The sequence below is a fragment of the Gossypium hirsutum genome, chromosome D04 (assembly GCF_007990345.1).
Source record: "Gossypium hirsutum isolate 1008001.06 chromosome D04, Gossypium_hirsutum_v2.1, whole genome shotgun sequence".
Lineage (NCBI taxonomy): Eukaryota > Viridiplantae > Streptophyta > Magnoliopsida > Malvales > Malvaceae > Gossypium > Gossypium hirsutum.
Genome location: NC_053440.1, coordinates 25697047 through 25769135, shown reverse-complemented (window position 1 = coordinate 25769135; position 72089 = coordinate 25697047). Strand labels below are relative to the sequence as shown.

The 72089-nt window shown below is 34.5% G+C and overlaps 1 protein-coding gene across 1 annotated transcript; it reads right to left on the bottom strand.

The window, feature by feature from the left end:
- Window positions 1–22530: 22530 nt before the first annotated feature.
- On the bottom strand, window positions 22531–47184 carry LOC107898301 (uncharacterized). The gene is made up of 2 exons (XM_016823817.2): window positions 46663–47184; window positions 22531–23381 (listed from the first exon to the last, which is right to left on the bottom strand). Exons 1-2 carry the CDS (start codon window positions 47182–47184, stop codon window positions 22758–22760), a joined length of 1146 nt encoding a protein of 381 aa, XP_016679306.1. The 3' UTR covers window positions 22531–22757.
- Between the last annotated feature and the right edge of the window lie 24905 nt (window positions 47185–72089).

The following is a 72089-nucleotide window of genomic DNA, read 5'->3' as shown; positions in this document are numbered from 1 at the left end:
TGGATGAATGGTTACCTCTAGAAGGTAGATATACAATTAATTAGCTCTCTCAAATACATACAACACTTGAAAGAATGAATAAGAGTTGAACTCACAAGTGTTTAGAAGTAAATATCGGGAAAATAAAACAAGATGAAAGATTGAATTTTTTTTTGGCTATTTTATCTTTGAAGGCTTGTTTCTTATCTTCTTATAAGTATTTTGATGTAACACCCCGTTACCCGAATCGATCACCAAGTCCAAGCTATAAGGTGCCACATTCATTGCCAAAGAAACTATGATTAATAAAACTCAATTTGACACCATTATAATATAACATCCCAGGTCTGGCGGATCCACAGTTTCGGTGTATAGCAATAAATAGTCTGTCTGGCGTAGCGTTATCCGCCCAAAAGATTGTTTTGGCATACACATGTGGGCATGTAGTAACCACCACAAGAATAAGTAAGACTTTGAATTTCTAATATTTTACCATGTATTAAGGAGATGTCCATGTTAACGTAAAAAGGGAAAAATGGGATGAGTATTCGCCAAAAGTATAGTATGCCTGGATTGTATGAAATACTGTGCTAGTTAGATTTTCAGTAATCTGGTTAGAAACCAACTGTATTGTTTAGCTTGAAAAGTTTGATGAAAGAAAGTTATTTATATTTTTTTCAAAAACTGTAGGCCAATAAGAAGGCAAGTTTTGATACGCATGACACTTGTTAAATTCCACTAAGCAAAATGAATCATATTTATTGGTGAGAATGTGTTCTAAAAGGGGTTCTTCTTTCTTCTTCCTCCTCTCTCTTAAGTGGTATATACTGAAACATTCTTTAAATCTGAATGTATCCTACCTAGATGATCTAAAGGCTAAGGTTATTTTATGATTAGTAGTTACTTCGTACCATGGTAAGTATTCAGCTCTACATGTTAAGTAATGAATGAGTAAATCTGTTTTTGGAAATTGAACCGCAAGACTATAAGTATAAGGTTCTTGCATAGGATTTCCAGCAATTGAAATGATAAGTAATTTGTATGTACAAGAATATTAGTGGTGAAATTATGTTTCTAGGTGGTGTTTGGTATTGGTTCGTGATGGATATTTAGATATGGAGCTTGAACTACAGCAGGTGAGATTCAGGTGAGTCTTTACTCTAACTCTTACATGTAATTATTTATATCGAAGTATGTTTGTAGGAAATCGATTGAACTATGGACCCAAAGTCATGAAAAATATAGTGTGTGATGATTGGTGTACAAGCATTGAAACATTGAGGTATGACTAAGTATGTATATGTCTGAAATGTATGCTATGAGATGTGTGTTCTGATTGGGTGTATGTTAGTGAAGTAAAATGTTGAACTTAGATTGTGTCAATGCATGAAGAGTCTGTTAAGAGAGTTTGGGTCTATTCACCACGGTGGTGTCTGATGGAGTCCGTCTGGGCTAAAAACAAAAACTCTGATATGAACTGTAAAGGGAAAGCCCATGGCCATGGCACTCTCTGAAAGGTACTAAAGAATGGTGATTACTCAGTGGGTTCTCTGCGTGTCCCAGGATGATGATTGGCACACCTCACGTAATGTGAGTTTAGGCAAATCCATATTGTAAACATGATAGCTAAAGAATAGCCTTTGTGGCGAACTTTGAAAGAATAGCCTTTGTGGCAAACTCTAAAAGAATAGTCTTTGTGGCAAACTCTAAAAGAATAACCATTGTGATGATTCTGAAAGAATAGTCTTTGTGGTGAACTTTAAAAGAGATGCCTTTGCGGAAAATTCTGAATAGATCACCTTAGTGGCATACTCTATCTGATTGCCTAAATGATGTTTTTGATAAGTCTCTGTGGTGTGAACTGTCAGGAATATCTGGTAAGCTATGAATATGAATGTCTGTCTCTATGGTAAGATATGAGTAAATATAATAGTTTTGTAATAAGTATGACCAAGATCAAGTATTGATATGCTTTAGAATAAGAGGTGTTGCATCTTCTTTTAAAATTATTCTAAATATGAGTAAATGCTATTTTGAATTATGAGATTCTGATATGGCATGCTATGGAGTTCATCTGGATGTTATACATAGTGAATTATCAGTACGAGTATACGTAAAGAACTGGATCAAGGTATATATAGGTGTAAAGCAATAGTATGAAATGATGTGTAAGTATCCACCATATACATGTATCTGTCCAAGATAATGTCAGTAAGAAATTGTTTAAGAGAAAAGTAGGATTTAAGGTATGAATTGTTGGAAATGGTCTAAGGCTATATTCAGATAAGAAAATATTATGGGAAAAAAGAATTATGAAACAACTGGAAGGATTCCCTAGTTAATTAGATATGAAAGATTGAGAATAACAAGGGTATGATAATTGACGTATAAGGGAGTGATAAGATCGTATGGTATCAGCCGTAGTAAATGATGTAGAGTAGTAGTTAACCCATAGAAATTCCTACAAGATTACACAGCATCCATTAAAGTATGGTTCATGAACTCACTATGTACTCTTGTACTTACAAGGTTTGTTATTTCTATTCAGGTATGTTGAGAAGAGGCCTCGCTTGGAGGAACAATGCCAGGAGTACGCCAAGTTGGTGCCAGAATGGGTTGTTATGCATATAGTGGATTTGTGACGTAGTCTTGTATATGCCTTTAGAGTCTGTTATAAAATAATTTCTAACTTGTAAATATTTGTATCAAATTTTATGTAATAAGTTATTTATCATATATTTTATTTTAAATTTTCAAATGTTAAAATTTTCTTTTGGAAATTCACATAAGAGGTTTTTAAATAAATGCAAAATGGCAAACTATTTTTGTTAAATTTTTTGTATCGTTTAATAACAGTTGAGATTTGGACCTAGTGAATTGGGTCAGGTTGAGGGTGTTATATATGCATTCAAATAAAAGTAAATCATGTGTTTTAAACAATACATAATCATTTTAGAGTCTTATATGAACTTACGAAAGCTCTTTTGTTAACCTAGGGTCCAATGAGGACCAAACTATAAAGATTCATAGTTCTAGGTTGATGTTGTGACTTAGGGGTTTCCTCGTCGTGACGTGACTCACTGGCATAGGCTCATCATGACTTCAAGTTTATGACGTTGCATTGTGACTCTTTGGTTGTTCCTCGTCGCGAAGTTGGGAGTATGTTGTCGCGACGTGACTCATTGTTTCCAAAAGAAAAAATTTGAAACAAGTTGGAAGGACATGTAATAACATTTAACATGTCAATTATAACCAAATCTACAATGTACCAAATGCATTCAGACCAAATTATGCCAAAATGATACTTTGAAATAACATTAAGCTACCAAGATTTAGGTTCAACTATTTTTGATACAAAACCGGTTAAAACTGTAGGAAAATGCCATACACTATTCAAAAGAGAAATTTACACACATTGTTTAGTTAGAGAATCATTTCTTAATGCTGGAACTACTTCTCGAATTCCAAATGATCACCTATACCTGCGCACAGAGAAAGCAAACCGTACGCTAAGCAATAGGGCTTAGTGGTACATTTACAATTCAAGGTATATGCAACATAACGTTAGTATTATGCTTCAAGCCAAAACATGCAAATTTACACTTAACATCTAGCCAATATATATGCTAGTTATCAAACATTCTATCATTAATCAAAACATACAAACAAGCTTATATCAAATACCAAAACAACATAATCAAGTTTTACCACATATATGTCTAATTCCAATTACATATCAATAGCTAAACTATTCACTACATACCAATACAATATTAGCCTTGAATAAAATATTTATTCATGATTCTTACAACATATCATCAACATTATACTAATCTTGTACTTTAACACACAATTCATTTACTTTGCTATCATCTTATTCAACTTATTTTTGGAGTTTATCGACTCATTTGCATTTGTTTTGGCCCTTAGGGCTCAATTTCATTTGATTTGTATACACAACTGTACATTTCCAATATTCTTCCCATGTTGATACATGATTAATCCAAGAGCATTGAATAATGTCATATTCATATTAATTTCCAAGTTTACATTTAAACACCCCACTTAACCTGACTCAGACTTGGATAATCCGACTAACACATCAAACTGGCATCGAAGTGAATCGTCGGATACATCAAAGTAGGGTAATTGGCACGTAACATGCATACTAGCATACAAAAACGCATCCTGGAGCACAAAGCGCATACTAGAACACGAAGTGCATCCTGGCACATCAACATATAATCTCGTACACAAACCAATCCTATGATACGCCAACTATATCTGACACAACCCAAACAGCTAATAGGGTACCAATATTTAACATCATTTACAATTTAGTAAAATTACCATTTATCAAGCATATTCATCATCACAATCCAATCTATTAACATATCACATATACTTCATGTCATTCAATACATTTTCACCCAATCACATAACACATCATTATTCGAACATTTCATGCTATTTACATTTTATTCATTTTAGTCTTTTGTTTTGGCAATTCACAATCAAGCTCAATTCAATAACTCATATTATAACGATGTACACTCATTGATATTTCTAAATGCAAAACATGAAAATGCAACGACCTTTAATCGTAAATGTACAAATCGTGGTCTCACGTCACTCATCAAGAGCTCTCACTTTTTCGTTCCCTCTTGAAGGTTTCACGTCAACATTAGTCGAATAGTCACAAAACATATCATACAATCAATTACCAGCCAATTCATAACCAATTATCAATTTACACATATTTTGTAATTTATTCAATTGAGTCCCTAAAATCGAGGCATGCAACTTTCAATTTAGGGCTTCAGATTAAAATCCAATTTCATCAAAATTTATTAGAGACCTTCTATTTTTTGTTATTCAATTTGGTCCCTAATATACGAAATTAACAATTAAGCTTTACAATTTAGTTATTTTCATAAACTAAGTTTAATTTTTAACAAATTCACACCTAATTCATTCAATTCTCAACAAAGACAACTTTAAAAATGTAATAGCCCGATTATGGCCCTAGTCGGAACAGTGGTTTCGGGGCCACTAATTTGACAAGGAAAAATTTAATATTCTTATATTTTTATGATCTGCAGATGTAAATAATGATTTCTTGAAAATTTCATTCAAAAATTTTGACATTTGGGCACTCAATTTAGTCGAAAGGACTAAATTGTAAAAAAGTGCAAAACTTGAGTTCTAGAAGCTAGAGGTGTCTAATTGCGATGAAATTTTAAACTAGAGGTCCTTAAAAGGTAATTAGACCATTGGTTAATTTGTTGGACAACAATGGACATGAAATAGGTGAAATAGAATATTTTTAAGTTAAGGTCATTTTAGTAATTTGGTGCTTAAATGAATTAAAAAGCCAAATTAAAAGTCAATTTTTGCTCATCTTCAACCCTTTGGCCGAATTTCACATGAGGAAGACATAGCTAGGGTTTTTCAAGCTTCCAAGATCGATTGTATGTCCGTTTTGGCTCTATTTTTATTATTCTTTACATTTTTGAGATCCTCATAGCTCAGTTTAGCTATTTCTACCAATATTTTGAGCTAGGGTTTGTGTTTAAAACTAAATGCATGGATGAATTGCATGTGTTTTGATGTTTAATGGTAGAATATGAAAGTTTAAAGTGTAATAAACAACTTTTACTAAGTGATTTTTAGTGAAATTGCAAAAAGGACTTACTTGTAAAAGTTGTAAAATATGAGTAAAAAAAGAAACAAAAATGTGATTTAGTGAAAATTGTGGGTTGCTATAAGAGGGAATATGAATCAACTAGGCTTTAGTAATGAGAAAAATGAGTACTTTTCATTTACGAGCCTAGGGCAAAAATGTAAATATGTAAAAAGTTAGGGGCAAAAATGTAATTTTTGCTATAAGGTGTTTTTGGGGCTGAATTGAAAATTTGTGTATTAAATGAGTTAAATGGGTTATTATAGATCAAGAAAGACGAGGAATTGACCTTGACCGGGGAAAAGGCAAGGTTGTGGACTAAGACGCAAACATTTGATATTTTGGACTGAGGTAAGTTTGTATGTAAATAATGTACCGTTTTTACTTACGCTTTCATATTTTGATATATTTTATGAAATGTGGCTGAATATTTGATGCATTTGACAAAATATAGACATGTGAGAAATTTCTCGGTTGAACCTTAAGAATAAAATAGGATACAAGTGACATGTCACTAGGAACCTATATGAAAACTATGTAAAATTGTGATTAAGTGAATCTGGGTGCTGGTCTTATAATTTCAACCAATGACTGGGTAATCTAGCATGTGTTGTGGATACTTGACAGCTTGTGTGAGCAGCATTGAGTAGTTACGAAGGACCGACAACTTGTGTGAGCAGACCCGCAAATGTGAATAGCTCGGGAACGAGCCTATGTGTGATAAGTAATGTGAAGTAGCTTTGCCTACAAGTGTGGCACTATGTGCAATATTCCGATGTACCCGTTAATATTCTGATGAGTTCAACGGGAAATGACTAAGTGTAAATGATTGTGATTATGTGATGAATGAGTATAGGTACATGTGTATACATATTCATGAGCAATGTGCTCGATATGTGATCAAATTTTGGTAAGGTTGATGTGGAGTAAGTATGACTATGAAGACTTGTAAATATTTGATAATGACTAGCTATTGGAATAGCTAGCTATGGACATGCTTGGTGTTATGTGTGTGTAAATGAAAGTTAATACAAAGAAAACATGAAAGAGTAAAATTAGTAATAAAACATTTTTGGACAACAGCCATTGTATAAATTTGAAAAATCACCAAAAATTGTGAAAATCGAGTTAGAGGTTGAATAAGATATTAAATTAAAGATTATTGAGTGTAGATTTACATAGAAGAAACGGTGTAAGTAAGAGAATATCATATTATGTGATATTTGAATTTTTATGAGACAGGGTCAGAGTGATTTTGGAATCCCCTATTCTAACTTTAGAAACTCATTAAAAATTATATAAAAATAATTATGGGTTAGAATTTATATTTTTGAAATTTTTAATTAGTCTATTTTCAATAGAAACAAATAGGAACATCATCTGAATCCCATACGAGGAGATAATTAATTTTTAGTGAAGAAGGGTTGAAACTGTCAGATAGTAGAACAAGGATGACTTTAAAGAATAAATTGTACTTATTGGCTAAACCATAAATTCTAAAAATTTGATGGTAAGAAGATATGTGAGTCTAGTTTCAGAGAAATTTAGCGAATCTTAATTCGGAGTTCTGTAGCTCAAGATATAAATAATTCATTGACTATGACTCGCATAGACAGCTTGATATGAACATGAGTGAATAGTAAAACTATGTGCAAATATGATTGTATTATCTTGAGAACACATTATAAGGATTGATAAAAGCATGTTAATAAATTGTTTAATTATTTACATACCTACTTACTAAGCTATATGCTTACTCCCTTTTCTTTCACTTGTTTTATAGTGTCACCAAGCTAGCTCGTGGTACGGAGATCGTCGGAGATCCATCCACACTATCAATACTCTTATGGTATTTTGAAAGTAATATTATGAATTATGGCATGTATAGAGGACTTGATTATTTTGTTATGTGTCATAATTGATTTGGCCTAAAATGTTGGCCTATCTTATTTGATAGTTCATTTTGTATAAGGCCATTGATGTTGGCTATTGTTGGTTAAGTTGTATGTTTATGATAATGCTATGTTGTGTGTTGATAAATTTGGTATAAGTGTGTAAATTTTTGGATGGAAAAAGGCTTGGTAAATAGCCTAACTTTCATCCACATGGCTGGCCACATGGCCATGTGCTTAGGGCGTGTGCCCCTTTTTTTCAAGAAATTTTTCAAAGTTTTCAAAAGTTTTCAGTTTGGTCCCGAACCACTTTCAAAGTATGTATTGGGTCTCGTAAGCCCATAGCCAGTTCTCGGACTAACATAGCGTGTGTGAGAGTCTAGCTATACATGCCATAAATATACTGTGATAGTGTGATGACTCTTGACAATTTAAATTGTATTTTTATATAGTAAATGGATCTCGACCGAGCTGTAGCTGATGACTTAGAGAGTAACGCGCCGATTCCCACGCAAGGGACGGCGCCAATTGAAAGTAAATCTGAAGCACATAGTTAGGGAGATGGGGCTCGGGAAGCCTTCTTCCATATGATGAATAATTGGTACACAGAATTTATTTGGGCGAATCCGAACGCCTAACCTCCTCCACCCCCTCCTATTCTCCAACTGGTTCCCGTAGTTCCTCAAGGTACAGAAATGGTAAGATTGACTAAGCCTTCAGTTGATAAGATCCAAGAGCAAGTGGTTGAAGAGTTCAGGGCTAATATAGATGATGATTTTGAGAAAGTAGAGTTTTGGCTTAAGAATTCTATTCGGGTATTTGATGAACTTTCTTGTGCTCCTGAAGAATGTTTAAAGTGTGTTATATCTTTATTGAAGGACTCGTCATATCACTGGTGGAAGACACTAGTATCCGCAGTTCCGAAAGAAAGGGTTACATGGGGTTTTTTCCAAGAGGAATTCAGAAAGAAGTACATAAGCCAACGGTTCATTGATAAAAAATGCAAAGAGTTTCTTGGTTAAAGCAGGGCCGAATGTCGGTGGTAGAATATGAAAGAGAGTTTGTTAGACTAAGTAAATATGCCCAGGAATGTGTGTCTACCGAGGCTATTATGTGTAAGACATTTGAAGATGGGTTGAACGAGGATACCTGATTGCTAGTTGGAGTCTTAGGGCTGAAAGAATTTGTGGTACTGGTTGGTCGAGCTTGCAAAGCTGAAGAGCTAAACAAAGAAAAGAAAAAAGCTGTGGTTGAAGCCCGAGATGCAAGAAAAAGGCCAATGAGTAAGTCATTCCAATCTCAGTCAAAGAAGTCCAAAGAGATGAATCCTCGATTGACTGTTTCAGCTGGGTATTCGCACCGAGACCGTGGGAGATCATATTCGGGTTCTAAAATCCAAGCTACTTAAATGGCAAGTGTGGGTAATGTTAAATCCAATAGACTTGAATGTCAACATTGTGGCAGACGGCACCCTGACGAGTGTTATATGATTAGCCGTGCTTGTTTTAAGCGTGGTTCTCAAACGCATTATATTAAAGTTTATCCTGAGAGGGCTGAGGAAGAAAAATTTTAGAGTGTTAGACCGGGTAATACTGCCAGCAGAGATAGACCATTGAGAAATGGTTAGCAGTAAAAGTGTAGTGAAAGATTCAGCTATGAGGCTAGAAACTAGAGCACTCGCTAGAGCTTATGCCATACGTGTTCATGAGGATGCGGCATCTCCCGATGTGATTACTGGTGCATTTTCCCTTTATGATATTAATGTTATTACATTGATTGATCCCGGTTCTACTTATTCCTATGTTTGTGTGAGTTTAGTATCTAGTAAGAGTTTGCCTGTTGAACTTACTGAATTTGTGATTAAAGTTTCAAACCCTTTAGGCAAATATGTGTTAGTTGATAAGGCTTGCAAGAATTGCCCTTTGATGATTCAAGGTCACTATTTTCTGGCTAATATGATGTTGTTGCCATTTGATGAGTTTGATGTTATTCTGGGTATGGATTGGTTGACATTGCATGATGCCAAGGTAAATTGTAGACAGAAAACCCTTGAGTTGAAATGTGAAAATGGTGAGATTCTTTGGGTTGAAACAGATGAATCAAATAAATTGCCTATGGTGATTTCACACATGTCTGCTCAGAAATACATGAGAAAAGGGTGTGAAGCTTATCTTCATACGTGTTGAATACTGAGATGTCTGAGTCGAAACTTGAATCAATGCTAGTAGTTTGGGAATTCTCAGATGTAAGAATTGCCTAGGTTACCTCTGATTAAAGAGACTGAATTTGCTATTGATTTATTACCTGGGATTGCACCAATCTTGATTGCTCCATGTAGAATAGCTCCGACTGAATTGAAAGAATTAAAAGCTCAGTTGTAAGAATTGACAGATAAGGGATTTGTCAGACTGAGTTTTTCTCCTTGGGGTGCTCTCGTACTATTTGTAAAGAAGAAAGATGGATCTATGAGACTTTGTACTGACTACCGTCAACTTAACAAAGTGACTATAAAGAACAAGTATCCGTTACCGAGGATTAATAATTTGTTCAACCAGTTGAAAGGGGCAACAGTGCTTTCAAAGATCGATTTGAGATCCGGGTACTATCAGTTGAGAGTTAAAGAGTCAAAATGAGGTATGGACACTATAAATTTCTTGTGATGCCTTTTAGTTTAACTAATGCTCCGACTATTTTTATGGACTTGATGAATCGAAATTTTCAATCGTATTTGGATAAGTTTGTAGTTATGTTTATAGATGAAATTCTGATTTACTCCCGAGATGAGTTTGAGCATGTCGAACACTTAAGAATTGTGTTGCAGATTTTGAGAGAAAAGAAGTTGTTTGTTAAGTTCAGTAAAAGTGAGTTTTGGCCTCGTGAAGTTGGATTTTTGGGACACATAGTTTCAGGTGATGGTATATGGGTTGATCTAATCAAAATTTCGACAATTGTTGATTGGAAACTGCCAAAGAAGGTATCCGAGGTTAGAAGCTTTTTGGGCTTAGCCGGGTATTATAGACGTTTTGTCGAGGGATTCTCAATGATTGCCTTTCCTATGACTAAGTTGTTGCAAAAGAAGGTTAAGTTTGAATAGACCGATAAATGTCACCAAAGTTTCGAGAAATTGAAAAGATTATTGATTGAGGCGTCGGTTTTGGTGCAACCTGAGACGGGGAAAGAGTTCATGATTTATAGTGATACGTCATTGAATGGTCTTGGTTTTGTGTTGATGGAAGAGGGAAAAGTGGTAGCTTATGCCTCAAGACAGATGAAATCACACAAGAAGAATTCTCCGACGCATGACTTGGAATTACCTGCCATCGTCATTGCTTTGAAAATTTGATGTTATTATTTGTATGGTGAGAAATGTTGAATCTTTACCAATCACAAGATTTTGAAGTATTTGATGAATCAAAAGGATTTGATTTGCAACAATGAAGATGACTCGAATTAATGAAAGATTATGAGCTAGGGATTGATTACCACCCAGGAAAAGCGAATGTAGTCTTTGATGCCTTGAGCAAAAAATCCTTATTTGCTTTGAGAACTATGAGTACGAGTTTGGCTTTGTCTGATAATGGTTTGATTTTGGCCAATTTGAGGGCTAGACCGTTATTTCTTTAGCAAATTTGTGAAGCTCGGAAGAATAATAGTGAATTGCAAGCCAAGAGAGCTCAGTGTGAATCAGGTTGTGATTCAGATTTGCGAATCAGATCAGATGACTGCTTGACGTTATGTGATACGGTATGTGTACAGAAAGATGATGAGCTGATTCGAAAAATTTTACATAAGGCACACAGTGGTTGTTTATCAGTTCATCCAGGTAGATTTGAAGAAATTATATAAGTGGTCAGGTATGAAAAAAGATATTTTTGAATTTGTATCAAAGTGTTTGATTTGCAAACAAAGTGAAAGCCAAGCATCAGGTACCTTCGGGTTTACTTCAGCCAGTGATGGTTCCCGAGCATCAGGGACGAAATCACGATAGATTTTGTGACAGGTTTGCCTCTAACTTCGAAAAAAAAAGATGTCGTTTGGGTTGTGGTTGATAGATTGAAGAAATCGGCTCACTTTATACCGGTACGTACCGACTACTCTCTTGATAAGTTGGCTGAGTTGTATATTGCTGAAATTGTGAGATTGCATGGAGTGCCTATGTCTATTATTTCGGATAGGGATTCAAGGTTCACTTCGAGGTTTTGGAAAAAGTTGCAAGAAACCTTGGGTACGAAATCAAATTTTAGTACTACATTTCATCCGCAAACCGACGGTCAATTCGAAAGAGTAATTCAAGTTCTTGAAGACATGCTCTGATGTTGTGTTTTAGAATTCGAAGGTAGTTGAGAGAAATATCTACCTTTGGTAGAGTTTGCCTAGAGCAATAGTTTTTAATCGAGTATACAGATGGCACCGTAAGAAGCATTGTATGGTCACAAATGTCGAACTCCTTTGTTTGGACCGAGCTCAGTGAGAAACAGATTCATGGGGTTGATCTGGTTAGAGAAACACAAGAGAAAGTGAAAGTAATCCGTGATTATCTGAAAGCTGCTTCAGATCAACAAAAGTCATACGCAAATTTGAAAAGAAAAGAAATAGAGTTTTAAGTGGGTGATAAAGTGTTTTTGAAAGTATCTCCATGGAAGAAAATTTTAAGATTTGGCCGAAAGGGTAAGTTGAGTCCGTGTTTCATTGGGTCGTATGAGGTTATTGAAAGGATTGGGCCAATGGCGTATCGGTTAGCTTTACCGGCAGAGTTAGAAAGAATTCATAATGTGTTTCATGTTTTGATGTTATGATGATATCGTTCCAATCCTTCACTTGTAATTTCTCAGACAGAGATTGAGATTCGGGCGGATATGACCTATGATGAGCAACCGATAAAGATTTTTGTTCACGAAGTTAAACAGTTGAGAAATAAAAGTATAGCCTTAGTGAATGTGCTGTGGCAAAGACATAGAGTAGAAGAGGCAACGTGGGAACTAGAGGAAGCCATGAGAAAATAGTACCCAAACCTCTTTTTCGATAAGATTTTCGGGGACGAAAATCCTTAAAGGGGTGAGAGATATAACATCCCGATTTTGGGCTAGTCGAAACAGTAGTTTCGGGGCCACTAATCCGACGTGGAAAAATTTAATATTCTTATATATTTATGATTTGCAGATGTACGAAATGATTTTCTAATACTTTCGTTCGAAAATTTTGACGTTTGGACACTCAATTTAGTCGAAAGGACTAAATTGTAAAAATAAGTGCAAAACTTGAGTTCTAGAAGCTAGAGGTGTCTAATTCCTATGAAATTTTAAATTGGAGGTCCTTAAAAGGTAATTAGACCATTGGTTAATTTGTTGGACAAAAATGGACATGAAATATGTGAAATAGAATATTTTTAAGTTAATGGCATTTTAGTAATTTAGTGACTAAATAAATTAAAAAGCCAAATTAAAAGCCAATTTTTGCTCATCTTCAACCCCTTGGCCGAATTTCACATGAGGAAGACATAGCTAGGGTTTTTCAAGCTTTCAAGCTCGATTGTAAGTCCATTTTAGCCCTATTTTTAATGTTCTTTACATTTTTGAGATCCTCGTAGCTCGGTTTAGCTATTTCTACCATTATTTTGAGCTATGGTTTGTGTTTAAAATTTACCCATGGATGACTTCCATGTGTTTTAATGTTTTATGGTAGAATATGAAAGTTTAAAGTGTAATAAACAACTTTTACTAAGTGATTTTTAGTGAAATTGCAAAAAAGAACTTATTTGTAAAAGTTGTAAAATCTGTAAAAAAAATAAAAAAAATGTGATTTAGTGAAAATTGTGGGTTGCTATAAGAGGGGATATGAATTGGCTAGGCTTCAGTAATGACAAAAATGAGTACTTTTCATTTTACAAGCCTAGGGGCAAAATTGTAAATATGTGAAAAGTTAGAGGCAAAAATGTACATTTTTGCCATAAGGTGTTTTTGGAGCTGAATTGAAAATGTGTGTATTAAATGAGTTAAACGTGTTATTATAAATCAAGAAAGACGAGGAATTGACCTTGACCGAGGAAAAGGCAAGGTTGTGGACTAAAATGCAAACATTTGATATTTTGGACCGAGGTAAGTTTGTATGTAAATAATGTATCGTTTTTACTTACGCTTTCATATTTTGACATATTTTGTGAAAAGTTGCTGAATATTTGATGTATTTGACAAAATATCGACAAGCGAGAAATTTCCCGGTTGAACCTGAAGAATAGAATAGGATACAAGTGACATGTCACTAGGAACCTATGTGAAAACTATGTGAAATTGTGACTAAGTGAATCCGGGTGCTGGTCTTATAAGTTCTACCAGAGACTGGGTAATCCGGCATGTGTTGCGGATACTTGACAGCTTGTGTGAGCAGCACTGAGTAGTTACGAATGACCAACAGCTTGTGTGAGCATACTTGCGAATGTGAATAGCTCAGGAACGAGCCTATGTGTGATAAGTGATGTAAAGTAGGTTTGGCTACAAGTGTGGCACTATGTGCAATATTCCAATGTATTTGTTAATATTCTGATATGTTTAACTGGAAATGACTAAGTGTAAATGATTGTGATTATGTGATGAATGAGTGCAGGTACATGTGTATATATATATTCATGTACAATGTGCTCTATATGTGATTGAATTTTGGTAAGGTTGATATGGAGTAAGTATGACTATGAATACTTCTAAGTATTTCATAATGACTAGCTATTGGAATGGCTAGCTATTGACATGTTTGGTGTTATTTGTGTGTAAATGAAAATTAATACAAAGAAAACATGAAAGAGTAAAATTAGTAATAAAACAGTTTTGGACAGCAGTTGTTGTATTACTTTTAAAAATCACCAAAAATTGTGAAAATTGAATTAGAGATTTAATAAGATATGAAATTAAAGCTTATTGAGTCCAGTTTTACATAGAAGAAACGGTGTAAGCAAGAGAATTTCATATTATGAGATATTTGAATTTTTATGAGACAGGGTCAGAGTGATTTTGGAATCCTCTGTTCTGACTTTGGAAACTCATTAAAAATTGTATAAAAATAATTATGGGTTAGAATTTATATGTTTAAAATTCTTAATGAGTCTATACATAACCAATTATTTATATTGATACCACTAAATGTAACACCCCTTACCCGTGTCAGACGCCGGGACAGGTTATGAGGCATTACCGGACTTAAACATAATCAATCATGCAAAACCGAGTCATGAAATTTCATTCAAATTAAAAAATTTTCATATTTCATCATAAAGTCCCTAATATGGGCTTACGATACCCAATACATACTTTGATAGTGCTTCGGGACCAAACCGAGAACTTTTGAAACTTTGAAAATTTTCTTGAAAAGCAGGGGCACACGCCCTGAGCACATGGCCATGTGGCCAGCCGTGTGGATGAAAGTTAGGCTACATGCCAAATCAATTATGACACATAACAAAATAATCAAGTCCTCTATACATGCCATAATTCATAATATTACTTTCAAAATACCAAAAGAGTGTTGATAATGTGGATGGATCTCCAACGATCTTCATACCCCGAGCTAGCTTGGTGGCACTATAAGACAAGGGAAAGAAAAGGGAGTACGCATATAGCTTAGTAAGTTGGTATGTAAATAATAAACAATTTATTAACATACTCTTATCAATTCTCATAATGTGTTCTCAAGATAATACAATCATATTTGTACATAGTTTCACTATTCACTCATGTTCATATCAAGCTGTCTACATGAGTCATAGTAAATAAATTATTTATATCTTAAGCTACGGAACTCTGAATTAAGATCCACTAAATTTTTCTAAAACTAGACTCACATATCTTATTACCATAAAATTTTCAGAATTTATGGTTTAGCCAATAAATACAATTTATTCTTTAAAGTCATCCCTATTCTACTTCTAACAGTTTCGACTCTTCTTCACTAAAAATTTATTATCTCCTCATACGAGATTTGGATGATGTTCCTGTTTGTTTCTATTGAAAATAGACTCATTAAGAATTTTAAAAATATAAATTTTAACCCATAATTATTTTTATACAATTTTTAATGAGTTTCCAAAGTTAGAATAGGGGATTTCAAAATCACTCTGACCCTATCTCATAAAAATTCAAATATCTCATAATATGAAATTCTTTTGCTTACAACGTTTCTTTTATGTAAAACTAGACTCAATAAGATTTAATTTAATATCTTATTCAACCTCTAATTTAATTTTTACAATATTTGGTGATTTTTCAAAGTTATACAATAGTTGCTATCCAAAACTATTTTATTACTAATTTTACTCTTTCATGTTTTCTTTGTATTAACTTTTATTTACGTACACATAACACCAAGCATGTCCATAGCTAGCCATTCCAATAGATAGCCATTATCAAATATTCACAAGTCTTCATAGTCATACTTACTCCACATCAACCTTACCAAAATTCGATCACATATCGAGCGCATTGCTCATGAATATATATATACACATGTACCTAGACTTATTCATCACATAATCACAATCATTTACACTTAGTCATTTCCCGTTGAACACATCAGAATATTAACGGATACATTAGAATATTGTACATAGTGTCACACTTGTAGCCAAAGCTACTTCACATCACTTATCACACATAGGCTTGTTCCCGAGCTATTCACATTCGCGGGTCTGCTCACACAAGCTGTCGGTCATTCGTAACTACTCAGTGCTGCTCACACAATCTGTTAGGTATCCACAACACATGCCAGATTACCCAGCCACTGGTAGAACTTATAAGACTAGCACCTAGATTCACTTAGTCATAATTTCACATAGTTTTCATATAGGTTCCTAGTGACATGTCACTTGTATCCTATTCTATTCTTAAGGCTCAACCGGGAAATTTCTCACTTGTCGATATTTGGTCAAATACATCAAATATTCAGCCACATTTCACAAAATATATTAAAATATGAAAGCGTAAGTAAAAATGATGCATTATTTACATACTAACTTACCTCGGTCCAAAATATCAAATGTTTGCGTCTTAGTCTACAACATTGCCTTTTCTCCGGTCAAGGTCAATTCCCCGTCTTTCTTGATCTATAATAACATATTTAACCCATTTAATACACACATTTTCAATTCAGCCCAAAAACACCTTATGGAAAAAATTACATTTTTGTCCCTAACTTTTAACATATTTACAATTTTGCCCCTAGGCTCGTAAATGAAAAGTAATTATTTTTCTCATTACTCAAGCCTATCCGATTCATATCCCCTCTTATAGCAGCCCAAAATATTCATTAAATCACATTTTTTATTTTTTACACATTTTACACCTTTTACAAATGAGTCCTTTTTTGCGATTTCACTAAAAATTACTTAGTAAAAGTTGTTTATTACACTTTAAACTTTCATATTTTACCATAAAACATCAAAACACATGCAAGTCATCCATGGGTAAATTTTTAAACACAAACCCTAGCTCAAAGTAATTGTAGAAATAGCTAAACCGAGCTACGAGGATCTCAACAATGTAAAGAACATTAAAAACGGGGATAAAACAGACTTACAATCGAGCTTGGAAGCTTGAAAAACCCAACCTATGTCTTCCTCATGTGAAATTCGGGCAAGGGGTTGAAGATGAGCAAAAATTGGCTTTTAATTTGGCTTTTTAATTCATTTAATCACTAAATTACTAAAATGCCCTTAACTTAAAAATATTCTATTTCACCTATTTCATATCCATTTTTGTCCAAAAAATTGACCATTGGTCTAATTACCTTTTAAGGACCTCCAATTTAAAATTTCATAGCAATTAGACACCTCTAGCTTCTAGAACTCAAGTTTTGTACTTTTTTACAATTTAGTCCTTTCGACTAAATTGAGTGCCCAAACGTCAAAATTTTCGAACGAAATTTTCACGAAATCATTCTGTACATCTTTATATCATAAAAATATAAGAATATTAAATTTTTCCTCGTCAGATTAGTTGTCCCGAAACCACTGTTCCGACTAGGCCCAAAATCGGGCTGTTACAAAAAAAACTTTAATAGTTGTACAAATTGGTACATGGGCTAGCTAAATCAAACTATCATGACCTCAAATCTATATAAATTACAATAAAATGACTTGAATTTCTTAGCAATTTAATGGCCGAATGTGAAAGATTTAAAATGGTTTTTTTTCTTTCTTTCTTTCTACGGTGAATTGGTGAAGATGATGATGATTATCATCTTTTTCCCACTTTCTTTATTATTTATAGTTTAATTTAACTTAATTAATCTAATTTAACTTAAATTAATCTAGTTTAATAATGTTAATCAACCTATTATTAACTTAGTGGATATGTCATCATCATCCACTTATAAGATGAAAACCAATGGTTTTATAACAATTTAAGCCCTTTGAGAAATTGCTATCTAGGTCCTCAAGTTTTTAAGTAATTAAAAAATCTATAACGAGTAAACTTTTACAATTTAGTCCCTGGATCATAATTAACTATAATTTCGGCTAAATTACTTATCTAAATTTCAATTCATTTATACACTAATTCCGTAAATATCTCTATTTAACATTTATGGGCTTGTTTTACGGAAACATCGTTCCAAAATCATATTTTCTAACACCACTAAAAATCGAATCGTTACAATTGAACCATATTTATACTCTTGAATACGTACTCATTTGCAATCTTGTAATAAACAACTTTCAATTTGGATTCAGTCCTCCATTGCTTCATCTTACTTTTGCCACTTGTTTCTTGGGTAATGTTGCCAAATACTGTCTTCTATATCGATTACAGAATGCACCTTTTTCTCTGTTCAAATGTCCAAACCATCAATATGATTCACTGTTTCGCTGGTTACTTTCTTCATCGTTTTCCCTAGATGCCCCAAACTCATTTAAAATTTGGGCATACACATTAAAAGCCTCCAAATTCTCCTTGTAATTTGATACGAACTCGTTTCGTGATTGATTCGAGTCGTTAGTGATGCCCGATCATGAATTGAGTAGAATAGATTCGTTTCGGTTTTAAAGAAACAAAATAGAGATAATGGCTTCAAACAAAGATAATAAACAAAATAGATAAGAAACAATAACAAATTAATTGGCTAAGACCAAGAATGAACCAACAATAATGAATTGTTGACTTGAGTCTCAAAATGGTTCTTAGGTGTTTTGTCGGTTTAAAGAAACAGTAAGGAACCTTGACCCACTATCAACTATGATAGGAACCAAAGGTATATTGAACGCCACACCAAAGGTGATAAGTTCAGCAAACAAAGAAAAGATAGACGCCACAAGCTATGCTTGATAAGTCAAATCAATTCCGTAAGAACAAAGAGAATTGGATAGCTCACTTCAAATATTTCATCTATATTAAGCAAAAGTCCTTTTTCTTAAGGCTGATTACAACTATTTATAATGCTAGAACAAGGTAACGGAATGGTCAAGAACATCCAACTTATTGTGCCATAAAAACTCATGTCTTTTCTTATACTTGAACCAAATAACTCCTTCCATAAAATCACTTCAATTCAGCTGATTTGAATGTCTTTAATGGCTTAAAAATGACTTTTGAGTTGTCCTTGGCCAGCTGAATAAACACCATCTTTTAACAGCTCCTTAATGACATTTTAAGGCTTGATTAAATTTTCTTGAAAGCTCCAAAAAAAAAACTGCTGGAAGAAGAAGGGTTGCTGCCGAATTTTAAAGGGCATAAAATGCTCTTTAAAAACTCCTTTAATGATGTTTAAGCTTTCTTTATAACAACCCCTTTAATTGTAACTAAAAATAACTTGAACAGCCACTTAATTCAATGTAAAACAGCCTTGAATTGTAACCACTATGAGCTGAAAAGTCACCTGCAATAAACACATTAAAGTGAGTTTATTAAACACATGAAAACACTTATTAATCATAACACACATTAAACTTACTTAAATAAATGAACTAAAACACATATGTAATAATTATTCCAGCAACTAGTTTAATTAAAGAAGCATAATTAAAAGAACTTAATTTATGCATCAATAAATAATCCTAGGAACTAGATCAATTAAGAAGCATCTTATTTAATAAAGATCAATAACTAACTCATTTATTAAAACTTAAGATGAGTTGAATTAATTAATCAGTAACTCATTTATTAAACTAAGGTAAGTTTAATTTAAAGAAACAAATTCAGCTTGCAATAAATTGCAAGTGATGCCTATTGAACGGTTCGAAGCACGACTATCAAATTCGGCTCAATGGATTCGGTAGTAATTTCCCGAGCTAAGGTCACATCATAATTAATTGTATTGTGGCTTACATACTATTCCATAAGACTCTCCACTAGAACTACTTGGAACGATTATTCATCTGGTCCCTTTTAAACCCTATTTGTCCATTTAGCATACCATTCTTACCCTAGGGCTCTCGAAAAGACAAGCCCATCTTATATTATCTCAGTTTCTCCCCATAGTCTCTGCCACCCTCTCACTTGAGCCTTCGCACCAAACCAAGGTGTGTATAGGCACAAGTTAATTTTGGCCCATGACACCATATCTACAAACCATTCACCAAAGCATGACCCCTCTAGCTGCTCTAATTTTCTCCCTCAATTCATCATTCACCTCCAATTCCCACAGCCCCACGTGAAAGAATCATAGTTATCCCTCGTAATGCCAACCCAACTTTCTTTTCCAGCTTAATTAGAATCCCATCATCTACATAACCACTTGTTAGTACCATGATTGCTTCTGTTTTGACTGCATATCAATTTGCTCATCTTTCACCAAATTAATCTTATAGGTTCGGTCTACTATTCGCATCATACTAACATTTATGTAATTTAAAAAAAAAGTGTTGAATTTATATTTTCCTTTTCTTTCTTTCTTAAAATTGACGATTGGACTAAATCCGGTTCTTAACCGACGGATGAGAGAGTGGAGGAATATTTGTCTTTTGAAAAATTAAAGCAGCAAAATCCAAGGACACGGCTTTATGAATTAATGACTTCTAGTGATAACTTAATCCTAACAAAGAATAAAATCTCAACATGTACTAAGCTTTTACTTTTCTGTGTTATAGGAATTAAGAGACCAAAAAAATTAGATTAAGTTGGACTGGGATTCTTTTTAATGCATTAACAATCATCATTCAAATATGTATAATCAATTCATAAATTGTCACTAATATATTTATAAATTGTGATTAAAGTTGTATTGGATAATAATTTACACAAAAATAATGAATAAAGCCAAATGAAATTATAACTTTACATGGACATTTTATTCCTTTTATACTATTAAATCCGTAGCTGTATTAAAATCCTCAACCATAATTTAAAACTATAACTAAATCCCTTTTCCTTCCCTTGTATTTTACCATATAATAGCACAAAATTCCTCCGCTTGTATTTTACATGTAAAAGCACAAAATAAACAAAGTTATTGGAATAAGGAAACACACACCATTAATAGATAAAAAAGAAGCCACCATTGATACTATGCCTTTTGTCTTTTTTACAGTTCTAAAAACAAATGTGTGCAAAAAGCATGCTTGCCTCTTTTCTTTGCTTTATCTGCTGCTATTAAAAGTCCGACATATATTCATAGTTACTTCTTATTGGGCTCAGTCTCCAATGAATCCGAATTTTCAAATCAGAAGTTACCATAGCCTCATTCTAAGATTAATCATTCAATTTTCATTTAGGTTTTCACTCATCTAGATTTTGTTGGCTGCCATTTGATTAAATTCCTTGAGACAGAGAAAGTGTACAAAGAACATCTCATGACTTTGTCTATTAAATATGATATAGAGAGGGATTATGTCAGTTGTTATCATATGTTACAAGCATCACGCCATGGCCATGTCCATGTGCCTTCGATCATATCAGATTCATCAAATATCTCAATTCCTTTTCAAGCCTTTTCATGTCTATGAACATCCAAATTAAATTTATTATGAAAAAAATTATAAATTCAAGTGAGATATATAGGCTTATCCTACACTTAATACTTCTGCAAATGTAATAAAAATATCTATGCAATCAGTTTGAGAGAGAGTAGATGGAAAACATAGTTTTCATGAGTAGGATAAAAACCCCATGAAGCTACTGCACTTTCCAGGACAAAAATGATATATTTAATAATTGGTGGATTGGATGACCTGACTGGAATCTGTTTAAATAATTGCTTTTAAAGTGTTCCAAGTTATCTCCACAATTTGCCAATATATATGTACATATAAAACTTGGCTTAATTACATTGGTAAAAGTGTTAACAACTTGATAACTTTGACAAATAATTAAGGTACTGATCCCAAATTAACATTAATATATTAGTGAAGCTGCCTTTGCATCTGCACAGAACTTTCCATCACATAAATATATAATAAAATATCTATTAGTTGGACTTTTTGGCCCAGAAAACTAGCTATACAAATAGATCATTCACCTGCAGGCTGTTTCTAAAGAAAAAGGACAGCATACAATTCTGGGATAACTGATATGGTTATCTTCACCATTTTTATTTCTTGAATTCAGATTTTGAGTAATATGTTAAGTTTTTATGTTTATATATTTGAAAGTTGTCTGGAGGATTATAGGTAAAAGTATTATATAGGCTATTATATTAAGAGTTGGATTATATTATATTTTTTTATTTAAAAAATGGACAAATTAATCTTTATACATTTGATCAAAAACAAATTAGTTTTTTTCTCTCTAAATTTTATCTATTTTTACTGTTAAAAATTGGTCGTATGTCAAAATGAAGCACACATGGCACTCCACAAGTAATTGTTTGGTTATTCTGTCAGCAATACCAATTTTTAATAGTAGAAATGAATGAAATTTTTAATCAAAAGGACTAGTTTGTCCTTTAATTTAACGCACATAGATTAATTTATCTATTTTTTAAGTAAAGAGAGCAAAATGCAATATGAGTTTTGTACAATGACCTTCATAGTACTTTTATGATACGCATCGAATAAGTGTGTTGGTGTGTTGGTATAAGTTGTACAAGAAAAATGAGAGTTGAAAAGAGACTAAAAAATGAGGAATTCCCAATGAGAGGCAGATTAGGTTATATAACCTTGCAAGTGGAAACAAAACCGTTAGAAATATAAGAGAAGAATTGCACAAATTTCCCCCACATTGTATAATGTACAATCCCTCCAAACACAAAGTTGAAAGAGTACATGTTCCTTACCCCAACAGTGCTACATGTCACATGCTTCTAGCCATCATTTCCTGGAATCTCCTGTAAGACTCCTGCTTCTCCAACCTAAACTTTTCATAACAATCGGCAATGAACATCTCTGCTAGTTTATCAATCTCATTCATATCAGTCTCAGCCCCATTAACCTTCTTTTCTTCTAGCCATTGAAGATAACCCGAAAGCTCAGCTTCCACCCTATCATCATCACATTGCTCCGTTGAAATAACCGAATTCCACGTGGAATCATAGTACAAATGTGTTTGTAGAACTGGAGCTGGAACTGGTGCAACATGAGAAGAGCACCAATTATAGTGTAGCCTAAATGAACCGAAGAATAGTTTCTTGTGCTTGTGCTTCTTTTTTGTGGTCTTTGAGTTGGAAATGAGATACTTTATAGGCTTGTTTTCTTTATAGATATGAATGACAAGGGATTTGGCTTTAGAGAATGCCCGAATGAGACGACTAACTTGAGCATAGATGAGGGTGTGAGTTACGGTTTTAATCTTCATTGAGCTTAAGGCAGAAGAAGATGGTGATTTCATTGAGAAGGATTGAAAGGAAAGCAATGTTTTAATGTAGGAGGGACCAACCATTTTTAACCCCTTTTTTCTTTTTGTTTTTTTTGGGATAATCTTGTAAGTTGAACCATGTTGGAATGGAGTTATAAAGGGTCTTCATTACCAATTTGCCACTTGACTTTTGAGTTATTTAAAGCAGTGCCCTCAGTACCATAAATATATATATCTATATCAAGTGATGAATCACTCTTTCTAAATATAAAAAATAGCAGAACTTGCAGAAGTTCACTCTGTTCAAAATTATGCTTAAAACCAAAGAAAACAATCCCTTAATAATAATAATAATAATAATAATAATAATAATAATAACCCTTTAAACTAGTGTGTATTATCTTAAGTATATATCATAGCTACAGTCAACTATATAAATTTAACAGCAGATTTAAGCCTCCAACTGTGTTTTTCAGCAGCGTAATATTAATCAAAGACAGGAATGAGTTTTGTTTCATTTGCTTCGTAACTAAAAATACAGAGAATATTTTGGATTTTGGGGTTGCAACCAAATCTCAAGGCTTTTTCTCCCACAAGACCCGCTTGCATATTTTGAAAACTTGGCATATATATATTTTTTTTGAACCAAAAAAAACTTGGCATATTAAATGTGTTAATTGGGGTCATTTAGGCATTAACCACCGTGTTATAAAGTAATTTGGGGATGGGGTTTATGGTAGGTTTAACACTTGTAAATCTATAAAATAAAACTGTATAAGCAACTCGAGAAACGACTATTAAGGCTAAATATCCGCCATAAACAAACCACTCTAAGCAATAATATAATCTGCCTGTTTTCAGTTATTTGATCACATCTATAAGAATTAAGTCTACTCACTGATCTCTTTCTACATTTTTATCAGGTTTTTTTGTTGTCATGTACATGTCGTTTCTTTAAGAAATCTTGGAAGCATTTCTTTGGCCATACTGAAAAAATAAATAAATAAATAAATAAATAAAACGCAGTGAAATTTCTACAAGAATATGCATAATTTCCAGGCAACTTTGCCTTTTAGACTTTTTTTCACTTCAATTAAACTTGTAAAAATCTACTGATGTGTAGATATTTGAAACCAATATTATATATATAATATATGCATAATAAGGGGAGTTGTTGTAGACTTTGGGGGAAAAATGGATTTGACTATGCATGAAAATGATAGGGCTTTTGAGAAGAAAAAAAAAATCAAAGCTCATCTCTATCCACCAAAATTTTGAAAAAGGATATTAAAACCTATGAGAGAGTTTTTTTTTTTTAAATATAGATATATTGTAGAAAAAAGCAGCTGATTGACCAATAAATATTTATAAAAAATGAAGGTAAACCATAATTATCAATTCAATTTGATGCTAATATAAAGGTCATTTTGTTTTAAAAAAACCTAAAAGGGAAAGGCAATAATTTGTTATTGGATGAAACTTGGAAAGTTTGCTTTGCTAGTGTTGAAATTTTGAAAGGAGACCAAGGAGGAGAGTAAAAGTAATGGAAGCATTTATATTAAGAATCATGTTACATTTTTTTTCTCTATTAAAGATGGGTAAATTAATTTTTATATGTTAAATTAAAGAGTAAAATTATCGTTATGCTAAAAATATTATTTATTTCTATTATTAAAAATTGATTCATGTACGTGAAAAGGAGGTACAAGTAACACGCAAGGATTAATTTATCAATTTTTAAGTAAAGAGAACAAAGTGTAATCTAATTCTTAATATATGACTTTCCATAATATTTTTTCCAATGAAAGAGAGATTAACCAAGGATTTTTAATCAAGGATTTTTAATCTCTTACCACTTGTAAAAAAAAATATCACCTCAATATTTAAGAAATTCATCAGCATTTTTATATAAGAGTAAAATCCAAGATCCAATGTGTTCAAAACTATTAGAGGGTTTACAAAGGAAGCTACTATACCCTAAACTCATCATTAAAATTAGGTAATAAAAGAAGATTAAAAAAGAACCTTCCTTATTAATAATTTGGAGTTTAATCATTTGTTTTGGAAGAATCTAGTTGATAAACAATTAAGTGAGATGCGATGCGAAAGGCATCCTATGAAACATTTGCAGCTAGCTGTCACGTTAAAACATATATATGAGATATGCACATGTTCAAGTTGAACATAAAATCAGGTATTTGGATCTCAAAAACAACAAAGATTTCCAGATAAAATGTTTCCTAACAAAACAAAAACAAGGATAAAATGGAGTAATATTTTTTTTCTCCTGACATTAGAAGGTGCTTTAATTAAAAGAACCTATGAAACACAATGAAACAAAAAGCAGCAAAGCAATGGGGGGTCGGAAACAGGGGAGAAAAACTCCAAAGGGACAACTTCAATCTGTTTGAGTTGACCAAAGATATATGAAGTTAGAGAGATTGGGAGATTGGAACACATCATCTCTGCTTTAATTTATTCCTTAAGAGTCCATCGTCACAATCACATAAAGTTCCTTCTAATTCATCATTTCAACTCTCTACTGCCATTGTTTCCAGGTTTTTTTTTTTTTGGATTTTCCTGTTCACATTTATTAAGCAGTGACATCCTATAGCAGCTCCAATTTAATTAACTCTAGTATAAAAATGGGAAATTGGATAGCACCTTGTCGGTCCAGTTTACAATAAGAAGGAAGTAGTAGTGGTTGTTACAGAAGCCGATTCATCCAGTTGGGACGGAGAGTTGGAGGTTATGGTGAATGAAGGTGAAGAGAGTGCTAAGGTTGGGAGTTGAAAGGCATGCCGACGAAATATAGTCTTGGTCTTCTTCAAAAGTTTATCCTTGTTTTCATCATTCTTCGAGGTATTTATAGGTGAAAGTCACATGCAAGATGATGTTAATGTTTGAAAAAAATTCGGTTCAAAAATAATTTTCTTACACAAAAGAAAAATAAACTTTTAAAAATGAAGCCGGTTTGTGATATTTATTGCAATAAACTTTCTAAAATCGCATATGTGTTTTCGGCTAGACTGTAACACCCCAATACCTGACCCGACTACCGAATCAAGTCTAGAAATGCTACATTGATTGTCATAAACTTTAACAGTAATATCCAAATAATTATAGCATTATATTTTACACATATTGATTTTGTTATTCCAGTATATCAATTATTAGTGTTAGGGATAAGCCAGAATAAAAATTTTCAAACATTCTTGCGTTTAAAACAATATACTAAGATGAAGTAAGGCTTAATGTGAAAAACACGGCACATGGTCGTCTCCCCGGGCCGTGTGGATCTCGGAAGCCGTGTGATTCCAGAAACATTTGCTTTCAATATTCACATGGTTGTGTCATAGCTTGTGTCTGTCACATGGCAGTGTGGTTGGCCCGTGTAACTTTTAGGAACCATATCCCTGTTTCAAAATTTACGTTTTCTTTGCCAATTTTATAACTTTAACCTCTAAGTCCTTGCATACCACTTTCAAATGCAACCAAACCAATTTACAATTTAAGCATATCAATCATTCATATCACTCACATATTATTATAAACCATAAGCATATTGAGTTTCTATTTAAGTTCTCAAAATTTATAAAGTTTGCATTTTAGTCATTCATATCCAGTTTCACACTATTTAGCCTGTCGAAACCATTTTTTATTTTGAAAAGCGGGGTCGACTTGGATTTTGAAAATTTTGAAAATGGGAGTCGCCACCGATCTTTTTTATTTAGGTGTGATCGAGTCACCTCAAAAAGTGGTTATTTTTAATAAGTAATTTGACTTTATTAAAACAACGATTTTGGTCCACGAAATTCAGAAAAACGGGTTCGGGAGTCAGTTACGTACGAGGAAGGATTAGCACCCTCGTAACACCCAAAAATTGGTACCTAGTTAATTAATTAATGTCTTAATGTCGAAAATTAAAAACTTTGAAGAATTTAAAATACTATCTTCTGTTTTTTTTAAAACAAGTTACTCGATAAGACCCTCTCATTTCGAAAAGAGAAAATGTCACACCCAATGAGTTAGGGCATGATATTTCACTTCCTCAAAAATGAGCTTGTCCAAAAAAACTCGTGCAATAAAATTTAAAAGGATATTCAATTGTTTAAGTCAGATGAAGAAATCGCAGCCCAATACGTTAGGGCACAATTTCTCAAAATTCTAAACATTGAATATTACCTTTATTATATTTAGAAAAAAAATCCTCATCTTGAGAAAACAACATGTCATATCCAATGCGTTAGGACACAACGTATTGAATTCTCGATAATGAGCTTTTTATTTATGTTTTGATTAAAGAGCATTCTCGATTATTTATATTCAACGAAAGAGTTGGAACCCAATACGTTAGGGCTCAATCCTCTCGAAGATTCTAAATACCGAGTATTGCCTTTATTTTTCAAAATTTTCTCTTTATACGAATTTGGGTAAAAATTATATAGTGGAGTAAGAATTGTGATAATGTAAATATAAATAGCATGATCAAGAACAAAAAATAATAATAATAATAATAATAATGAAAAGATAAATAAAAAAACAAATCAATCATGTATACACAATATCAAGTAAATAAACAAATAAAACCAAAGCATTTAAAGAATATAATAATGATAATAATGGTCATGTGAATAAATAAATAAATAAATAAACATCAAGTAAAGAAATAATAATAACAAAGAAAATAGATAAAAATTATAAAATATAAATATATATATGTACATATAAGAAAAATATATATGTGTGTGAATTATAAAAAAATAAAAAAATATTTACATATTTTAATATGTAAAAAAAATATAAGTATGTATAGAAAATTATGAAACATAGAAAATATATAAAAGTATGTGTATATACATTTATAAAAATTAAAAAATGTGTACGTATATGTATATATTATAAAACGTATGTATGTATACATGCATGTATATAACAAAATTTGAAATTTAAAGGCATAAAAAAGTAAATAATAATGATTCAAGATTAATGATGTCACATAATAGTGTTAATAATATTAAAATAATTAATTTAATAATAAAAAACTAAAATAACAAATAGAGGATTAAAGAGCATCAATAATCAAAGACCAATGAATTTAAAATAAAAAAATATAAGGCAAAATAAAATGTGAACAAATTTGAAAATAATGAATTTGAAAATGAATAATAAGGGAAAAAGAGATTTGAAATCAACAATATACAAATCAATAAATAAATTATACACAAATAAACAAAATAAGAACAAGCCAAAGAAAATAAGAACGCAAGAGAGAGAGAAATTTGAGTGAATACTCTTAATAATTATTATTACTCCCAACTCAAGTCTTTTACAATGAAGGGAGAGGCCTCTAATTATAGTTGAGCCACCCCAAATCCAACAGTACAGATTAATTACATCAACGGCTAAGATTAAAGGATATCTACAAATTAAATCTCTAAGATTACAAAATCATATTTTCTAAGATTGCATATCATATCTAAGATTGCATACCCTTGAAGATTATGTTTCCATATGTGTCAAACTTGTAGATGGACTTTCAACCTTTTCAAGTAATGGGCCATTCCGATCGGGCCAAATGATATAATTTTGGACTGGACTTGAACTCTGTTTTATTATTTTGGGTTTATTATTTTTTTGTGAGCCCGGGCTAAATTGGCCTATTACAGCTGCCCCTCTTTGCAAATTGTCGAGTAACGAGAATGAAACAAAGACCTTAAAAATGACCAATTTTGTCCGGTCATGCTGGACCTTAATACTCTTATTCTTCAAGTAGCCTCATTCTATCCTACTGCATCTTCAGAGGTATAGGAATTGGTGCTTCGATCCACTCCACTGCAACATCGAGGATATAGGATTTGTAACTCATAACTTTTCAAGAGAACAAAATTTGCTATTTTTAGTCTGTTTCATTGTAACTTTAGGGAAATAAAACTTGATGCGATCTGTTCTACTGCAACCTTAGAGAAATAAGATCTACCATCTTTAGTCTGCCTCACTGCAATTTTAGGGGATAAGACTTGCTTTCTTCAATTTTAACACCAATGAGATGAGATTCGCTGCATTCAGCTTTAATCTGCTCCACTACAACACCAGGGAAACCAAATTTGCTACCTTTAGCCTTAATCTGTTCCACTGTAACGCAAAAGAGATAGGATTCACTGCCATACAGCTTTAACCCGCTCCACTTCAGCTATTCCAAGTCTTAACACTAGGAAGATAAGATTCGCTACCCTATGCTTTATTTTGCTCCGCTGCAACGCTAGGGAAACAAGATTCGCTACCTTTAGCTTTAATCTGTTCCACTAGACTGCCAGGGAAGTAAGATTTGTCGTTGTGGCTTCAATCTATTTAACTGCAATGGTAGGGAAACAAGATTCACCGTCATAGCTTAAATCTGTTACACTACACCGCTAAGGAAGTAAGATTCACCGTTGTGGCTTTAATCTATTTAACTGCAATGTTGGAGAAACAAGATTCGCCGTCGTAGCTTCAATCTGTTCCACTACACAGCCAGGGAAGTAAGATTCGCTGTTGTGGCTTCAATCTATTCCACTGTAATGCCAAAGAGATAGGGTTCGCTGCCCACAGCTTTAATCTGCTCCACTGCAACTTCAGGGAGAGAGGATTACTGGCTTAAATCTGCTTCCCTACTACCTTGGGAAGATAAGATTTGCTGTCTTCGATCTGCTCCACTACTGCTTAGGGAGATAAGATCTGTAATTTTCAACCTACTCCACTGCTGCTCAGGAAGATAGGATTCACAATCTTCAACCTATTCCACTGCTGACCAGGGAGATAGGATTCACCTATTCCACTGCTGACCAGTGAGATAGAACTTACAATCTTCAACCTATTCCACTGCTGACCAGGGAGATAGGACTCACAATCTTCAACCTATTCCACTACTGACTAGGGAGGTAGGATTCACAATCTTCAACCTATTCCACTGCTTTCCAGGGAGACAAGACTACTATCTTCGATCTGCTTCGCTGTCAGTACAGGAAGGCAAGATCTGTTATTTTCAACCTACTCCGCTGTAACCCAGGGAGGCAAAGCTTTGTGATTTCACCGATCTGTTCTTCGAGGAACATGACCTGTATAATGAACCTAATTATGCCTAAGATTAGGATGGCATGATCAAAATGCATCAAATGCTCCTAACTAGACATGTATGAATAGTGTTTGCATGAATGTAGAATGCTATTTTTTTGTGAGAATGATCTTTCTTTATCACTTAGGTTATCATTGCTCGAAGTTTATTAAGGCTTTATCATTGACGTGCTACAACGCCTTCTTGCTCAACTGGCGTTTTCAAAGAAACACTTAGTCAGATTGCCCCCACTGTAAACCTCAAAGTTCAATCCACTGGGACGTAAAATTTGTACCATTGTTCTCCCACTATAACTCAAGGGTAGAAATATATGGCTTTTCCTCAATCCTCTCCTGTCACAATTCAAGGATACATGATCTAAATCTCTCTGGTCCCTTACACCATTCCCAGGGTATCATACCAAAGGCTCATGCACAAATGAAGGCTTTCTTCTCTGAGGAAACCTCTTCCTATTGTCTGGTGATCATTAATTGCTTGTTTATTTAAGCTTTGTCATCAACACGACATCTTGTCATTTTATTCAATCAATGCTTTTGACAATAAAATTTAAAGAGAAAGTGTGACAGCCCAAAATTGACCCTAGTCGGGAAGTGGTTTCGGGACCACAAAACCGAGTTATAAAAATAATTAATTGCTATGTTCTATGTTTATTATGTGTGTGTACATGCATATGTGGAAGTTTCATTCCCTAATTTTGCCAATTGCATGAGGAATTATTAAATAGGGATCAACATGAGACATGGTGAAATATGATAGGCTAATTTTAAAGGGCTTATTAGTGCATGTCAACACAAGGGTGGACTTGCATGTCAAATTGCCCAATTCCCTTATAGTGGCCGGCCAAGATGGATTGATGATGGGCAATATATTTGTTGAATTTGATATTATAATAAGAAATTGGGTTATTGGAGTTATAATGAATAAAAGAAAGAATAAAAGAAAAAAGAAAGGTAATGAAAACAAAGCTTGTATCCTTGGTTCTTCTTGGCCGATTGTAAAGAGGAAGATAGGAGGGAAACATTCGGTCACTTGAAGCTTGAGAAGGTTAGTAAAAATTTTGTTAGTTTTTGAAATTTTAAGTTTAGTTTAAGTCAATTAGCTAGTTCCATATTAGCCCATTTGAAAACTTGGAATTTTAGATGTTGGTTTGAGCTTTCGGTTGTGGTTGTCAAGGGAGGAAATGAGATTTTGTTTGTCTTCAACAATTGATTGGTATATAAGTGTTAAATGTGAGAAAATTTTGTTTGGGTAATTGTAATAAATAATTAGAGGCTTAATTATCAAAAGGTTTCGGTTTTGATATTATTTTTATAAGCATAATTAGTTCAATTTGATAATAAGGTATGAGGTGATAAGTAAAATTTTTATGGTGGTTTAGGTTTAATGACATTCGGCTATGGTATTTGACAATGGTAAATTTTGTTGTTTCATGATAAAGATAGATGAGTGTTTGAGCTATACAAATAATCATATGTGAGCAATGGGTGCTAAAGGGAAAGGAATCGACCACCTTATTATGTACCAAGGCCGAATGTGTACTTGAATTAGGAAGTTATTGAGTAATGTTTGTACCTTAAGTGATAGAATAGAGTGAATGCTTGGAATGTGATATGTGTGAATTATATGTTAAATTAAGGTTTGCTAAGCTAGCTATTAAGGTGAAATGCAAATGTTAGTATTTGATTTGGTAATAATCTGCTTGGGGATAGCAGCAGTAAGGTGATTTTGGAAAATCGCCATAATTTGTAGGAGTTGAATTAGAAGCTGAGTAAATTATGTCATTAAAGCTTGAAGAGTCGATTTTCTTACAAAAGAAACTATAAGAACTAAAGAGTTACCGATCTTGAGATATTTGAAGTATTGTGGGACTGAGTCAAAATGACTACTAGATTCCCTGTTCTGTATTTAGGAAATCATTATAAATTGTACAAAAATGATTATAAGATAAAATTTATATGCTTAAACTCCTTAATGAGTCTAGTTTCAAATGAAATCAAATACAACACATTTGGAATTCTGTAAAATGAGAAATTTGATTCGTAGTGAAGAGTGGTCAGATTAGTCAAACAGTGAAACAGGGGAAACTTTAAGAAAAATCTGGTATTGATTGGCCAAGCCTAAAATTCTGAAAATTTTATGAATGGAAGAGATACGAGTCTATATTCAGGAAAAATTAACAGCAAGTGATTTGGAGTTTTGTAGCTCCAGTTATAAATAATTTAGTGACTGCTGCTCAGGGAAAACAGCTCGTAGTGAATATGTGATTTTGTTGTAAACATTAATGAAAATTTGCTAATGAATTATTTATTGATTTTTATAAAGCTTACTATAATCTATGTGTGTGAAAGTCGAATCAATTTATATATTATTCTGAAAGTAATACTTGAATAGTCGATTAATGACTATTTTAAAATTTGTTGAACTTAAGCTCAAGAGCAAAGGGGAACTAAATCCGATAAAGGGAAGGAAAAAGTAATTGAATAGCCATTGAAGTCGTTCGACAACATCCGAGGTAAGTCTTCGAGTAATGACCCTACTTGAATTATATTGAAATGATTAGTCATACTATGATGGATAGCCGAATGTGCATAGAGACTATGTTATAAAGCCAAATGAAATCATGCTCTTTGTGTGTGGCTATTGAGCCGAAATTGGAAAGGTTTAATAAATGTTTTGTGTTTGAGCCTTAGTAACGAAAATGAAATATGGATGTGCTAAGACTGTTGATTTATGTGTGCATGAGCATTTGAATATATCCGGGCTAAGACCCGAAGGCATTTGTGCGAGTTGATATATCCGGGCTAAGACCCGAAGGCATTTGTGCGAGTTGATATATCCGGGCTAAGACCCGAAGGCATTTGTGCGAGTTGATATATCCGGGCTAAGACCCGAAGGCATTTGTGCGAGTTGATATATCCGGGCTAAGACCCGAAGGCATTTGTGCGAATTGATATATCCGGGCTAAGGCCCGAAGGCATTTGTGCGAGTTGATATATCCGGGCTAAGGCCCGAAGGCATTCGTGCGAGTTGCTATGCCCGGGTTAAGACCCGAAGGCAATTGTGCTTGTGGTAATATCCGGCTAAATTCCGAAGAAACTTGGGTATGAATGTGAGCGTTTTGTGCTGTAACAAATTCAATTAATACACTCAACAAACCCAAACGATAAGGTATGTTTGCATGTGATTCGGAAAAGTCGATTCGTTTTAAGTAGTATTCGTTCAATCGACTAACGAACTTTTGGGCTTTTATATGGGTTGATACCTTGTGTGTGTATATATGTTGACGAATTGTGAAGTAAGCATGATTATGAGAATGTGTATTAATAAAGTGATTCATTTAGCTATGTGAATGTAATACTTTAGTCAAAGCCGATTTCATTACTTGAAACTTACTAAGCTTTAAAATGCTTACCCCGTTGCTTTGGCTCTCTGTTTTATAGATTTTGTTCGTTAGCTATCGGATTCGGGATCATCGAAGTCGAAGTCATCCACACTATCAAAGCTCTTTTGGTACTCTTTTAGTTGAACTCTGGATATGGCATGTATAGGACTACCCCTTGTTGTTTTAAGCACTTTTTGTGATGTATGTGTGTACAGCCATGCGAAAATGGCTTGTAGAAGTGGAGTATGGCATTAGACCATTTGTGTTTATGTATGTATATATGGTTTCATGATGTGACTATGGTTTGGAATGGAAGTGTTGGGCAAATGATCAGCCATTGGAATGGCTAAATATGATCATATGTGGACCTATGTATGACAAAACCCTAGTTGGTCCATGGTAACCACGAAATAGGTAAAGTTTACCTTGAAAACAGATGCTGACAGCAGCAGTGGTGTGGATTTGAAAAATCACAAAAATTTGTAGGAATGGAATTAAATAGTGAATAAATTATGTAATCGAACCTTGATGAATCTATTTTCATATGAAAGTAACGAAACAATCATATGAACAGTATATTAAGAGATATTAAAGTTCTCGTGAAACAGGGCCAGAACGGTTTCTGGATCTCCTGTTTCGACTTTGAAAATTTACCATAAATTAACCAGAGATAATTAGGAGTCATACCATATATGTATAGATTCCTCTCTGAGTCTAGTTTCTATAGAAACAAATGGCATCAGTATTGGAGGCCTGTACAAGGAGATATCCAAGTCGTAATGCGCAAAGGCAGGGTAGTCAATCCCTGTAACATGGGAGACTTTGACTAATAAACTGTACTAATTGGCCCAACCAAAAATTCTAGAAAACAATATGTAGATGGGAATATGAGTCTAGTTTCAGGGAAAAATCACGAAACTGATTTTTGAGTTGTGAAACTCAAGATATGATTTTTAAAGCGACTATTACGCAGATTGGCAGTGTCTGGAAAATTTTTAAAAGTCTGTTAACACCTCGTGTTCGACTCCGGTGACGGTCTTGGGTTCGGGGTGTTACAATTGATTGGTATCAGAGCTACGGTTTAGTCGATTCTAGGACTACCGTAATGCGTTGGGTCTAGCTATACATGCCATTTTATGTGATTACTTGATAGTGTGGTGATTTCTGACAATTGTAAATGTGTTTATTTATAGTAATGGATCCCGATCCCGACTGAGAGGTAGCTGATGATCTTGAGAGTGTAGCGCCTGCTCCCGCACAAGGGACAGCGCCGGCGGACTCTCAACCTAATGCTAGTAACCCGAATGATGAAGCTAGACAAGCTTTCTATAGCGTGATGAATGATTGGTTCAACCAATACATTCGAACTAATACGGCTGTTCCACAACCTCCATTCCCGAAAAATACCACCCCCGCACCAACAATACCTCCGGTAACTGACCAAATAAGGTCAAATAAGCCCCCAGTTGACAGAATCCGAAAACATGGGGCTACTGAATTTAAGGCTACGGATAGCGATGATGCCGAGCAAGCTGAACTTTGGTTGGACAACACTATCCGGGTACTCGATGAGCTATCTTGTACACCTGATGAATGCCTAAAGTGTACTATCTCCTTGTTACGCGATTCTGCCTACTATTGGTGGAGTACTCTGACTTCTGTTGTGCCTCGAGAGCAAGTAACTTGGGAGTTTTTCCAAACTGAGTTTCGGAAAAAGTATATCAGTCAGAGATTTGTTGATCAAAAACGGAAGGAATTTCTTGAGCTTAAGCAAGGTTCTATGTCAGTTACTGATTACGAGCGAAAATTTGTTAGACTTAGTAGATACGCTCGGGAATGTGTTTCGTCCGAGGCTATCATGTGTAAACGCTTCGAGGATGGGCTGAATGAAGATATAAAAATGTTCGTTGGCATTCTTGAAATACGAGAGTTCGTAGTACTTGTCGAGCGAGCTTGTAAAGCCGAAGAGCTTAGAAAAGAAAAACAAAAAGTTGATGTGGGAACAGGGGAGTTTCGTAAAAAATCCTCGGGAAAGTCTCTTCAACAGGCATCGAAGAAATTTTGAGATGATGTGGGCCGGTCTAGAGGCACTTCGGGCCTTTTTAGACGAGATCGTGATCGACCCCCTGTGGGTACCCGAGGCACTTCGATCGCTAGTGTTGGGAATGAACGTCGAGACAAAACAGAATGTCGATATTGCGGTAAATGGCATTCGGGGAGTTGTAGATTCCATGACCGGTCCTGTTACAAGTGTGGATCAGTTGACCACTTCATCAAAGATTGCCCGAGGTTGTCTGAACAGAATGTAAATCAGAGTGGGAAACCGGGTGCTACCACTGCTCGAGGTAGACCATCTAGAAATACGGGCAATGCTAGTGGTGGTCAGAGAGGATCTAGAGATGCTACGACCGGATCTGAGGCTCGTGCGCCTGCTAGAGCTTATGCTATACGTGCCCGCGAGGATGCTTCTTCGCCTGATGTTATTACCGGTACTTTCACTCTCTTTGATACTAATGTAATTGCTTTGATTGACCCCGGTTCTACTCATTCTTACATATGTGAAACCTTAGCATCCAGTAAGACTTTACCTATTGAGTCTACTGAGTTCGTAATTCGGGTGTCAAATCCCTTGGGTCGTTACGTGCTTGTCGACAAAGTGTGTAAGAAATGTCCCCTAGTGATTCGAGGTTCCTGTTTTCCGGCGGACTTGATGCTTTTGCCGTTTGATGAATTTGATGTTATTCTCGGGTTGGATTGGTTGACCGTGCATGATGCGGTTGTGAATTGCAAAAGCAAGACTATTGATTTGAGGTGCGCAAATAACGAAGTAATCCGAGTTAAGTCTACAGACTTGGGTGGGTTGCCAGTTGTAATATCCTCAATGTTGGCCCAGAAATATGTAAGAAAAGGGTGCGAAGCATACCTTGCGTATGTACTTGATGACAAAGAATTAGAAAAGAAACCCGAATCTGTGCCGGTGGTTTGTGAATACCTGGATGTTTTTCCTGAAGAATTACCGGGTTTACCACCTGTTCGGGAGGTAGAGTTTGGTATTGAGCTTGTACCTGGGACTACGCCGATTTCGATAGCTCCGTATCGTATGGCACCAACCGAGTTAAAAGAGTTGAAAGCTCAGTTGCAAGAATTGATGGATAGAGGTTTTGCTCGACCAAGTTTCTCACCTTGGGGTGCACCAGTATTGTTCGTGAAAAAGAAGGACGGAACCATGAGGTTGTGCATTGACTATCGTCAACTGAATAAAGTGACGATAAAGAATAAATATCCGTTACCGCGTATTGATGATTTGTTTGATCAACTAAAGGGAGCCTCAGTGTTCTCAAAAATAGATTTGAGATCGGGTTATTATCAGTTGCGGGTTCGAGATTCGGACGTACCCAAAACTGCTTTCAGAACGAGGTACGGTCACTACGAATTCTTAGTGATGCCGTTTGGGCTTACTAATGCCCCTGCGGTATTTATGGATTTGATGAATCGGATCTTCAGACCATATTTGGATCGGTTCGTAGTTGTGTTCATTGATGACATCTTGGTCTATTCAAGAGATGAGACCGAACATGCTGAGCACCTGAGACTAGTGTTGCAAATGTTGCGGGATAAGCAGTTATATGCTAAGTTCAGTAAGTGTGAGTTCTGGTTAAGAGAGGTTAGCTTCTTGGGTCATGTGGTATCCGCATCGGGTATTCGAGTTGACCCGAGCAAAATTTCAGCCATACTTAACTGGAAGCCTCCAAGAAATATTACTGAAGTTCGGAGCTTTTTGGGACTCGCCGGTTATTACCGACGATTTGTCAAAGGTTTCTCGATGATAGCCACACCAATGACGAAGCTACTTCAAAAGGATGTTAAGTTCGAATGGACGGAGAAATGTCAGAAAAGTTTTGATCAACTAAAAACTTATTTGACTGAAGCTCCAATTTTAGTGCAACCCGAATCAGGCAAAGAGTTTGTCATTTATAGTGACGCATCCCTACTTGGGCTGGGCTGCGTATTGATGCAAGAAGGTCGAGTGGTGGCCTATGCGTCGAGACAATTAAAGCCACATGAGAAAAATTATCCGACCCATGATCTTGAACTAGCTGCCATCGTGTTTGCTTTAAAAATATGGCGACATTACCTATTTGGTGAAAAGTGCCATGTATTTTCGGATCACAAAAGTCTCAAATATTTGATGACTCAAAGAGACTTAAATCTGCGACAAAGACGTTGGCTTGAGTTGTTGAAAGATTACGAGCTTGTCATTGATTACCACCCGGGAAAGGCTAATGTGGTTGCGGATGCCTTAAGTCAGAAGTCATTGTTTGCTTTACGAGCGATGAATGTGCATTTGTCTGTTCTACCCGACAATGTGTTAGTAGCTGAATTAAAAGCCAAACCATTATTGACTCATCAAATTCGTGAAGCTCAGAAAGTCGATGATGAATTGGTTGTAAAACGGGCTGAGTGTGTTCCGAACAAGGAATCGGAGTTTCAAATTGATGATGATGATTGTTTGAGGTTCAAAAGTCATTTGTGTGTTCCAAGGAATTCGGGACTCATTTCGATGATTCAGAACGAAGCCCATTGTAGCCGAATGTCAATTCACCCGGGGAGTACGAAAATGTACAACGATTTGAAACGTTGGTTTTGGTGGCATGGTATGAAACGAGACATCTCCGACTTTGTTTCGAGATGTTTAATATGTCAACAAGTGAAAGCGGAACATCAAGTGCCTTCAGGATTACTTCAGCCGATCATGATACCCGAGTGGAAATGGGATCGAGTCACAATGGACTTTGTGTCCGGACTGCCATTGTCAACAAGTAAGAAGGATGCGATTTGGGTTGTTGTTGATAGACTGACTAAGTCAGCTCTCTTTATCCCCGTGCGTACGGATTTTTCATTGGATAAACTAGCCGAATTGTATGTTTCTCAGATTGTGAGATTACACGGGGTACCTATTTCTATCGTGTCAGATAGAGATCCGAGATTTACCTCACGATTTTGGAAGAAATTGCAAGAAGCTTTGGGTACCAAGCTGCATTTTAGCACTGCTTTTCACCCCCAAACCGATGGTCAATCCGAGCGGATAATTCAGATACTTGAGGATATGTTGAGATGTTGCATCCTCGAGTTCAGTAGTTCATGGGAACGGTATTTACCTTTGATTGAATTCACTTACAACAATAGTTTTCAATCAAGTATTAAGATGGCACCTTACGAGGCTTTGTACGGTCGTAAATGCCGTACACCATTGTTTTGGACCGAGCTCGGTGAAAGTAAAATTTTCGGAGTTGATTTGATTAAGGATGCCGAACAGAAAGTAAAGGTAATCCGTGAAAGTCTGAAAGCAACCACAGATCGTCAGAAGTCGTACGCGGATTTGAAACGAAAAGACATTGAGTATCAGGTGGGAGATAAAGTGTTTCTTAAAGTTTCACCATGGAAAAAGATACTCAGATTTGGCAGTAAGGGCAAATTGAGTCCGAGGTTCATTGGGCCGTATGAAATATCCGAAAGAATTGGTCCAGTGGCATATAGATTGATTTTACCTCCTGAACTTGAAAGAATTCACAATGTTTTTCATGTTTCGATGCTTCGACGTTATAGATCTGACCCATCCCACATAATTAATCCCTCCGAGGTTGACATTCAATCCGATATGAGTTATGAAGAATAGCCGATGCGTATCCTAGCTCGTGAAGTGAAGGAGTTGCGAAACAAAAGGGTTCCGTTAGTAAAGGTGTTATGGCTCAAACACGGGATCGAGGAAGCTACTTGGGAAACCGAAAGCTCGATGAAAGAACGATACCCAAACCTATTTACCGGTAAGATTTTCGGGGACGAAAATTTCTTAAGTGGGGGAGAGTTGTGACAGCCCAAAATTGACCCTAGTCGGGAAGTGGTTTCGGGACCACAAAACCGAGTTATAAAAATAATTAATTGCTATGTTCTATGTTTATTATGTGTGTGTACATGCATATGTGGAAGTTTCATTCCCTAATTTTGCCAATTGCATGAGGAATTATTAAATAGGGATCAACATGAGACATGGTGAAATATGATAGGCTAATTTTAAAGGGCTTATTAGTGCATGTCAACACAAGGGTGGACTTGCATGTCAAATTGCCCAATTCCCTTATAGTGGCCGGCCAAGATGGATTGATGATGGGCAATATATTTGTTGAATTTGATATTATAATAAGAAATTGGGTTATTGGAGTTATAATGAATAAAAGAAAGAATAAAAGAAAAAGAAAGGTAATGAAAACAAAGCTTGTATCCTTGGTTCTTCTTGGCCGATTGTAAAGAGGAAGATAGGAGGGAAACATTCGGTCACTTGAAGCTTGAGAAGGTTAGTAAAAATTTTGTTAGTTTTTGAAATTTTAAGTTTAGTTTAAGTCAATTAGCTAGTTCCATATTAGCCCATTTGAAAACTTGGAATTTTAGATGTTGGTTTGAGCTTTCGGTTGTGGTTGTCAAGGGAGGAAATGAGATTTTGTTTGTCTTCAACAATTGATTGGTATATAAGTGTTAAATGTGAGAAAATTTTGTTTGGGTAATTGTAATAAATAATTAGAGGCTTAATTATCAAAAGGTTTCGGTTTTGATATTATTTTTATAAGCATAATTAGTTCAATTTGATAATAAGGTATGAGGTGATAAGTAAAATTTTTATGGTGGTTTAGGTTTAATGACATTCGGCTATGGTATTTGACAATGGTAAATTTTGTTGTTTCATGATAAAGATAGATGAGTGTTTGAGCTATACAAATAATCATATGTGAGCAATGGGTGCTAAAGGGAAAGGAATCGACCACCTTATTATGTACCAAGGCCGAATGTGTACTTGAATTAGGAAGTTATTGAGTAATGTTTGTACCTTAAGTGATAGAATAGAGTGAATGCTTGGAATGTGATATGTGTGAATTATATGTTAAATTAAGGTTTGCTAAGCTAGCTATTAAGGTGAAATGCAAATGTTAGTATTTGATTTGGTAATAATCTGCTTGGGGACAGCAGCAGTAAGGTGATTTTGGAAAATCGCCATAATTTGTAGGAGTTGAATTAGAAGCTGAGTAAATTATGTCATTAAAGCTTGAAGATTCTATTTTCTTACAAAAGAAACTATAAGAACTAAAGAGTTACCGATCTTGAGATATTTGAAGTATTGTGGGGCTGAGTCAAAATGACTACTAGATTCTCTGTTCTGTTTTTAGGAAATCATTATAAATTGTACAAAAATGATTATAAGATAAAATTTATATGCTTAAACTCCTTAATGAGTCTAGTTTCAAATGAAATCAAATACAACACATTTGGAATTCTGTAAAATGAGAAATTTGATTCGTAGTGAAGAGTGGTCAGATTAGTCAAACAGTGAAACAGGGGAAACTTTAAGAAAAATCTGGTATTGATTGGCCAAGCCTAAAATTCTGAAAATTTTATGGATGGAAGAGATACGAGTCTATATTCAGGGAAAATTAACGGCAAGTGATTTGGAGTTTTGTAGCTCCAGTTATAAATAATTTAGTGACTGCTGCTCAGGGAAAACAGCTCGTAGTGAATATGTGATTTTGTTGTAAACATTAATGAAAATTTGCTAATGAATTATTTATTGATTTTTATAAAGCTTACTATAATCTATGTGTGTGAAAGTCGAATCAATTTATATATTATTCTGAAAGTAATACTTGAATAGTCGATTAATGACTATTTTAAAATTTGTTGAACTTAAGCTCAAGAGCAAAGGGGAACTAAATCCGATAAAGGGAAGGAAAAAGTAATTGAATAGCCATTGAAGTCGTTCGACAACATCCGAGGTAAGTCTTCGAGTAATGACCCTACTTGAATTATATTGAAATGATTAGTCATACTATGATGGATAGCCGAATGTGCATAGAGACTATGTTATAAAGCCAAATGAAATCATGCTCTTTGTGTGTGGCTATTGAGCCGAAATTGGAAAGGTTTAATAAATGTTTTGTGTTTGAGCCTTAGTAACGAAAATGAAATATGGATGTGCTAAGACTGTTGATTTATGTGTGCATGAGCATTTGAATATATCCGGGCTAAGACCCGAAGGCATTTGTGCGAGTTGATATATCCGGGCTAAGACCCGAAGGCATTTGTGCGAGTTGATATATCCGGGCTAAGACCCGAAGGCATTTGTGCGAGTTGATATATCCGGGCTAAGACCCGAAGGCATTTGTGCGAGTTGATATATCCGGGCTAAGACCCGAAGGCATTTGTGCGAGTTGATATATCCGGGCTAAGACCCGAAGGCATTTGTGCGAATTGATATATCCGGGCTAAGGCCCGAAGGCATTTGTGCGAGTTGATATATCCGGGCTAAGGCCCGAAGGCATTCGTGCGAGTTGCTATGCCCGGGTTAAGACCCGAAGGCAATTGTGCTTGTGGTAATATCCGGCTAAATTCCGAAGAAACTTGGGTATGAATGTGAGCGTTTTGTGCTGTAACAAATTCAATTAATACGCTCAAGAAACCCAAACGATAAGGTATGTTTGCATGTGATTCGGAAAAGTCGATTCGTTTTAAGTAGTATTCGTTCAATCGACTAATGAACTTTTGGGCTTTTATATGGGTTGATACCTTGTGTGTGTATATATGTTGACGAATTGTGAAGTAAGCATGATTATGAGAATGTGTATTAATAAAGTGATTCATTTAGCTATGTGAATGAAATACTTTAGTCAAAGCCGATTTCATTACTTGAAACTTACTAAGCTTTAAAATGCTTACCCCGTTGCTTTGGCTCTCTGTTTTATAGATTTTGTTCGTTAGCTATCGGATTCGGGATCATCGAAGTCGAAGTCATCCACACTATCAAAGCTCTTTTGGTACTCTTTTAGTTGAACTCTGGATATGGCATGTATAGGACTACCCCTTGTTGTTTTAAGCACTTTTTGTGATGTATGTGTGTACAGCCATGCGAAAATGGCTTGTAGAAGTGGAGTATGGCATTAGACCATTTGTGTTTATGTATGTATATATGGTTTCATGATGTGACTATGGTTTGGAATGGAAGTGTTGGGCAAATGATCAGCCATTGGAATGGCTAAATATGATCATATGTGGACCTATGTATGACAAAACCCTAGTTGGTCCATGGTAACCACGAAATAGGTAAAGTTTACCTTGAAAACAGATGCTGACAGCAGCAGTGGTGTGGATTTGAAAAATCACAAAAATTTGTAGGAATGGAATGAAATTGTGAATAAATTATGTAATCTAACCTTGATGAATCTATTTTCATATGAAAGTAACGAAACAATCATATGAACAGTATATTAAGAGATATTAAAGTTCTCGTGAAACAGGGCCAGAACGGTTTCTGGATCTCCTGTTTCGACTTTTAAAATTTACCATAAATTAACCAGAGATAATTAGGAGTCATACCATATATGTATAGATTCCTCTCTGAGTCTAGTTTCTATAGAAACAAACGGCATCAGTATTGGATCCCTGTACAAGGAGATATCCAAGTCGTAATGCGCAAAGGTCAGGGTAGTCGATCCCTGTAACATGGGAGACTTTGACTAATAAAATGTACTAATTGGCCCGACCAAAAATTATAGAAAAAAATATGTAGATGGGAATATGAGTCTAGTTTCAGGGAAAAATCACGAAACTTATTTTTGAGTTGTGAAACTCAAGATATGATTTTTAAAGCGACTATTACGCAGATTGGCAGTGTCTGGAAAATTTTTAAAAGTCTGTTAACACCTCGTGTTCGACTTCGGTGACGGTCTCGGGTTCGGGGTGTTACAGAAAGTCCTAATTTAGACTCTTCCTTTTCAGATTTCCAACCTTTGAACATGGTGCGTTCTAAACAATAGTCCTGTTTTAGGTTCCTGTATTATTTAGAAACTTCTAGAGTAATATGCAAAACTTCCCTTGTGAAATTTTTATTAGTCCATTAATCATTATTCCAATGCAACATGCTTGCAAAAAGGTCATAACAATGGATAAGAATAAAGTTAGTTCTGAGCATAGCTCGAAAGGAATAAATTATCAAAAATAGTAAAGAATGATAACAAAGAAATTGATTGGGAATGTGTATCTTGGAAAAGAATGAAGTATTCCAAGAACAAAAAAATTTAATATAAATAGTATGAAAATTAAGTGCCCCAGATATTGCAGCTTGAGCTTCTTTGTACAAACTTTCTAAAGACCATTCTAAGTTTGACATGTGTTTAGGAGATCTACAGTGCTTTGTCGATGCCCTAAGATGTCGTCTACTCTTTCCTGTTGATTCAAGTATAGCAAGATCATCATATGCCCCAATCTAATCAAAATTTGAACTGCTTTGATCACCTCATGCCCCATTCTGATCAATATTTGAGTCGCCTTTTTCGGGTTTTCAACTCAAATCCCCTTTGGTCTCAAGGCGCTCTTTGCAGGTTTTCACCTTGGCCTCTCCATTTTCTTTCTTCTTTTTCTTTTACTATTTTTTTAGACTCAAAGCACCCTTTGCGGGTTTTCACCTTTGCCTTTTTTCCTTTTTTTGAGTGAATTTTGAACTCATAGGATTAGGCAAGTTCTTGTTATCCCTTTTGATCAGAATTAATGTTTTTCTCGATAAAGTCTCCCACATAAGATCATCCACTTTTATCTTGTATGCGAAAAATCTTCTTTGGTACCAAATTTCTTTCATAGAGCCTTTTAAGGTGAAATTTAACTATGACATAAACTTTGGATCTTCCTCTTCAATTATGATGAAACCCAACAAAATTGCGGAGCAATTGACTTCAATAGACAAAGCTATGACAAATCAAAGAGAAAGGCACTCCCTGCATTCTTTGACCCGAATGACCATACTTTATAGCAAAATTTTCCCCATAAGATGATGAATGTGGTCCTTCCCATATCTTCAGGGTGCACTTTATCTGATTGTATCCAGAGAAGCCGTCCGTGAAGGAAAATAGTGAGTGGCCTGCCATGTTATCCATTAAAGTGTGAAAAGCAATGAGTTTTGGAACTGGCTTTGTTCAAATCCCTGTAATCCATATACAGTCGTATTTCCCATCCTTTTTTCAAGGACTAGTACAATGTTGGCTACCCAAACCTAGCATTAAATTGCTTTTTAACTTTTTCTTTTATCCTTAGTAAGATATCGGGCGGGCCTCATTCTCTTGAGCTTCTGCTGAACCGGCTTACAATCTTCTTTTCAGGAAGACAGTGCACCACAAGGTCAGTGCTTAACCTGAGCATATCCTGGTATGGCCATACGAAGACATATTTGAATTCTTGGAGTAACTCAATGAGGTCTCATTTCATCTTTGCGGTCATGTCAATTCTAATCTTCACCAAGCTCACAATTTCTAATGATTCCTTGTAAAGTAGGATCCATCTATCCTCTTGTTCTACCATCATCAATAAGTCTAGAGATAAGTTACAATGTATGTCATCTTCAAAGTCATGAGATCCCTCTAAATACATGTCTTGCTCAAAAGGAGATTCTGAGTCTGTAGCAGAGTCACTTATGTCATTGATATCTGGGTACCCATAGGAAGTACCAAAGAATATACAAAAGAATGTATGAATTTATGAATAATTATTTGTACAATATGATTATGAATGAAAGAATGATGTGGAAGAAAATCCAAAAGAATGAAAGAATAATTATTCGAAAAGAATGAAAGAATATTAGCTTAAAAATGAATGCAAAGATGTATTTCATTAGAATAATAACGTTCAGACATGAGCCTATTTCACAAAGGGATTTCTATCATTTTTAGACTGAAAACAACAAAAAAGTTCTGAACATTACTCAAATAATCTCTAAAAACTACAGGGATTTCTTCTGCAGTCCAATTATTTAGAACACTCCCAAGTTTATAAGGGCGAATACCTAACAAGGTCCCCTTTCATTTGTATCTTCCTATATGTCATTGACGTGAACACTTCTCAACACCTCTTCATATATTGCATTTACTCCATTATCAATCATGACTGGGTAGCGGCCTTTCTGCATTAGATGAGTTATCCAACTTGACAATACCCATGTTGATGAATTTTTCAACTAGCTTTTTGAAGGTAATGCAATTCTCTACTGAGTGCCCCGTAATTCCCGCATGGTAATCACACTGTGCGTTCACATCATACCACTTGGGATACAGAGATTGTGGAGGTTTTAAGTAGGAAGGGGCAACAATGTGCGCATCGAACAAGCTTTGGTACAACTCCTTATAGGACATCGGAATTGGTGTGAACTGGAGCTTCTCAGTACCTGGTTTCACTCCAGATTCTTGTCTCAATGAACCTTGTTGACTAGCAACCCCTTTACCTGGATGACTTACAGTAACTGATCTTGAGTAACCTATGTTATTCATCTCATTTTCTTTTCTCCTTAAGACTGACTTTTTGTTACTCTCTCCACCATTTATTCTTCCACTTCTGATGGCATTTTCTATCATTTCTCCATTCATGATTATATTTGAGAAACTCTTTGAAGCACTTCCCAACATGGGCGTGATGAACGAGGCTTTTAGTGTGTTGAAGAGTATCGTCATTTCTTTCTCTAGGAGTGGCGACTGAACTTGGACTGCAACCTCTCTCCACCTCTGTGCATACTGTCTAAAGCTTTCATGCAATTTCTTTTCCAAATTTTGCAAGGTGATTCTATCAGGAGTCATTTCTGATATATGACTATACTGCCTCATAAAAGCCTGTGCCAAATCCCTCCAAGTACTAATTTTGGTTTGGCTCAATTGATTATACCATTTAGATGCTGCCCCAGTGAGGCTATCTTGAAAACAATGTATTAATAGCTGATCATTGTTAATATACCCAGTCATCCTCCTACAGAACATGGTGATATGGGCTTCAGGGCAACTGGTCCCATTATACTTCTCAAATCCTGGCATCTTGAACTTATAAGGAAGTACCAAATCTGGGAGCAAACTCAGATCCTTAGCATCCATTCCACGATAACTTTTAGTGCTCTCCATTGCCTTGAATTTCTCTTCAATCCATTTCCACCTTTCCTCAAACTGTTTTGGCAATTCTTCCTTTACTTTATCTTTCTCAGCTACTTCATCGAAATTAAGGATAGCAAGATTCACCGGGTTATCTTCGGGATTAGAACCTGATCTAGCCTGGAAGTTCATCAACACTGACACACCAGCCTGAAACTGCTGAGGCCTAATTGTAACAGAGGATCTACGCGGATGCACCTCAGGTACATGCGGAGGAGTAAAACCTGGAGGATATAGAGGTCCATCCTTGTCTCTTTCTTCATCATTAACCATAGGGCCCTTCCCCTTATTTACTCCCCTAGTCAGTAATTGTGTCAACTTAGCCATTATATTCTTTTGAGACTCCAGCATCATTTCTGTTATATCTTGTTGAATTTTTTCCAACTGCTCCTTCATTTGCATCTGTAGCTGGTCTTGAATTTCTTTTTGCATTTGCTCCAGTTTCTCTAATCTTTGATCCATTTCTTAGTTTTACAACGAGTATAGTAAAAGTGTTTGGTTGGTTGGTTTTCCAGATTAGCTGAAATAAATTTACTCAATTAGACTCTTTCAATGGATTTTGATGCATATAATGTCATGTAATGCGGATGCATGAAATGAATGCCTAAAGGGACGTTTATTCTGATTTAATTACATTTAGAAAACTTTACTAGAAGGCAAATTTCTTTACATAAAGCAGATGCTTGTACGGCCTCGCCCTTATATTCCAAGAGACAACATCGATCTTTTCCTTCATCCGCATGTTTAAGATAAATCCCGCAAATTTCCAATAGATGCCACTGCTAGCTCTCTTTTTCTTGATCCTGGTCACGATCCATCATTTTCCTATCCTCGTAATGCTTATCAGCTTCTTTAAGGGAATTGGAACGTCGAAAGCTCTTAGACAATCATCTGAAATCCTCGGGCCATGAAGTAAAGTCATGAACTCTTCCATCACCTTTCTTGTGTTTCTCCGAATATATTCAGGCAGCCGTATTATTTTCCACTTTATCAAGAAATCCGTATTCCATGACAAGCTTTCTAAGTTAGTAATCGAACTTGAATCAACATCTCTTTTCTAAGATGCAAATGCAATGCAATCATAATCAAAACAAAACAAAATGGGTTAGTACAAAATAAAAGCAAACAAAAAGAATACCTAGTCGGGTAAGCACTAGGGGTTTGGAGTGGCTCTACCTAGGATGGGTTCCTAAAGTCTTTTACATGTGGTTCGGCTCTAAATTCAAGGTACCCGAACTAGCAGATTCCTCGATCCTCACCCATTATAGGCTCATACAGACCGAGTTTGGTTCAGGGGAATACATTTCCCTATGGCTGTACGGAGATGAAGATCTCACGAAGACATAGGAACGGATGTATCTCGAAAGTGATCCACTATCTTGCACGAAGTTGAAAACCTCACGAAGGAGTAGCTTCTCACTCCCACTTAAAAGGGTAAGACTAAACAGTCTTTATGCAATATGATGCCAAGATATAAAACTCGGTTTATAGTAATCATACAAACAAGTGCAAAGAGAGGATCGTAAATTTTCAAATCAAAATTTCAATTTTCGACAATAAGACAAAAAACAATTAATTTTGCGGCTTGACTCTCTAAATGTCCCCAGTGGAGTCGCCAAGCTGTCGAAACCATTTTTTATTTTGAAAATCAGGGTCGACTTGGATTTTGAAAAAAATGAAAATGGGAGTCGCCACCGATCCTTTTTATTTAGGTGTGATTGGGTCACCTCAAAAAAGTGGTTATTTTTAATAAGCAATTTCACTTTATTAAAACAACGATTTTGGTCAACGAAATTCAGAAAAATGGGTTCGGGAGTCGGTTACGTACGAGGAAGGATTAGCACCCTCGTAACGCCCAAAAATTGGTACCTAGTTAATTATTAATGTCTTAATGTCGACAATTGAAAACTTTGAAGAGATTTAAAATACGATCTTTTGTTTTTCTTTAAAAACTTATATAAAACAAGTTACTCGATAAGACTCTCTCATTTCGAAAAGAGAAAATGTCACACCCAATGAGTTAGGGCATGATATTTCACTTCCTCAAAAACGAGCTTGTCCAAAAAAACTCATGCAATAAAATTTAAAAGGATATTCAATTGTTTAAGTCAAATGAAGACATCGCAGCCCAATATGTTAGGGCACAATTTCTCAAAATTCTAAACATTGAATATTACCTTTATTATATTTAGAAATAAAATCCTCATCTAGAGAAAACAACATGTCATATCCAATGCGTTAGGACACAACGTATTGAATTCTCGATAACGAGCTTTTTATTTATGTTTTGATTAAAGAGCATTCTCGATTATTCAGATTCAACGAAAGAGTTGGAACCCAATACGTTAGGGGTCAATCCTCTCGAAGATTCTAAATACCGAGTATTGCCTTTATTTTTCAAAATTTTCTCTTTATACGAATTTGGGTAAAAATTATATAATGGAGTAACAATTGTGATAATGTAAATATAAATAGCATGATCAAGAACAATAATAATAATGAAAAGATAAATAAAAAAACAAATCAATCATGTATACACAATATCAAGTAAATAAACAAATAAAACCGAAGCATTTAAAGAATATAATAATGATAATAATGGTCATGTGAATAAATAAATAAATAAATAAACATCAAGTAAAGCAATAATAATAACAAAGAAAATAGATAAAAATTATAAAATAAAAAAATATATATATGTACATATAAGAAAAAGATATATGTGTGTGAATTATATAAAAATATATATATGCATATTTTAATATGTAAAAAAAATATATAAGTATGTATATAAAATTATGAAACATAGAAAATATATAAAAGTATGTGTATATATATATTTATAAAAATTAAAAAATGTGTACGTATATGTATATATTATAAAACATATGTATGTATACGTGCATATATATAACAAAATTTGAAATTTAAAGGCATAAAAAAGTAAATAATAATGATACAAGATTAATGATGCCATATAATGGTGTTAATAATATTAAAATAATTAATTTAATAATAAAAAACTAAAATAACAAATAGAGGATTAAATAGCATCAATAATCAAAGACCAATGAATTTAAAATAAAAAAAATATAAGGCAAAATAAAATGTGAACAAATTTGAAAATAATGAATTTGAAAATGAATAATAAGGGAAAAAGAGATTTGAAATAAACAATATACAAATCAATAAATAAATTATAAACAAATCAACAAAATAAGAACAAGCCAAAGAAAATAAGAACGCAAGAGAGAGAGAGAAATTTGAGTGAATACTCTTAATAATTATTATTACTCCCAAGTCAAGTCTTTTACAATGAAGGGAGAGACCTTTATTTATAGTAGAGCCTCCCCAAATCCAACGGTACCGATTAATTACATCAACGGCTAAGATTAAAGGATATCTACAAATTAAATCTCTAAGATTACAAAATCATATCTTCTAAGATTGCATATCATATCTAAGATTGCATATCCTTGAAGATTATGTTTCCATATGTGTCAAACTTGTGGATTGACCTTCAACCTTTTCAAGTAATAGGCCATTCCGATTGGGCCAAATGATATAATTTTGGACTGGACTTGGACTTTGTTTTATTATTTTGGGTTTATTATTTTTCGGTGAGCCCGGGCTAAATTGGCTTATTACATAGCCTATGTACATGCCAAACTAAACCAAAATCTAGTATCATATTCTTCTTCAAGCTTGGTAATGTGATAAGATGAGCTGACCATGACCTTAGTTCGAGCTTTCCAAATCTATCTTCAACCTACACGTTAAAATTAAATGCGTTAAGCCGATGAAGACTTAGTAAGTACATCAAGAAATAAAAAAAAGTACTTGTAACCCCTCAAACCGTTCCTAGACGTTACAACCCAACCTGAGTGATTACATGAACCATGAAGAATGGCTAAAATGCCTTTCATAAGAAAATCCATTTGTTCTCAAAAACATGTCATTGAGAAAATATTATGTTCTTTTCAAATAAAACTATTTAATCATATTTATAAAAAAATACTCGTATTATAACTTAGTTTTGAAAACATATTTGCAGTGGATAATATTTCTTAAAATTGTTTAATGATCATTTGAAACGGTAATTCCAACATAAACAATCCATGCAATAGTTCTGAATTGTAAAAAAAGAAATCTCCATGCCATAGTCCATAATTAAAATAAAGTCCGAAAAGTTATAAAAACAAACCCAAATCAAAGTCCATATAAATCCATAAAAAAGGTATTAAGTCCAATATTTTATTAAAAATTTATTTTCGAGAGCACCACCGAGAATCCGCATCAGTGTCCTAATTACGAGGATTACCTAAGACACAACAGTAGTATGGGTGAGCTTTAAAAGGCTCAGTGTGAGATAAAAAACATAAAGTATATATATTATATAACATGCTTTTCAACATATCGAATAAACACATCCAAATCAAAATATATACAGTTTTTATAGAAATATCATATCATCAATATTACACATTTACATAAATATCGAGACATGCTTATGTAACAATGTACATTTTGAAGAATTTCCTACCCATCTCCATTACACACCAATATCGAGTTCCCCAGAACTCGTTCATCCAATAACACACAATTTGTAGACAAGCCACTACATAATTGCCGATAATGACCACATAATCCCAGATAAACTGCCACATAATTTCCACCTTTCACAACACCCACCCTATGCATGTGATATGGCTATTTTCAAATTTAACACATTTAATCACTTTTCGCATGTAGTCATGCTCATAGTCTCACTTAATGCATATTTCTCAATTTCACACAGTTGCATGTAAACATGCTTACATATCACATATTATTCACTTATTATTCACTTTAGCATGCTTTAATATATTTTCATATTAAATCATGGATCTCTTCACACATATGTATATATAACACATATTTAAATCATCACATATCAATTAAGTCATGTATCACATAACATAAATATGTGATTTGTACACATGTCATCATCACATACATCAACACATCATGAATCATAGATTTCATGAACTAATAATTTTAGGAACACTTACTTGGAATTTCCCTTTTGATAAGTTTTTCAACTCCCCTTTGAGTACTTAGTGTACTCTCAAATAATTATTTAATATTTTTTTATTTAATAATAAAATAATACTCAAATCAAATATTTAGATCTCACACCTTAAATCGTAAATTCGATTGCCACAATCCTATTAGAAGAGGTTTCACTTGGATCTAAACCCGGTAGATGAATCTATCACATCAAACACATATTTTAGTTTTAGAACTATCGAATGTGTCTTAATACTTAAAGTTTAATCATTGAAATAATTCTCATCAATTACTTAGCCTTAAATCAACACTTGGATTTGATGCACTCATTAACTCGCTAAGGATTTCTTGGATTTACATTGTTTGGTCCTTCAAAGAATATATGAACAAATTGTTAATACATGAAAAATGAATGTGTCTTAACACCATTTGGCTATGAGGAAAAATAATAAAGAGAAAGGAATGTTCCTAAGACCCCTCAAACACTTACACTCCTCAACAATACAACGAGATCGATGATTAGACTTAACGAAAGAGTGAAAAGGTTTAATGATTTACAAAAATATATGATTAAAAAGTCTTGAACCCAAAATAATTAAAATAGGATAATTAAATCCTTAGAGAAGATGGGAGAGATCGAAAGGGAAAGAAAGAAAGAAAAATTAAATCCTGACAGAAAACGACAATGGCGACGGTCTGGCAATGGTTTAGCAGTGGTCTCAATGAGGTGAGAAAAATATATAAAAAAGGGGAAGAGGGTTCGATCACAAAGTTAAGAGAAAAGAGAAAAGAAAATGAGCAGAGGAGGAAGGGTTTCTCGCGGTGGTTCACATCGGTTCACAATGGCGATGGTGGTGGTAAGGGGCAGTGATCGTAAGAAATGAGGAGGAGAAGAGAATATTAGGAGGTGGTGTCAAGGTGGTGAAACTATAGCCCATGATGGAGGAAGTTCAGGTGGTGGTTGAAGGTGGTGGTTTATCAAATGGAGAGAAAATGGAGATGAAAGAAAATGAAAAAAATGAGAATATAGGAGAAATGAGAGAGGTAGGGACAACAATGGGTGTGTAAAGCTTGGTCAACTGTGACCAGGTTCAATGAATCACATCAAATAGGCAAGATGAGAGGTTTTGGTAAGGGAAGGAGACATGGAGTGAAAAGGGGATCATGTACCCCTAACTTAGGTTAAGTTTGACTCTTAATAGAGGAAAGGAGTCAACTTATATGAGGCAAAAAAGGGAGTTGCGGCAAGCATTAGTGCACATGGGAAAATTGTAAAAAAAAATAATTAGGAGAGTGTGAACATTAGGACTTAAACCTTGGACCTCTAGTTTAGCTAAGAAGTCTTTAAACCACTAGACTACACATTCCCTTGTTTTCAATCTTGCGTACATATTAATAAAAATCTGGGATGTAACAGTACTAATTCGACAAGCTCATTGTTCTGGTAAGCTGTGGTCTCATAAGTTTGGCAAAGTTGGGCTAGCTCTTGAATTTTGGAAGCCAAGGTCTTTTATAGTTCAGACCATCTAGTTTCACTTCCACTATAGTGCTGGCGAAGGGCCCAGCCAAGAGTTTGCATTCTTTCACCATAATTTGGTAGGTATCCACCAATTTTGGTAAAGTTGGTTGGCGGGCTCCAAAAGAAGAAGGGAAGGTGCAATCCTTCAGCTCTTGAGGCAGAATCATCTACCATCTTTCCGTTTTATAGACTTAAAGATCAAGCTTCAAGCTCGGGGATCGTCAGCAAGATCATCACTCTATCTACTGTCTCGGTATTAAAATGTTTAAATTCTAACTATGGCATGTACAGACTAGATAAATGTTTTGAAGGTCGTAATTTGTTTATTGTATATGAATTTAATAGCCATACAAAAATGGTTTATTTCCTTATGGTTTTGCTAGTTTGTAATGTCTTTGTTTTGTTTTAAATGGTCAAAAGAGAAGCTTAAAATTTTGCATGTTTAATATTAGACCTAGCTTATCATATGTAACTGTTATAATTATTGAACTTTAATGAATGTCTGTTCTGAGTTGTGTTTTGATTAGTAATGCCTCTTAACCCTAATTCGACGACGGATACGAGTTAGGGGTGTTACAGGTATAGACCGCTATAGCCAACGAATTGTGGTGCTTCTCACTTGTTACCTTTGCAACTTCCGTCGGTCTAGCTCCGTCTTGCTCCAGATTATCATTAGTTGCATCCATAAACTCGGATGCATTGACAATGTCCTCAACAGATTCTTGCATTGACAATGTCCTCAATAGATTCTTTCTCAGTAACTTCTATATCAGTATTTTCTTCCTCATATTCTCCCTCACAACTTCAACACAGACATCTTCCTATTCCACAGTAACTTCCTCCTCAAGAGCAGACGCCTCTTGACTAGTAATGACGTCACCCTCGACCAGGCTATCAATCCTTCGCATGCACTCCTCAATTTCCCTAGAGTCCTCTTCTTTCTCAACATCAAAGACGTGCAAAATAGGAGGGGATTCCACCAATCTATCTCGATCCTCTAGGTCATCTTCCTCAGAAGAGGGTTCATACTCTAAGATAATCAGTGGGAACACTAGAAATTCTGGAGTGGGGTCGGGCTTAACTGACGTAATGGGGCTACAATAGAGTTGTTATAGGTCCCGGTATAAGCGTAGAATAAATTTTATGATTTGTCCATGTCTTCTATTGTAGCGACAACCCTGAGTTGATTATTGTTGATGGAATTGGCCAACTTCTCGATATCCTTCATTTTGCACAGCAATGATGTCTTTGCAATCAAGTTTGTTCACTTACTTTCTGCTTTGGTTTTGCCTTTCCTTGTTTTGCCCTTCCCTGTCTTGTTGGTCTCTGCCTCCTTCATTGTTGGTGCATCTTTGCCATGAGTCATTCTTTTAATAGACGCATTATTGACCGGGCCTTTATTTTCCAAGACCTCTTCATCACCATGGGGCACAATCCCTTTTGCTGGCATAGTAGCATTACCAACAAGGGGAAAACCAAAATTCTAGTTTGCCTTACGGTGTAGTTAGCAATTTCCTAGTGGAGTATTACGCCGACATCAATCTTTCTGCCCTTAACAATTGAATGTATCAGGCACATTCTATCAAGGTTGACTGTGGTGCTGTGAGTAAAGGATAGTAGCCTGCAATTGACAAAATGAAACCAGATTTTGCTTTGTAATGTCAGGAAGCAACGGTGCATCGTATAATTCTTTTGATGTGAACCTGTCTACAATGCTCCTTTGACACATAAATCTTTCATCAACAGGTCCCTTTTGTCATTTGTGATATCTTCAATAAAATTGGAGTGTTCATCGACATCCACCTTAGTGTTGTATAGCTAATTGATTTTTGTAGCATCCTATGGGATTAAACCTTCTCGAACAAAGATAAACTCCAACTCATGGTCATAAAGGTTAGTGTCAAACTCATGTACCAATGAAGGAGAATAGCTTCCAAGATGCATGCAGAAAGTCTCCCACTTCAACTTAGAGATGGTTCTAGACACTTGTTTGCCCAAATTTTGCTATTGCGAAAGGAGAATGCCCTATTCTGGGTGGAAGTTTCACTTTAAGATGTTGTTTTGAAATTGGTCTTTGGTCGCTTTCGTTAAAAAGATCACCGGCTCCTTTTTCTCCATTGGCATGAAGGATTCTGACTCACGAAGTGCAGTTGCAGAAGATGAGTGTTCTTCAACAGGATTGGTGGCTTTCTTGACTGGTCCTCTCGTTCTTGCTATATTTTGTTTGTTTTGTGGAGTGAAGATGATTTAAAGGTGTAAAGGTGCGTCCTTAGGAAAGAGAAAGTGATTAAAAATTTCTGCTTGGGTGTTTCACAGTCAGCACAGTGAAGAGGGGTTTATAGTGAAGAAATAAAAAGATAGAAAGATGTGATTTTCTAAAGGGAACTAAAGCTGGTGGGAATAATTATGTCAAATGAGAATTGCACCCGCTCAGACAGATCACACGACTAGGTGACTTTTGATCAAACGGTGGGATCTGAAATTTCTTATCTACCCTCATTCTTGCTGAGTCAGAAGTGACAGCACAATAGTACGAATTGCATTGACAATAAAGCCTAAGTGCATCGATAATGGTACCTAATTATTCTGTAAAAATAGTAATAAATAAATAAATAATAAAACAAACTTAAACAGAAACAAAAATAAAATTTCATAATAAATTTCATAAGAATTAAAATTTTTCGACCAATTTATGTCTCTACTTGCTTGTGATTAATATTCCCAATATAATGTTTCAATCGTTGGCCATTCACTTTGAATAGGCGTCCATCATTTAAATCTCTGATTGTGACTGTACCATGAGGAAATACTTCGACAACTTTGAAAGGTCCAGACCAACGAGAGTGCAATTTACCCCGGGTGCAGCTTCAGTCTATAATTGAATAATAAAACTTGTTGACCCGTAGTAAATTGTCGCTACAAAATAATTCTGTCATGCCATCGTTTTGGTCTTTTCCTTGTAAATTGCAGCGTTTTCATAGGCATTTCACCTAATCTTGTAAATTATAGAATGGGTACTACTTATCCTTGTCCATTAGTCTGGAAAACTAATCTTTCCTTGTAAATTGTTGCAGTCCCAAAGGATGATGCACAGCGTTGTCACCTATTTGAAGTGCGTTGAAATTGTTGCAGTCCCAAAGGATAATTGTTTCAGTGCGCCTACCACTTGGTTGCAATGAAATTGTGTACCTTGATCACTAATCAATGCCTTTGGTGTGCCAAAGAGAGTGAGTATATGCTTGTGAAAAAAATTAAGCATTGTCTATGCATCATCCTTTTGGACTGCAACAATTTCAACGCACTTCGAGACGTAGTCAACAACTACTAATATATAAAGATTTCCAAATGGACTTGGAAATGGTTCTGATATGAGTCACAAAGGCCCAATCCAAGTTCAAGAACGTGATGGGCTAAAATTACCACAAGGTCCAATAACGAGATCAAAGGCCCGACAAATGTGTTCCAAACTAAATGGTACCATTCAAGAGTTTGTTAGCAAGGCCTTACATGCATACACGAAAGAACAAGAAAATCAAGATTCACTTTCTTGTTTTCAAGAAAATCAAGAAACCGAATCTTGGTCCAATTTTGCTGTTTGGAGCGATTTCAAGAATCAAGAAAATCAAGATTTCAAATCTTGGAAATCTTGGTCCAATAAATTGAATCTTGCAGCCAAAACACATTGGATCTCCGTTACGAGCATCAACGATCCAATTTCGGTAAAAGATGGATCACAAGCCCAAATTCTTGAAGACGAGGCCCAATAAGCAAATTCCCAGCCCAATCAAGAAATCCATACATACTTAGTTGAAAATCAGGCCAAAATGTCAAAGGGCCCAATTTGTAAACATTTTATTTGTTAATTTAAATTTTTAGGCTCTAGAGATATTACATGTTAAATTCAGCCCAAAACAGCCCATTTAAGTGTTAGGCTGAAATTATTTTATTATTTTTATTATTTAGGGTTAATTTTTAAGTTTACTAATAAGGTTAGGATTAGTTTGAGGCCCATATAAGTGATGGTCGGCCACCCCTTGTAGACACTACTAAAATACATTAAAATATCAAATTTGTTAAGTGCGGAATTTTCTTTGGGGTTTTCTCCAAGAATTCTCTCTTAAGCTTTCTTTAGAAGTTGTTTTAACAATCTTTTGATTGTGGGAGCCATCTTCAACCTTCTTCTTGCCATTGATATTCTTTGAAGGAGAGATTAGAGCCGTTTGAAAGGAGTTGTGAAATCTTTCGGGATTTCAAGGCTTCTTAGGACTATCTTTAAATTATTTGCTGTTCAATTTCTTTTCTTTAGTTCTGCTTGTGCTGCATCATAATCTAATCTATTTGTTGTTTTCTTTGTGTTTCCAGCCTTCTTTCATCTTAAAGAATCGTTCAATACACATCTTGTTGGCAGTACATAATCGGCCAAAATCCCCAATTTCTAGGGTTCTTGCCGATTCTTTTTTTTGTCTTCTTGGGAGCGAATCGATTGCTGAACTTTGGGGAAACCATCTTGGATATTCAATTGGGCAAAATCACAATCTTTGTTCACTTCTCGAATCATTTTATTCCATTGATTTCTTTCTCTTCTTCTTGCTGCACCAATCCTTAGATTCTATTAAAAATCTAATCGTTTTGATTTGTTTTCTATTTTTTGGTGTTCTTTAATAGATTCGGCTGATTGGGGAATCAATCTTGGAGATTGTTTTCGTGTTCTTGGCTTCAAGAAACCCCTTTCATAAGTGTTTCAATTCTTGATTATCTCTTGCTATTCTAGGGTTCTTATTTCAGATCTGGAATTTTTTAAGTTTTAATTTTTCTGCCTCTTTTCAGATTTGATTGTCTAAAGCTTTTCGTAGGAGTTCCTCGTGACTTGGCAACTCGATCTTGGTCCACGCGCAACCCCCTATCAGGTTCCATAAAATCCATACCCCAAATATCGAACAATTCAACCTCCATAAGTGGCTGCTGCAACATTTCATTGTGTCGGGATATAGAACCATTACGCTGACACCTATCGCATTGATTCACAAAATTGTGGGCATATTTGAATAATGAAGGCCAGTAGAATCCTGGTTGGAGAACCTTAGAAGCAGTTCACATGCCACTGAGATGACCTCCATAAAGAGCATCATGACAGTGCTTCTGGATTGAAAGCATCTCCTCTTCTGAAACACAATGCCGAATAATGTTGTTATTGCATACCTTGAATAAATACAACTCGTTCTAATGATACTTCACTACTTCACGAAGAAATATTTCTTATTTACGGCCTGTCACACCCAATGGGAGTTTTCCACACACTAGATAATTAACCAGATCTGCATACCGACAGGTTGCATCTACAATAAATAACCTCTCATCTGAGAATGCGTCGATAATTTGAAGTATGTTTCCATCTTCGCTACCAACTTCCAATCGAGACAGATAGTCTGTAACTTGATTCTCTGAACCCTTATGGTCTTTTATCTCAATGTGAAATTCTTGCAACAGTAAGATCCAGCGTATCAATCTTGGTTTTGCATTCTTCTTCGCAAGAAGATATCTCAACACCGAGTGATCAGTAAATAAGATAACCTTTGTGCCAACAAGATAAGAACGAAACTTGTCAAAAGCAAAGATTACAACCAATAATTCCTTCTCTGTAGTGTGTAGTTGATTTGAGCGTTTGTAAGAGTTTTGCTAGCATAGTAGATGGCGCAAAATATTTTTCTCTTGCGTTGTCCTAGAACAACACTCACAGCAAAGTCGCTTGCATCGCACATAACTTCAAAAGGTTGAGACCAATCTGGTGCAATGACAATGAGTGCAATTACTAGCTGTGACTTTAATTGAATGAATGCCTCCAGACATGCATCATGAAAGAGGAATTTTTTATTCTGTTCTAGGAATGAGCATAAGGGCTTTGCAATTTTTGAGAAATCTCTAATAAATCTTCGGTAAAACCCCGCATGCCCATGAAAATTGCGAATACCTTTCACATTTTTCGGTGGAGGTAATTTCTCAATGATTTCCAATTTAGCTTTGTCTACTTCAATGCCTTGACTAAAGATGCGATGGCCTAACACAATGCCTTCAGTTGCCATAAAATGACATTTTCCCAATTTAAAACAAAATGTGTGTCTTCACATCACTGCAATACTTTATCCAAATTGTCAGCGCAATAATCAAAATCATTCCCATAGACTAAGAAATCATCCATAAAAACCTCTAAAGAATCTTCAATGATATCTGAGAATATTGACATCATGCACCTTTGAAATGTGGTTGATGCATTCCAAAGACTGAAAGGCATACGGCGAAAAGCAAAAGTACCAAAAGGACAGGTGAAAGTTGTTTTCTCTTGATCCTCCAGTGCAATAGCAATCTAATTGTACCCAGGATAGCCATATAAGAAGAAGTAATAGGCTTTTCCAGCAAGCCTGTCCAACATTTGGTCAATGAAAGAAAATGGGAAGTGGTCCTTCCTTGTGCCAGCATTAAGTTTGTGATAATCCGTACAGACTCGCCATCCTGTAGAATGCATGTAGGAATTAATTCATCTTTGTTGTTGCTAACCACTGTGATGCCAATCTTTTTAGGAACACATGGTAGTGGACTTACCCAATTGCTATAAAAAATATGGTAGATAATTCCAACATCAAGCCACTTTATAATTTCTTTCTTAACAACTTCCATCTTCTTCTCATTTAATCTTCTTTGTTGCTCAATCGACTACTTGCCTTCATCTTGCAACTTGATCTTGTGCATGCAAAAAGATGGACTAATGCCTCGGATATTGGTAATACTCCAAGCAATAGCTTGTTTATGTTGCTTAAGAATATGGACCACTTTCTCTTCTTGAGTTACATCTAGTGTTGCAGAGACAATAATTGGGAGAGTATTATTATCACTAATAAAGACGTATTTAAGATGAACAGGTAGTGGTTTCAATTCTAGAGTAAGAGCTTCGTCGATAGATGGTTTGAAAATTGGAGTTGTTCTATTAGCTAAGTCTAAGGATTCAATCTGCCATCCATGCCTGAGTTCAATATTATTAGCGTCAACCTTGTTGCCACAATTATCCAAGAATTCATCATTAGATGTCACTACAAACTCCTCAGAAAGCATTGTGTTTTGCTCATTGAATTATTTCGCAATTGAATCATCTAGCATATTGACAGTATGGCATTCTTCTTTATCCTTGCATTGAATAGATTCGAAATCACTGAAGGTAACATGCTCATTATTAAGTCGCATGGTTAGTTCAACTTTGTAAACATTAATAAGAGTTCGTCCGGTGGCTGAAAATGGTCATCCCAAGATTATGGGAACCTTCTTGTCTGCCTTGTAGTCAAGTATGATAACAACAGCCGAAAAAATAAATTTATACAGACGAACTAAGATATCTTTAATTTGCCCTTTAAGTTGAGCTAAAGATCAATCAGCTAGTTTCTAGTTTCAATGTCATTGTAGTAGGTTTCATATGACCAATTCCCAACTTTCTAGAAGTTGATAGCGACATTAGGTTGATGCTAGCTCCCAATTCACATAAAGCCCTGCTCAAATAATGGTTTCCAATTGAACATGGGATAGTAAAGCTCTCAGGATCTTTCATTTTGAGGGGCAACTTATTTGTCAAAATAGTACTACAACCCTCTGTGAGTGCAATCGTTTCCATATCATTGAGTGCCTTCTTCTTAGACAAGAGCTCCTTCATAAATTTCTCATAATTCAGAATTTTCACAAGAGCGTCTACTAAAGGAATATTAACCTGAAGTTGCTCTAGTGTATTCAGGAGCTGTTGGTACTGCTTATCCTGCTTATTCTCCTTGAATCTTTGTGGAAAAGGTAAGGGTGGAGATATATCTGATTGCACCAACACCTTTGGTCGCGTCGACAGTTTCGAGGGTCAGACACTAGGTATATGAATGACAATTTATGGAACTTCTTTGTCTGATGTATCGACGAGCTCTTCGGATTCAACCTTCTCATTAGGGATCATTTCACTAGTAGTTTGAGGTATGATAGTAGAGTCTGTTGTTGGATCGCCAGTTTGTTTACCACTCCTATGCGTGATAGCGTTACAGTGTTCTTTCCCCCTTGGACTGGGATTTTTCGTGTCACTAGGTAGTGTGCCTAGTGGTTGACTATTCAGATTCGAAGCAAGTTGTCCTAATTGTGCCTCCAACACCCGAATGGAAGATGAATTCCCTTGCAGAATAGCTTCTGTGTAAGTCATATGCTCCAATATTAAAGCCTCAAAAGTAGCTAATGGGTCAGAAGAAGAAGCTTGTCTGTACTATTGCCATCGATGTTCTGGAGCATGTTGATTCGGCATTTAAGAGTGTTGTGATTGCGTTTGATTCTGGAATGGGTGCATCTGGCTTTGTTGTGGCTATATCTGAGTGTGCTAGTTGTAGTTCTGTTGTTATTGATTGTAATTCCCTTGTTTTGAATCATAATTGCCTTGAGTAAATATATTCCCATATCAGAATGTCGCAACATTTTGTCCAGCATTCTGAGTTCCCCAGGATTGTTGATTGCGTGTAGAATTATTATAAGAGTTGCCATAAGAATTATTATGGATGTTACTGACATAAAAGGCATTCTCTGCATGTTGTGGACAATCTTCATAGTTGTGGTTGTCATTGCAAATCTCACAAGAAAATTTAGGAACATCAACTTATTGAGCGACTTGTATAGCTTCAACGTCACTAGTCCTTTACATATTTTTATCATATTTGCAAGAGAAGAAACACGAGCACTAAATGTAGATATTGCATCCAATTCAATAACTCCTGGAGTAGTTTTGCTTGTGCAGTTCTAGAGATAAGGTATTGATAATCATTTTGAGCAATTCTCTCAAGAATTCCAATCGTATCATTATAAGTACAATCCAATAAAGGTCCATTGGCTGATGCGTTGGCAAGATACCTCGTGTGTAAATTTAGCCCATTATAAAAAAATCTCAATTTTTGTTTCCTATTGAATGACGTGCATGGGACAACGTCGAAGCAAAGATTTATAATATTCTCATGTGGTGTGAAGATTCTCATCGTCCAGTTGATGATAAGTTGTAATATCATTTCGGAGACAAGCATTCATTACTGGTGGGTTAAATCACAAAACAAACTGTGTTGCTAATGCATTTCAAGAAGTAATTGATCCAACAGGTAGCCCAAGGAACGATGTACAAGCTCTTCCTTGCAAGGAATAAGGAAATAATTGCATCTTCAAAGCGTCATCAGGAACGCCTTGTTGACTAAAGGAAGCACATATCAATAAAAATGATTTAAGATTTCTCGTGCATCTCCATGTGGCAGACTAGCATATTGCCCATTAGAATTAAACATTTGAAACATTATTGGCTTGAGTTCAAAATTTCCAGCTTGGATTGCTGGCCTAACAACTCCTGGTTGTAAGTCATCCAAGACAGGTACTACAAAATATCATATAGTCCTGTTTTGTATTTGAGCGCCTTGCTGCAACGGTGAGTCATTAGCATTTTGGTCCTACATTGGGCGTATGACTGCATTGTTTCTTGGCAAATCCATATTCCTTTGTTCTTGAAGCCTCTTCCGAATGGTTCTTTCAATCTCTGGATCAAAATTGGCAATAAACTCCGAATTGCTTCAGGTCATACAACACCTAAAATAAAATGTGAAAATAACGAAAAAAATAAAATCAGTTAGTAGCAACTAAATATTATGAAATAAAAACAAACAAAAATAAACATCAAACAAATTTCATCCCCGACAATGGCGCCAAAACTTGATCGGTTGTTAATGTCACAACAATAATGTGTAAGCGTACACTATCGATGCAAGTATAGTAGATAGATATGAGTCTGTCAAATATCGATCCCACGAGGATGGTTGTCTTTTGTTTATCAATGTCAATATAATAATTAGATAAGAATGAGATAAATTTTGAATGTAGTTGTCAAAAAAATAACTTGAAAACAATAAGATAAAATATGATACTAATAAACTGGGATCCCCAACGTGAATATTCAACAGAATGCTAAGTGCTCACAAGGTATAAAAGGATAGTTGATTGTCGATGCATTAAAATGAAATGAATATCTTATCGAGCTTAACTTCTATATTTAATCAAAGACTTAAACGTGCACATTAGCCACACCTTCCGATGATGGCAATGGAACACTATTAAGAACAAGTGGATTAAATTCCTCTAATCCTCAAGCAACTTTCGTTGTCATGCTTGTTACCTTGAACTATCACTGCACCTTCCAGTGTTAGTGACCTCAATAACACTTCCATGCTAAAAACATTCAAACCCAAGTATTAAATCGTAGAAGCAAGATAGAATAAAATAATAATTAACCTAGAAATCATGTATACTTCCATACTAACATGAGATAGAAACTAATCACCAGCGTTTAGAAAAGAAAAATAAAAGAAACAAGTGGAGAATACTATTCCTAGACAACTCAACTTGAATCTATCTATTCATTCTTGTGTCACACTCAGGGCTCCTCGTCAAGAGCCATCCTTTTCATGTCGGTTCACCCGTCAGAGCTTAAGCCACCATAGCCAAAAGCTTTAAGGGATAAGTTGAAGACGATGATCCAAAAAGCTTTCTCCCTTCTTTTTTTTCTTTTTATGTGAATATTTATATATTTTTCCCCAAATAGCCCAGGTGTCCTTTCATCAAAATCATGTTGCCTCTGCACCTACAATTTAGTTGTACCAGACTAGAAAGCTTACGCATTTTTGTTCCTATCCGAACAGCTGTCAGGTGCGGCGATAATTCTGGGCGGAATTTAAAATTACTCATGCAACGACATCAGTACAAAAATATGACAAAATTAAGGGTAAATATGCTAAGATCCACTGAGTCATAAAATGTAAATTACTGAACCGAAAATACTAAAATATGTGCTAAAGATAACTAAAAGGGAACAAATTAACCAATAAGTAGGGAGAGAACATATGTTCTTTCTAGTTTTATCAATGGTGTTGTTTTACCGGTGGAGTGATCCAAGGAAGATTTGTTAGTATTTTGTAGGTGTTCATTATTTATTTACATTTTGGGGAATAAGGCAATGTGGTAGACATGTTTATAGCCATGTTAGTTCTGAACATTTGCTGGTTTTTGCTTTTGTTTATGAGTTCTATGAGTTATAAGTTTGCTTACGTTTATAAACATTGATGATAACATGATGTTTCTTGCTCGGACACATTTCTGACATTTTGAACTGTTAAATTTAGTCGTTTGGATGATTATTTGTTGAAGTATTTGGTGTATGATGTTTAAGAACTAATTTGGAATGGACTAAATACTTTTGTATGTTGTATTTTTTAGGTCTGTAGCTGAGGTATCGATAATTGGGTTTTAAAAATGATACCTTTTGTTTTCAAATGTGCAGGGAAATCAGAATAGAGATTTGGTATCGATACCTTTGCTTGAGTATCGATACTTTATGACAGGTACCGATAGTTTTCGATAATATGATTTTTGTGTGAGAAACATAATGCAAGCTTGGTATCGATTTTCTAGGTGGTATCAATACCACTTAGAGAAAATATAGATGCTTACATTGATATATGTCCAACATGATTTAATGATGATTAATGCATGTATGTCTTAAAACCTTTGCAAATGCTATGAATGACATGTGTCTGCTTTAAAATAGTGAACACTGTAACGTACAAGTAGTGAAATAATGGTGTGACATCTTTATATTCAGGCTTGTTGACCAGGCTGAGTATAGGGTGTTACACACGATGCAATAGTGAATTGTTGATTCAAACGGATTGATTTAATATGCCAGGTTAGTGAATTGATTTTTGTTGTATTTGCTAAGTTTGATTGTGTTTCAAATATGATTTCAGCAATATTTGTATAGAAATTGATACGAAAAGGCTGTGATGCATTTTTATTCGTTTATCTTAGATTCCAGAGTATCAGAAATGAAAGTTGAAAAGGTACTAACAGTTTACGAGTTTACATATGTTTTTCCTGAATAATTGTCGGGTTTACCTCTAGAGCGAGAAGTCGAATTTGCCAAAAAATTAGTGTCAAGGACTGTTTCGATTTTGATTGCTCCATACAGAATGACTCCAATAAAATTAAAAGAATTAAAACCTCAATTATAAGAATTAATCGACAAATATTTTATTCGACCAAATATATCACCTTAAGGTACACCCGTTCTGTTAGTGAAAAAGAAAGATGGATCGATAAGATTATGTATAGATTATTGACAGTTGAAATAAGTCACAATAAAAAATAAATATTTGTTGCCTCATATTGATGATTTATTCGATCAACTAATTGGTGCCACAGTGTTTTTGAAGATTGATATCAGATTTGGTTACTATCAGTTATGAGTTAAAGATGTTGTTTACAGTAATGCTTCATTCAGATGACTTTGAATTATGTTAGTTTGATTATTACAGAGTTGAGAGTTAATCTATTAATTCTTTAGAGAAGATCACTGATTTCAGTATGGATTGTGATAATAGCCTATATTTCTAGAATCAAATATATGTGCTGGACTATTTTGAAATTATACAAGGTATCTTATACAAGATTCCTAGCAGCGTCTTTGTGATTTAAACCAGGTAGTGACAAAATGTGTAATGGCTGGAGACAAAGTTATTGGTGGTCAGGAATAAAAGATGAAAATTTAAAGTTTTTACCGAGATGTTTGATATGTCAATAGGTCAAAACTGAATATCAAGTTCTATATGTTTGATATGTCAATAGGTCAAAACTAAATTGACCATAGTTAATCCTAGTGGCCAGTTAGTGGATTGAAATATGTGTTTTATATGTTTAAATTATGTTTAATTTAAAATTATTAAATTAATAAATATAATAAAAGGTTAAAAATAGAAACAAATAGTGTCATCTTTCTTTTCCTATTTTCACACCGAAAACACCATGGTTTCACGAGGAAGGCTTGACCAAATTCGAATACTATTGCATGATTGTTGCATGTAAATAATGCAAATGTTCAAGTGTACACATCAATTCAAGTAATATCATGATGAGTGAGTATAGTCTCCACAGGGATCAGAAGTTGATTTGAATTGGTAAGTATTATTGAAGATTTAACAAATGTAACTCTGCAAAAGAAACAAAATATAAATTGGTGAAGGGAATTAATGAATGAACTAATAATAGCAATTATAACTAAAAAATGACCAAACAATCTAAATGTCGTGACAATTCATAAGGAACAAGTAGAGAGTATTTTCACTATTTAATGATAAAGGTTGGAATTACTCAGGGAATATTTTCATAACATAAAAATGCCATGGCAAAGTTGTGACTAAATTACTGCGTAGAGATTTACTACTGCATTCAACTTCTTTCGAGACTTAAACTTTAATTATTATTTAGAGTCTATGTATGTCTACACAAATGATAACCCAACTAACATTCTACACCTATACAGATCGTATCTTCTATGTCTAAAGTGTTGCGAATATTCTTTCGAGTACTCACCCGTATTAATTGATTAATAACCTGATGTATTTAATCCTTTCAATTTCAAATCCATCTAAGATCATAACAAGCAGTCAGCTATGTCTAGAGCTTGCATGCATGCATTCCAAATAAACAAGAATCAAATGAAACAATAATCTTAATTAAAATTATATCATAGGCATTATAGATAATTCAATATTCACCCAAATAATTCCAACCCAAATATAATTAGATCATGGTTTAGGCAATGAAATCCAAAATTAAATCATTCATCAATATTCTTTAAGTTTTAAGAACAAAGGCAAAACTACAAGAAGTTCTCGCTGCACTTCAACTTCTTATCAAGATTTTACGCAATACCTAGGGAAAATTTCTCTTCCCCTTCTTCGCATTTGTGATCTCCCTATTTTTAGCTACTACCGTCTTCTTCTCTTGTGAATTACTCCATAGGATTCTGTTGTATAGAGAGGAACCACACAATCCGTGTGTTTTCTTTTCTTCTCTCTCCTCCTTTTATAGGGTAGATCCATCCCTCTCAGAACACATATTTTGTTCCTCTTTTTTAGGGTGATTTATCTGGTACATGTACAACTGGCTGAGAGTGACGTGGATTGAGTGTTGCATCATCTTACTAGAATTGCTATAGCATTTCTATTGGCAATCTGTCCCACCATTTGCCGTGGCAATGTTTCACCTCCTTCGTTCACTTTTCATCTTCCTCTTCTCCTTCTTCTTGCTTCTTTCATTCTACTTGCACCTATTACCAAAGACTACCAAACCTCTTTTCAGCAATTAAAAGTAACATAAATTTATAGTTAAAACATAATCCAAGCTTTAGCATGTAATGCTCTAGTGATGAGTCTAAAACGAAAAAAAAATTCTTAATTACAAGAAAATACTTCAGTTTAGAGGCCTGAAATATAAATCTTTTCAAGAGTTATCAATGATCAAGAAACGAGCCAACCGAACATTAATCGCTAGAAAGGAAAGTTAGCAGAGTAATCATCAGCGTTGCATTCGTAACCATTTTTATTAGGTAAGTTTGTATGTTGATTAAACTAGTTAATTGTTGTTTTTGATGATTTATTAAATATTATATATGTAATGAATGAAATTAATTGATGCATATATATGACATAATGAATTGTAATAAATTACAAAGTTAACTAGGTTGATGATTATGTCTAAAAAATGTAAACTATATGGATGAGTTCTTGTAATGGTATAATTTGAATAAAGTATTTGGATATGTAATGTGGCCCTTATAAACCTCATGAATGCTTAGGATACAATTGACATGTCATTAGGGTTATTACAGTTTCAGGTGCTAATCTTGGATGTTCTACCAATGGCTAAGGTCCTGCATTTGTTGTGGATTCTCCATAGCTTGTGTGAGCAGCATCGTGTAGCCTAACATACCGACCCATAGCTCGTGTGAGCATTTACAGTTATAGTTACAATAACACTTTGTGTGAGTATTGTTCTCGCGTATACAATGCTATTTCAATATGGTTCATCGGGTAGAAAATGAGTAAACAGAAATGGTAATATGAAATGGATATATGAAATTTTTCTATGGAAATAGATTTATGAAATGTCTATACAAAATACTTATATGGATATAGATATGTGAAAATGGATATTTGAAACGAATATGTGAAATGCTAAATGAATATGTGATGGTTGGTTTATGCACCAAATGTGTTTTTCATGTATATGTTTGATAACATGATAAAGTTACATGTTTCATTTATGAACTCACTAACCTTGTGAGACTTGTGTTGTATATAGGTAATTAATGAACTCATGACCATGATATTGAATTATCTTGTAAAATGTTTAAATTGCATCCTTTACGGTAAGTTTAAGTTAAAGTTTATTACGAACTTACTAAGTTTTATGTAAGCTTACTTCGTTCTAGTTTTTCTTCCTTGTAAATCATCGAATACAAATTATCGATTGGATTGGTTTTGGAGATCACACTAGCCGACAACTTAATCAGTAAATAACTGTTTATTTTGGTCCGGTTATAAGTGGCATGTAATTAGAATGTTGTTTATATGTGTTATAAGCAATATGGATATGTTTTGTGTCATTTAAAGTATGAGATGTGTATATTGATGTAAATCTTAATTATTATTTTGGTTGATTATGGTTTGTGATGAAAATGGTATGTTTTTTGATGCATTTTGAATGACTAATTTGGATGGTTGATTTGGTACAAATGCTTAAGTAATTTGGTAAACCTAGGTTGATAATTTTGGTCATGATAAATGAGCTATATTTGATAGTTGAATAAGAATGAAATGCTAAGTAGTTGTATTAGAATGGATTATCTTTTAATGTTTGAGTTGTGGTGCCAATGAGGGCATATTGGTTAAGCACATAAGTTGAATGGTATTTGGTATATTTTGGCATGGTTTGATGTATTTTAGGTAGGTTTAAGTGATGAAAATGGTATGGCTTGTGGCTTTAGTGTTTTGGATTGAAATTGTTTGATTTTGAATGCACATTTAGGTACAAACGGTCTGGCACACGGCCGTGTGTCACACACAGTCACCCCGTATGTGTAATAATATGTATTTCAGTGGTGTCAAAAATAGTGGTTTCGAGACCACAACTCTAACATGTCTAATATTTACGAGGTTATTAATATCGTATTAAAATTTGGTTATAAAATTTTATCCTTTAAATAGTTAACTAAGTAAAAAGGACTAAAATGTAAAAGTTGAGAAAGTTGATCTCCATTAGTTAAAGTTATTAAATAGGTATAGAAAAGTACCTAAAAGGACTAACATGGTGATTTAACCATTAGGTGTTGTAATGGACGGTTTTAGGTGTTAAAAGACATGAAATTTAATTATATTTTAAAGGGTAAAATAATAAATAATCAAATAAGGAATATAAGCAAAAGAAACATGTTAAAAATTCATATCATCTGTAACACCCCTTACCCAAGACCGTTGCCAGAGTCGATCACGAGGCGTTATCTGATTTAACTTACCAGTTCAGAGCATAAAAATTTGCTTTTAAAATTTATTTCACTGTTCACCATAATGTTGTGCACCTACGCCATAGTCACTAATTTAATTACAACTCGAGTTAAAAAACTCGAAATTTAGATCTGTAAATTTTCCCTGAAACTAGACTCATATATTATATTACCATAAAAGTTTCAGAATTTTTGGATTAGCCAATTAGTACATTTTATTCATTAAAGTCTCCCATATTTCACTGCCTGATAATTCTGACCTTTATTCACTAAAAATCAATTTTCTCATCGTATGATTTTCATATGCTGTTATCAATTATTTTTTACAGAAAATAGACTCACTAAGGAATCTAAACATATAAATTATAACTCATAATTATTTTTGTACAATTTTTAATGATTTTCTAAATTGAGAACAGGGGACTCCAAAAACCATTCTGACCCTATCTAACCAAACTTCAAATATCTCAAAATATAAAATTTCTTTACCCACACCGTCATTTTTATATGAAAATAGACTCGATAAGCTTTAAGTCTATATATCATTGACTCTCTAATTAATTTTATACTATCCTTGGTGATTTTTCAAAGTCACATCACTGCTGCTGCCCCAAAACTGTTTCATTGCAAATTTTTACTCTTTCATATTCTCTAGGTATAAACTATCACCTAGGCATTCATAACACCACATATGTTCTTAATTTTCCATTGCAATAGCTAACCATTAGTCATATCATATAAACACACTCAAAATGACTAAGTCTCTATACATGCCATAGCTTTACACGTTTCGAAATCAAATAATACCGAGATGTCTGTAGATAGTGTGAGACGAACTCCGACGTCCTTGAGATCCTCGAACTGACTTGGCGATACTATAAAAATAAGGAAAATAAAGAAAGTAAGCATAAAGCTTAGTAAGTTTACAAGTAAATAAATAACAACATTTATCATAAATAATCACACTCATAAATTTCATCAAACATTAGAATCTTTACTCGCTTTTTTATTTACTGACTTGTTTACTTACTTGCTTACTTAAATAACTCATGATTATAACTTACTCCTCCCTTGCTGAAATTTCTTTCTCAACTGATAACTGAGATATTTTCAATCCTTATAACTCACCTGAATTTATTATTATGCTTTTATCTGAACTTTCATGTAACATGGTCTATTTACTAGCCCGTTGAATCACTTGGAATACTAAGGATACTCGGGTCTCTTGTTTGATAATACATGCCAAAGCTATGTCCCAGAAATAGTCTTACATGGGATGTTTTCTGTACTACCAATGCCATATCCCAGATATGGTCTTACATGGGAGTTCTCATACGGTGCCCATGCCATGTCCCAGACATGGTCTTATGGGGGACCTCTCATCTCGGTGCCAACGTCATGTCTCAAACATGGTCTTACATGAGACCTCTCATAATCTCAATAATGATGCCAATGCCATGTCCCAGACATGGTCTTACATGGGATCTCATTCCCTTAATGTCATGACATTTGTATCTGATACATTCCCAATGTTTCAACAGGGCTTTTATCACTGATTCTCTATCACCTCATACTTAAGTCAACATTAGATATTTTCATGAAATAAATACATAATTTCTGAAAAATAACAGCATTAATAATAATTACCAAAATATTTCATTTATTTACAGTAAACTTACCTTGGTACAAAATATGATCAAATCTAGCACTTTAGTCTTCAACCTTTTTCTTTCTTCGGTCTAACTCCAGATTTCGTTCTTCTTGATCTATAATATCAAATTTATCTTATTTAATACTCACATTCATCAAAATAATCCTTGACTCAAACTTTGGAAAAATTACAGTTTTGCCCCTAAACTTTTCATAATTACACTTTTTCCCCAAAGCTCGAAAAGTAAACTTCATCACTTATTCTTATGTGTTGCGACATGCTGAACATTTTTCCCTTCTATGGAAACATCAAATTCCCACTCTAACACTTACTTATGAGCATTAGGTATTTTTACCTATTATGTCGTTTTACTCGTTTTCACTTAAAATCGCTAAGCAAAAGTTATTTAACATAATTCCAAGCTTCATATTCTACCATAAAACATCAAAATAAACACATTTCACCTATGGGTATTTTTCCAAATATGAACCCTAGGTTAAATTATTTCTAGAATAAGCTAAATTAAGTTACCGGGACTCCAAAAACGTAAAGAACATTAAAAACTGGGCTTGGGATCACTTACTATGGAGCTTGGAAGCTTGAAAACCCTAAATATGGCTTCCCCCTTACTAATTTCAGCCAAATGAAGAAGATGAGCACAATTTTCCATCTTTTTCCCTTTTAATTCA

What these genes read in the sequence shown, in the direction of transcription:
- LOC107898301 (XM_016823817.2), bottom strand. Translation starts at nt 47,184, where the DNA reads ATGCAAAAAGAAATTCAAGACCAGCTACAGATGCAAATGAAGGAGCAG. An exon ending in TGAGTTTGCTCCCAGATTTG is followed by an intron (nt 23,382 to 46,662) that starts GTACTTCCTTAT and finishes TCAACTTACAAG; the next exon opens with ATTATCCCAAAAAAAACAAA.